The sequence below is a fragment of the Tympanuchus pallidicinctus genome, unplaced genomic scaffold, assembly GCF_026119805.1.
Source record: "Tympanuchus pallidicinctus isolate F22 unplaced genomic scaffold, pur_lepc_1.0 scaffold2, whole genome shotgun sequence".
Lineage (NCBI taxonomy): Eukaryota > Metazoa > Chordata > Aves > Galliformes > Phasianidae > Tympanuchus > Tympanuchus pallidicinctus.
In genome coordinates, this window is record NW_026294721.1 from 20430341 (window position 1) to 20491288 (window position 60948).

Consider the following 60948-nt stretch of genomic DNA (forward strand, 5'->3'; position numbering starts at 1 on the left):
TCTCAACATGGTCTGATGCAGCTGTGTTATAAGAGTATTAAAACCAATCATCTCAAAAGTAGTAAATTTAAGTCCATTGTCCTGGCCAAACTGTGACTTGGTAACTTAGATTATTCCAAGTTACTTAGTTTAACTCTTCCTTCTTTAAGATCCCAGGTACTGAGATCTGTAGGGACCAACAGAAGGACCCAGAGATGACACAGTTCCACCCAGACTGAGGCTCAAGCCTACCTTACCCTTCTAGTCTCTTTTGCTTCCATCCTCCCTGTGAGGTGAGGAGGTACTACAGCCCAGATCTCAGCTCCCTTACAGCTCACAGACAAGGAGATAATGGATGTAAACTTACTGCTAACACCACTCAATCCTCAGCACCATCCTTGACATCCTGGCTTCTAAACATCCCCAGGCAGAATTATTTTCCTAGCAATGCAACTCTCAGAAACCATACAGCTGAGTGATCTAAATTAGCAATTATGGTTTAAAGGATTAAGTAGCAGCTAAAGAAGGATCATCCTCACCAGGAGTTAGAGCCTTAAATTTCTCTGCCTAGTCTTTGCACAAGAAAACTCAGTAGGCCTGCAAATTAAATCTAAGTCTCCAGACCCCCTCACTCATCAGACCATTCATCAGACCATTCTCTCATTGAGCTTAAGAGAATACATAATGTGTATTTGGGCTAAAGAAACCCAGAAAGGAAATCCATTTTGCTTTTTATTTCATTATTATACACAATATTTTTTTAACAAACTCCAGTAACAAATTGCAGCATGAATACTCTGCACAAAACTGCAAAGCCATAAAAACTACAGCAGTTATAAGAATCTGTGGGGTAAATATATTCACTGACTGCTTGCAGCACCCAAAACAGTGGGCAGCCAACAAAAGAACCAACCATCCTAACCGACCTGACCCACAGGGAAATGTCTTTCTAATGCAGAGTTAGCGATTTGTTTAACTGCATCTGTGCCAGCTAGACACAACCTAGCAGGAAGCTGACGGCTTCATCTCAGCTCCAGCTGTGCTCTGTCTCTCATTGAAATCAATGGGATTGCTCATGTTCTCAGAGGAAGGCACTTTTCCCAAGTTTGCTTGATTTTTATGTGCTTTCACAAGACAAAACAGAACAAGAAAAAAAAGAATTGGGGTGTAATGAAAAGCTCCAAACTCTTTTCACTCTTTTCTTAACTTGAGTTTCTATTGTTTCTATTACGATTCAGAAATTTGGGGTTCAGCTCCCATGTATGCCCCAAAAGTGCTTGAACATCTCCAGCCTCCCTCCTATTAACTGGAGAGGGCCAAAGAAAAACCAGTGCAGTAAGTTTGCATGCTCCAAGTGGAAGCACAGCTCTACTGCTGCACAGGAGGAAATTTATTATTGTTAGGTTTTTGCTGGTAGTTGGACACCTTAAAGGAAAGCTTTTACTTAGACAATCACCTTTATAAAAGATTCAAAGCCATCCAACCTGGCACCAAGACAAACAGAAGAAAACACTGTCTCCTGGGAGCTGCCAAAAGTCTCCTGAAGGAAACCTAAACAAGGAGTGACTGTACCCACAGGCAGCTCCGGCGTGAGAAAATGGTATTGTTAAATTGCACATTCAGCACACTTATCTGCTGCCGAAAGCACAAAAAACAGGAAGAGGGATTGGTGTGCTTGAAGAAGCTGGTGGTGAGTGTTGGAGAACTTGTCTGCTGCATGTTGCTGTTTCACCCAGCCTCAAAAGCAGAGCATAAGAGGAGATGGTACACAATCCCACCCCAACAGCAGCCTTTGATGCAACCATAAGCATGCGGCTGGGAATTCTGATGCTTTTTTTTTTTTTCTCTTGGTCTTTACACTGGTGAAAAGGCAGATTATGGTGCCATTCTTTATAATCCAAATATTTCCAGGAATCATAGAATAGTTTAGGTTGAAAGAACCTTAACTTGTTCCAACCCTCTGTGAGTGGGACACCTTACAAGGGGTTTCCAGAGACCCATCTTATAATGAATAATATAGAACTCAAGAAGCAGGCTTACTGAGCTTATTAAATGGCTTACGAGATATGATTAACTGCTAAGAATAGGAGAATAGGTCTCACTATTCTTGCTTACGTAGGAGAAAAAATAATCATTTTACAGCAGCAATGACCCAGATGACAGATTTCATTTGAGGATAAAGATTATTTCAAATTAGAATTCCCCCTCAGATGATGATAGTTGTCTCCATAATTCTTCAGAGAATGTTTTTACATTCTGGCTGCCTGAGGGCCTTCATAACACTTCAGAGCACAGCACTCACTGTGCCACTGTGGCATGGTAATGGTTGCAAAACATGTCTGTGATGGCATTTGGTAATAGGGTACTGCATGCTCCATCAACTTACAGAAATCAGTATTAGCTACAGTAGACTAGAGACAGAAATCCACTGCCATCGTTTCTGTGGCAGAGCAACTAGATTCGTATAGAGTAACTCTTCTGCTCTCAGTGCTTGTCTTCAAGATTAAGCTCTTTGTTCTAGACTTGGAGCAGGTGGAGAGCTTCCTTTTCTCCCAGCATAGCTGTAGTATCAAGAGCAGGATGAAAAATGATGGCAAATATTAACTAAGGCTAAAAAAAGTGACAGCTGCTCTTTCAGAACCCCTGCAGGTTTTTTTGTTTTGTTTTGTTTTGTTTTTTTTTAAAAAAAAAAAAGCCTTGCAAGCTTTTGTGTTGTTCTTTTCTTTCCAGCACTGAGAAAACAAATTAATGTTGCTATTAGAATTACACTCCCCTGGATCTTCATATGTTAAAATAAACTTGCAATGTCAATAAATCACATGAACAATGGAGTTTAAATGGGTCTATTTTCTACTAACATAAACAAATCACAGTAGTGATTTTATTTTTCATGCGCACAAATAAATATATATATATATATGTAATCAGGTTGTTAAGTCTTATTCATTAACAACCTTGCAGCAGGAATATTTTGACTCTTCTATTTCAAATTTAATTACTACATGTGCAGCAGATGCAGTTCACTTTGAAGAAAGCACTCATGAAAACACTACACAGTGTATGGCCACGCTTAACCCACTGCAGACATGTACATGCTCACTCCATTCAGCCTCCCCCTAATTGCTGCTGTAGTTATAGATCTAGGACTACTTGCCACAACAACCTATGCAAAAGCAATGGCATGGACACTTAGAGAGAAACATCTCAGACTTCTATTCCACCTTCTCCTTTACTTTCTGGCTTTTCTCTGGATTTCAATTCCTCAGTGAGAGTGCAATGTGTGCTCTTTGCTGCTATCAGCATTTTCCAGAGCCAGCTGCCATCTGATATATCTCAAACATTCTCACCATGAGGAACTTTACCTTGCCTGCCATCACTACCTAGACATATCTTTTGAAGGCCAAAGCTTAGAAGCACTGGGAAGAAGCACAGGGAGGAGCCATGCCACCACCTCCTGCAGGTGAGCATGGCAGGTAGAAGGGATGGGGAGGACTCATGGGGACCAGGGGAGAAGGGGAGCAAAGCGACAGCCCCAAGACAGCACAGAGACAGAAAAGCCAAAAGTGGTTGATCAAAGCAATGAGGACGAGAGGCAATGGGCACAAGGTGGAGCACAGGAGGTTCCCTCTGAACACTGGGATCACTTCTGTGCCGTGTGGGTGATGGAGCACTGGCACAGGCTGCCCAGAGGCTGTGGGATCTCCCTGGAGGTCTTCAAAAGACATGTGGACATGGGACTGGGCACCCTGCTCTGATGTCCCTGCTTGAGCAAGGACAGCGCACTGAATAAGAAATTAAAAAAGCATGCCTATCTTGTTGTAACTATGGATCACCTTTAAGGATGATGTGGGACCATAGAACAAAACTGCTGTCAAAGGACCATGATTTATTTTTAGCTAAGGTTAGGAGGTCCATCAATAAGACAAGGAAATAAAGAGAGCTCATCTCATGGATAAGAAAGTGAACGTTGCTCTGTAGGGAGGAGGGAATTACCCTTTATCCTGGCTTCCACTATCGACTCTCTAGGCTGCTAATTAAATCCTTCAGATTTTTCATGGTTGATCATTAATTGTAGACTCTGCATTTGATAGGCACCTGATTTGAAAGTCTGCAGCTTAAAACATACATAAGCAAAACAACTCCCAGCTACCACTGACAGCGATAAAAATTGCTTCTCGTTCTTGGTGTCTAATACCAGTTACTTGGAAAAAAATGCAGTCCTTGGTATCTCAGAAAGGGCATTCAAGATTAACAGATATTTTTGGTATTAACAAGTAAGCTTCAGTAATGAAACTTTCTCTGGGTTGAGTATTAGGAAAATGAGTTCAGATTTTGGAAGGCTTATGTACTTACTCTCTTCAGAAAATACATGGGAAAAATTGAGGAGAAGAAGACTGCACCTACCTGCAGAGGCTGAACAGTGAGTGAGTAGCAAGTAAGCACTGAACGCACACTGACCAACAGCTGAACGCTGCTCATTAAGTGAACACCTCTATTCAGCACTGTTGAATCATACCTGGTCAGTTAACTAAAGGCTGCTGTAAATTACATGTGCAACAAGGTAAAATTTAAAGCAATACAGACAGAGTTGAATGTTAACTGTGTAATCTTGATATTGAATATTCCTGTTGTGGATTCAGCAGCATGTTATGTCCCTGTGTGTCTTCTGAGTGTGCGTGCATGTGCACATATGTATGTGTGTACATCCATCTATGAGAATTCTGCAGGAGAAAAGAGGTTCCTTTTAAGTTTCCAGTAGAAAGTAAGATAAAAATAATTTCCATGCCTTCATCGTTATTTTAGCTACAAAGAATCTTTCAATCAAGTGACATAGGAGATAAAAATAAAGATGTGGTATAGCCTCTTGCAACATTTTAAGAGAAAAGACTATGTTTGCATTTCTAGGCTGCAAAGAGAATTTGTTCTGAAACTCAAGAAGCAGAAAGCATGCTCAAAAAGCAGAAAACCTCTCTCTCATCCAAACCATCATCAATGCAAGGGTGAAGGCAGGTGCCTGGTGGCACAACGCTTTTAGGATGAAGTGGAAGGAAGTCCTTGTGCCAAAGCCAGCTGGCAAGTAAGGCTGGGACATGCAGGTGAGAACAAAGTACTTCCATGCTTGCACAGACACAAAAACAATATTTTTTCATTTCTTTCATATTTTCTTCCCCTTTTCCTTGAAATATAAACTACTCTGTACAAGCATATAGCTGTACCACTTGGCAGCCTCTGAAAATTAGGACTGTTCTTATGCCTCTGTATTTGGAAATTGTTATTCCAGGTTACACTTTCCTGTCAGCACTTATAGAAGCAGAAGAGCACAGACAGTTCCACTAGTAGTATAGCAATGGCATCCAAAGAAATATTAAGGAAAAGCTGCTGTGGGAAAAATAAAGGAAGTCTCTTAGTTGTGGGACACAACAGTTTCATCTAAAGCCAGTGAAGGAAGAGTATTCTGCACTACAGTGATCAAAAGCCCATGTCTGATTCCCAGGACAAATATCTTTCAAATCCCACGTGCAGAATTTCAGATATTACTGAAGTTCCTGAGCATTTCCATTGGCAAGTCCCAATTCTGGTGCAAATCCCATCTCTATAACTGACTTTCTACTGGTCTCCACTCCACGCTTTTCCTATGCCAGACTCTGGTCTCCTCCGAATTTCTTTTTAATAGTTACTGTCATGCAGGAAACTTAAATCCACCTTCCATTATAATATTTCCAAAAATGACTGCTTCTACTCAAGCTAAAGTCTGTTTCAAGAAAGAAAGGAAGGAAACACTCACCCTGAATCCTACAAGTTTTGAGGTTGTATAACCATTCAGTTAAGTCAGTGGCAAAACTCCCACTGCCTTCAACAGAATCTGGAGCTTGTGCCCAGTTTTACCTGTTGGCAAAGTCAGACACAGCAACCTATAAACCAGTGGGGAAGAAGTGCAGCCAAAAGTCATAGAGGTTCAGAGCACAAGCAGCAATAAGAAAAAATGGAAGGAAATGAATATTTTCAATACTGTGGACTGGGTAGAACAGGGAAGTCCAAATTAAGTTAACTAAGCCTTGAAAAGGCTGTAAAAGGTCCTCACAGGAACCCAGTACCGTGTAAGATTTGCTAGGACATATCTTATTTCTTGCAATCAGTTTCTTGATGTAAATATAAACCCAGTAAGCCTAGGCAGCCTGTCATTCCTAATTTGCAAGGATAATAATAACTGGGTTTTTTTTAGTGAAGCATGAATTCCATGAGAGCTCTCTCTCATCTCAGCACATCTGCCCTGCTCTCCTGCCAATCCGTCCCTCCCTCCTCCTCCTCTGCAATGATGCAGTACATCATTGTCAAGGAAAAGGAACAGAGAAGAACACAGTGAGTTCCTTTTCACAGTCCCAGTAGCAGCAAGCTGAAGCATGGACAGGAGCAGTTGTGATGTTCAACCAGCAGGACAGCAGCCATGGCTCCTGCAGTGAGGATCTTGCTTGGACCCAACACCAGCAGTGTGTGGAGAACATTAAACAGGTGCAGAACCACCGGGGCTCTTTCTTGCTTAAAATGTGATTTTATTGCCTCCTTTTGTCTGTTGCTCTGGGCAACTGCTTGCTCCACCTGCTCCTAGAAGTGGGCCAGCCTGCCAAGGAGCTGCAGACATCGCTTGGCTGTAGGTAGGAAGTAGCTGCATGCAGAAGTCCTTAGCTTCTGCAAGTAGGAAAGATGCTGGCCAGCTTGCTGACTCAGTCTGAACCTTCAGCCTGCAAATAAGTGATGTTCTTGGGAGAGGACAGCAGGGACATGTTGCCTCTGGCAAAAGCAGGCTGTGATACCTAAGGAGAACCAATGGGAGTTTTAGCTTCTTAGGACATAACTCAGTAGACCTAAGATAACACGGACACTTGGAAGATAGCATAAACCCTCAGATATTGTGACCCTATTACACACACAGTATGGGGCCTCCCAAAGTGTTTGCTGCTTCACTTCAGAACTGCTGAGCTCCACTAATTCCCATGGAACTATATCACTGTTGAGCACTGTTCAACACCTCACAGTCTGTACCGAGGCACATATGCACAAAAACATAAATTTAGACTGCAGACAGAACAACCTTGCAGAACCACACTGCGGAGACACACAGCACTGCCTATAGTCTATCACCCTAGTTGCCTCCCACCTATGTTGACTACTGGGGCTGACCATGGGGTTCGTTTCCATCTGAAACTAATCTCAGAACAGCACACTGCCTCAGAAAGCCCATTCTAAACAGCAAGCCTTTATTCATTTGGGGGTTGAATATTAGGAAAAACTTCTCTGAAAGAGAGAGGCATTGGAACAGGCTGCCCAGTGAGATAGTGGAGTCATCGTCCATGGAGGTGTTCAAAAAACACATAGATGTGGCACTGATGGACATGGGTTGGTGGGGATGGGCTGAGGGTTGGATTTGGTGATCTTAGAAGTCATTTCCAAGCTTAGTGACTCTATAACAGATGTGGGGTCAAGCCTAACAACTCTGCACATTCGTATAGATCTTCATAAGCTGGGGCCAAGCTGTATTTGCACCCCCAGTGTCACACTGATGGCAATGGGACATCTCAAGAAGAAAGGTTTGGTGGGAATTACTGGAGGATCAGGCCATCAACAAACCATAGCTTGATTATTCTCAGGCACTTCACCAAGGGAGGCATTCTGTACTTAGTATTTGAACTTGGAGTAAATGAGGCCGGAACAGTAAGCAAGAAATTATGATGTAACATAGTAGAGATTTTCTGGCTACTTTGTGACCTACATTGTTTCAGGACCAAGCCTCTACTCAGAGATGTTTATACAAGGGCACCTTCAGGATTACACATCTGTTCTACTGCATTCAGCGCAGCGCTTCACCCTCCGTTAGTCCTATTGACGGCAGAGGCACCTGTCCTGTAAGATCACTGCAGGGGCTTGGGGATCACACCTCCAGGCAGTGCTTTGCAATCCTGATGTGAACCATGCTCGGGCAACATAGAAGCATAAAATCATAGAATCCTTAGAGTTGGAAGGGGCCTCTCAAGGCCATTAGTTCAATTCCCCTGGAATGAACAGAGAAACCACAGGTAAATCAGGGTTGCCCAGGGTCTGTCCAGCCTTGCCTTCAAAGTCTCCAGAGATGGGACATCAACCACATCTCTGGGTAACCTGTCCCAGCGCCTCACACCCTCACTTCAAAAGATTTTTTTTCCTTATATCTAACCTAAATCTACCGTCTTTGAGCTTGAAACATCCCACAGTCACTCTGGGACTCCAACACAAACACTGATGCCAAAATCTGGCTTGTACAGAGGAATATTTTGCTGAGAGACAAAATTTACAAAATCTGTTATTCAATATGAAATTTAGTAAAGTATTTTGATGATTTTTGCTCCTATAGCAAACACAGTAGCACCCTCTTTGTGATTTGTATGTGATTGTATATGACATTTTTTTATGTTCTCTCTATTGAATTAAAGAAATTAAATGTTAATACTTAAGTAAAGTCACCAACTAATCTCCCTGCTGAGTTATCCCCGTGCTGATGCACTGAACACTTTTCCACATCCCAGGGAAAGTGATACATCCACTTCTCAGCAGCCATTCAGTGTCCTCTCTGCCTCAGTCCTGTGGCATCCATCCCCAGCACTGCACACATCCAGGTGCCAGGCTCAGGGTGCTGACCCCAGTGCAGGCAGCCCGCAGCCGCTGAGACTGTTGCTTTGGGGCACCATTGGCCTCAGCCTCCACAGCACAGCATCAGCTACTGCAGCTGAGTCATGCATGAAGGCACTGCCAGCTGCAGCCCAGAGTGGCAACACAGATCAGCGCAGGTGCTGAGCTGCATGGTGAGGCTGTGGGCTGCAGGGCCCTGTGCAGCACAGAGGTCCTGCTGCTGGAGCTGCGCACCACAGTGGCGAACAGCAGCGGGAAGTGATGGTCCCAATCTCACTTCATCCCAGAGCATTCAGATAAGAGCCCATGCTGCTGGCAGTGCTGCCAAAGACAGGACTCCAAAAGAATCCATAAGATGAAAACTCAAGTTTTCAACTTGTCAGAGAAATCCCCTCCAGTGGCACAGGGCGTATCTAAGCACATCAGCACAACACTGCAAGGTGACTGTAACACCAACAGTTGTGCAGGCAATGGCACGCAGAGTCTCATCTTCCAGGGACTTGCATCTCATGACTGTCCAGTTTGTTAACCTGGCCTGACTCATATGGAGCATCAGGCAACCCACAGAGAAGAGAAACATGCATGCTCACCAGGGAAGGCTCCTTATCAAGCACTACTAAATCTCTCAGGAATGGCACTTTGATAGAAAGTGCTGGGCACAGAGATGGCTCCTGTGATACTCTGCCCAATCTCAGTGCTGCTGGCTGTAATACACAGACACTTCCCTCCTTTGCACAGAGGCCCCCTCCCTGCCAAGCTAAGCTCACAGAGCTAACAGGAACGTGGTCTGCTACATTTAGTTAAAAGCGCCCCAAAATTTATAGAGTGCTGAACTACTGAAAAAACGGCAAGCAAACAGCAGCCAAAAATTTCCCCTCTTACTCGCGTGCAAACGCGCACGGAACCCACAAGCGAACTCCCCTGCGTGCCTTTAAGCAGTCAGGGCCAAGGGGAGCCAGCCCGGCAGCGGGGTTGTCCGTGCGGCAATGAAGGACGGGGAGGGAAAGCTCCACTCCCAACCCAGCGCTCTGTCGGGCACACCGTACGCTGCTCAACATGCATTACGCCCAGCCCCTCCCCTCGCCGCCCGCCCCTCCCGGGGCGGTTTCAGAGCCCCGCGGCCGCCCCCGCCCAGCCCAGCCTTGGGTGGCTCCGGGGGAGCTGCCGCAGCCCGCGGGACGCCTGGACCGAAGCTGCGCGGGGACCGCCCGCCGCCGCTCCGCGCCGCCCTCTTTCCTGCCTCGGGCCGGGGCTCCGCATTGATGCCGCCAAATAAATAACTGATTAAAGCACGGGAAAGAAAGAAACAAGCCGCGCGAGTGTCTCTCTTTTGTACCTGAGCAGCCGGGGCTTCCGTGCGAGCGACTACAGAAGACACAAACAGCGCTCTGAACTCTTCCGTGCCAGAAGGATGCGCCGGCTCTTCTATAAGAACCCGACGCCGGGGTCGTGAAGCGCTCGGCGGAGGAGAGGCGCCGGCAGTCAGCCTGCAGACGTCCCTGCTTTGGGCACCGAGAAGACCCCGAGGGGCCGGGTCACATCGCCGCCGCAAACTTTCTTCCCCCGCCTCCGGCCCCGGCGGCGCTCGAAGGAGCCGCATGGGCGCTGCCGGAGAGCCGCAGCTCCGCGGCGCGGCCCGGGGGCTGCCCTGAGCCCGGGGCCCTGCGGGCGGCGGCGCCATGTGGGCAGCCGGGGCGGGCGGCAGGGCGGCGTGCCCGCGGGACGCGGCGCTGCGCAGGGCGGCCTTCGCCGGCAACCTGGCGGCACTGCCCGCCCACCTGGTGCCCGGCGGCCGGAGCGTCCGCGTCTTCATCAGCGCCAACCCCGAAGGTAACGGCCGGGCCCCGCCGCGGCTCCCCCTGCCGCCCGGGGCCGGCTTCGGGCGGGGGGCGGCGGGTGGTGCCCTCCAGCTGCCGGGTAGGGCGGGACGGTGCTCGGGGCTCCGGCGGATCGCGCGGTCCCGAAGTCCGCGGCTTAAAGCGAGCGCCGCGGTGGTGTGCGCCCGGTCGGGCCGCGCTCGTGAGCTCAACTGTGCGGTTTTAGTGTAATGCCGTCGCACTCGCACGCTCCGTATCAGAATGAGTTAGCCGACCTGCCGCTTCAAAGCCCTTGTTAAAATTACCCTTTCGTGCGAGGGATTTGCGTGTGTCGGGAGTGCCGTTCCCACTTGCAAGACAGAAGTTTTGAAGCGTATTCTCACACGATGCAAGGAAGTAATAACTGAAATGTTCACACCTTCGACGTTTCCCACCTGTGCAAACGAGCCCCCAGCGCACACGGCTCTGTCACCCCACCGCCTCCCAAACCCAACAGCGCTGTCTCTAGGCAGGCATCCCAGAGCCTCAAGCCGTGCCGGCAAAGGCAGAACCGTTCGGGTTCCGAAGTGCGATTGCCATGGCACCAACAGCTGGCTGATGCAGGCGGCGGTGCCCACAAGCCGTTACCGGGGAAAATGCTGCCGGGATTACCCCGTGCCCAGCTCCCGCAACCCCATTCCTTACAAATGGCACCGGGATGCTTGTTGGTGCAAGCTAAGCGAAGATACAGTTAGTGATAACCAGAAAGATGCTTAGTTGGCTATGAAAGAAAACTAGCATGAATCTGTAGATTTGTTACTCATCGGGAATGGCTTTCTGCCAGCATTGCCTCCACTGTGGGAGCACCGATGCCTCCGTGTTTGACGTGAGTGGCATTTACCAGTAGGGCAGCTTGTGCTGGCTATGTGGTTGTTCAGCTAAAAAAAAAAGCCACTAAACTCATGCTGAAAGTGAGAGATGTAAGCCATACATCTGCGGGATTTTACTCTTGCATTGTTATTCCAAAATTTCAACCTTCACAAAACTGTAAGAGGAAGGATACAACTCGGTTGCCTTAAAATTGTGCTGGCTTCCTTGTAGGATGGCGTGGCCACAGTGATCATCATTTCTCACTGACAAAACATTATCTGCATCTTTGCTCCTGCTTTCAGAAATGACAAGAATTTCAGTACTTACTGCTTTTGGTGAGCAAGGGAGCATTCAGAGGATCCCAGTCACCAGGAGCTGTGGCTCTCAATGGTAGCACTGACACTGCATAGCTCACTGTATGTCACCTTAGGAAAAGGCTACTGATAAACAAGAAAATGTATTTAATGGAGTTAGATATCATCTATTAAAGTCCTTAGAAATAAAAGTGCTATTTGCAAAAAAAAAAAAAAAAAAAAAAAAAAAAAAAAAAAAAAAGTCAAAATGCAAATGTTCTGGGGAAAATAAAAAAGGTGAAACCCTTCCTACTGAGCAAAGCATTCAGTGTGTTTCAGCCTCGACTGCAGTGCTGTCTGCATACCCAGGGCCTGCCTGGCTGTCCTGCAGCCCCCCAGACTTCTCCCCTGCTCTGGCCATTGCTCAGCAAGGACCTGGGGATCGTTGCTGCTGCAGCTCTCAGGGAAACTCCTCGTTGCAACCTCACAGGAACAGACTTAGCATAGTCCTCTTGAATTGCAGCAATTTGCTACATGGAAAGTGGGGAAAATCAGGGCTTGATGTTATGTCTTTTTTTTTTTTTTTTTAGGGGCATGCTGTATTAGGAATTAAATTTATGTGTATTATATAGATAGGAAAAATGGTTATTTGTAAAATTTCCTGAACAGAAATCCCTAAAAAGAACACTTACACAGCAACAGTGAGCATGAGTAACAGGAACAGAACTGTGTCGTTTTACAGTCACTTGCTTTCTGGATTTAATTTTGTAGATAAGTGAAACTGCTTTTTCCTCTAGCAGTGTTTTCATCTATCAATTAACATCATCAGGTTGGTGTTAATTAATCAATGAAGATGAAGGCATCTTTAGAAACATTAAAGCTCCTTTATTATTTGAACATAAATATGTCTTGTTTCTTGTTGCAGATCCAAGCAACCAGGCATATTTTAAATGCATATTTTGGCTAAGAGAGGTTGCAGATTTTCCCTTCAACCATTCATCACTCGTCTCAGGGAATTTTGCTTGCTTCCATGTGATAAGGGAGGCAAGTTACTTTCGCCTGATTCTAACAACTGCTTCTGCTGTTTCCTGCAGGAATCTGTGGACTACAATAGCAATCAGCTAACATCAGTTTATGACTCAGTAGTGCCTGTATAGATCCCTGCCAATAAAACAAAGTTTATGTACAAGCATATGACAGGTACAAAATTCCATACAGCCCACTATACTGAGCAGTGACATCAACACTGCATGGACTTGGATCATTCCAGTGCCTCTTGTCATTACTTTAAGCAGAAAATTATTTGAGTTGCAAAGTTCGCTATTTTGTTCAGCAAATTATGTGGTGATACAATGTGATAAAAGTCCTGGCTGAAAATAATTGCTTAACTGGAGTAAGGAATTTGGAAAATGATTGAGAAGGTGCTTTTCATGTCATGCAGCAGGGACAAATGAAGGCACTGAAGAGGGATGTGTGCAAAGCCAGCTCCTACACACAGGCTGTTCGGCTGTTCCACTGAAGACTGACTGATCATACTTCACATAGCATCTGAGTATGTCCTGACAGAGTGTGTGAGCCACTCTGACCTGAAGGAATTAGGCTGAACCAGCACCCAGCACTTCACAGGGCAGGGATTCTTGCTTCTCCAGCCATCATCTCAGCTGATTCTTGTCTGTGCAGCACCTCTGACTACTTCCTAAGTTCCAGCACAGTATTTCTTTTTTTCTGCTATTTCAAAACATTTCTGCCATATCAACAGAAGCAACTGTGCAGAAATCATGAAAAAACTTTGTTTTAAAAGCCCTTTTTAATACAGAAAGGATGTGCGTTTCATAGCTCTATTCTTCCAATGACCATTTAAAGTTTTGAATATTAGAACTAATTATAAAGTTGGAAGGATAATAGTAAATTGCTCTAGCTCTTTAGGACTCTGAAAGTAGCCCAGGATCCAAGAAATCACTCACTTTGAATTTTTGCCCACTTACTTGTGTACAGGCTTTGGTAATTCAAATGCCTACTGATCTTTGCTGCTTTCTCTCAAAAACAGAATCCCCATTAACAAGTAATAATTAACTGTATACTTTTTTGTTTTGGATGGTCATTTGTTATAATCTTTCACAAGGCTACTGAAATCCAACTACTTATTAAAAAGCTAATACTAGTTTTGGCATGATTAATAACCTTAACTATCAAATCCTATGTATACGTGTAGGAATTTAAAATTAAGATCTTGTTCTAATAAAAGGTAGACTTAGAGGATCCTCCGTAGCAATGTTTCCTCGTGTTATACTGTTGAGTGAGTTTGAGTTTTCTTGAGTTATTACACAGTCGTTCAGCTTAGCTTATTTTCCTTTGACATACTTAGTCCAGAACATTGTATTAATATGAAAAACACTCCATTGGAAAAGACACAAATGTTTTGTGCTCACTTTACATACTTTCTTGTGACACACAAGGCAAAATTCTCACCCACAGTTAGTTTGATTAGGCAAGGATTATTTCTGTAATTAAGGATTGCAGAAATGAGTTTTAGCAATTTTTATTTATATTATTTTTTGAACTTCCTGTTATAGGCTGCTTTTCAGGAATTCCGTGTATTTCTGTGTGTTGATGTACATATGAAAGAAAATCTAAAGTATTGTTTGCATTGTATTCACTGCTACTGAACATGAGGTTGCTTAACTCATAACAGATTAAGAACTGTGATTGCTTTAGTTGCAATCCAATTGCCATATGTGATAAGAAAAAGGTACAACTTTGATTCTTTGCATATTCCAAGTATATTATACTATTTTTACCTCAAATGTTGTTTTGCTTAAGAAAAATATAACTCAGTCAATGTTAATGTTAACACTCAAAAGTCAGAATAATACTTCACTAATGATGGTCCATTTTGTCCAACCCAAAAATACCATATGGCGTCCCTCCTTGGATTTGTTGCACGAAGGTCTTTTTATAATGACAATTTTATGTAATCTGGGTGGAATTTAAGCCTGAGCTAAAGAAAAACACAGATGTTCAAGTGTATAAAATTGCAAGGGAGGTGTTGCGGAGATGCGGAGACAAATAACTCCAGGACTTTTTTCATGCTAAGTGTTAGTTCTGTTACCTAACTTTGTACCTATTTATGGATTTACGTGACACATATCACTGTGGTGCTTGAGAGCTATAAGCCAAGCTATACTTGAGGAAAAAAGCCTTCAAAAGTTAGAAACAAAGTTGAGTAACTCAGCATGGTTCAAGCATCTGGTCTTGGCGGGGTCCTTGATTTGGTGTTTTACTTCAAGTGGCCCAAAGGTCAGAGATGCCTACAGTCCATCAAGCTTGGAACAAAGCTTGCTATTTTCAGTGTTTCAGCCTCTACCATCTTTTCTTTCTTCCTGTGCCACAGAACCACCTTTGTTGTAAGCATAGTTGAACAGAAAGTGTGATCTGACTGCCTAAGGATGTAGGAACTGTAATTCATTTTATTTTATTTTATTTTATTTTATTTTATTTTATTTGGTGGTGAAGGTAGGTAGATATGAATCAGAAGTAGACAATTTTTGCTCAGCAGATCCTCAAGCTTTTGTTCATGTTAGAGGAAACAGCCGTTTGGGGCTAGGATGGAGACTGAGTTGGATTCAAGTTTCTGCTGGTTAGTTAAACTTGATAAACTGTATGAAAAGAACTGTTTTTCACATCCCCCTGTTCTTTTTGTGAGTTACTGGCTTATGTAGCTCGAGGAGTGGGCTGAGGATTTGCTCCAAATATACCAAATGTGCAAGACAAAACACTGAGAACTTTTGCTTAATTCACACACAAAAATATTCATTCACATGCTCACCAGGTAAGATATGCATTTGGAGAGCAAAACCGAGATCAAAGGAATTGTTCTGCATTTTTTCTTTTGTTGCTTTGTTGATTTTCTTTTAGAAAAACAGCAAGCTATTTAGTTTGTTGGCTTTTTTTTTTTTTTCATCTTTAGAAATAAGTAACATTATGAGAAACCAAGTCATTTTCCTTCTAAGCAGTATAGATAGTTTTCAAGTTTGCTGCTAGAACTTCTTGTGAGAACTGAGTATGTATGTTCCAAAGACCACACCCAAAGCTGTGGCATAGGAAGTTCCACACCAGTATGCAAAGGACCTTCTTCATGATAAGGGTGACAGAGCACTGGAACAGGGGGGATTGTAGATTCTCTTTCTCCAGAGATATTAAAGACCTGCATGGACACCTACCTGTGCACCTTGCTGTAGGGGGCCTGCTTTGCAAGGGGGTTGGACTCAATGATCTCTAGAGTTCCATTCCAACACATACAGTTCTGTGATTTTGTGATTCTGTGATAATACATTAATAATATTTAGCTACCTGTAATTTAAGAGTTTACTATACTGAAGGTGGTAGATACAGTCACAGATAGGCACACGTAAGGAGTACAGAAAAATCTGGTGGCTTTAAATATAGGCAGCATATTTCAGGGCAGCTGCTTTATTCCCTTTCTGAAGTTTTAATGAAAGAAGGATAAAAATTGATAGATTAGAAACTCCAAATAAAAGCTCTTACTTCCAAAACTTTTAGCCAAAAGAGAGGAGTAGGGCTAACATGCCACTAGCTGGGAGTTTGGCAAGTTGACATGGGGGGACCCTGAGCGCCCGCTGGGTTTGTGCACGTGCTGCTGTCTGAGCACTGAGATGTACTGCATGGTCTCTCAGGATATCTCATTGCCCCAGACACATCTGTCTTCGACATGCTCTTGAAATTCCTCTGAGCATCCATCTCCAAAGGTCCATTTCCAGAAGTAAGACACTTCTGCACAGATGTGCTTGACCAACTGCAGTCATTCTTTTTGAGATCCAGATCTTGAGAAAAAGTTGTCTTTGCAGACTAGATCTATGAAGCAGGAAAGACTAGGACATGGGAGGATTTCCACACTGACTTAATCTAGAGCCATGCTGTTGCTATGTATCAGCCACTGGGACTGATCAAATAGCTGAAGAGACGAGATTTCAAGTTGCCAGGGTCTGGAAAATGGGGTTGTACAACCTGCTCCTAGTGTTTGCTTGAGGTAGCAAAGCTGCAGTGTGCAGTATAGTGATATGTACCTGTGGTATGGTTAACAGTCAAATGTTTCTTAAATCTCACTGTATGAGCAGTCGGGTACCTTCATAAGCTCACCTATGCAGTGTGAATCTCCAGCTTTCTCCTCCAGTTCTCTGTTACCTTTACTGAACCAGGAATTGAGACACATGGCCATTGCAGAGCCATGTTATTTGTAAAATTATTATATAGAGATTATAATGAGGGACGCTTTACAAAACATTAAGCTGAAATGACAATGGATGACTCCCAGTTGTAGATCCCCGCTGCAGTGCTCCCTACTGGCCAGGCATTGAAGGCTGGACCCTTCGGTGTGGTTGTGTCATTAGAAAGCACTTTCATTTCCTAGAAGCTGCAGCGTGAGCTTTATGAAAATACAGAATTGAAATTCAGAGTCACATGGAAGCACAAATTTAAAAATCAATGGCAAAATAAATGGCTTACACAAATCCTCCAAAAACTCTTTTTAGTATAGTGGTTTCAATGTGTTATCTGTTAGTAAGTATTGCTTATTTGTCTTGTACAAGATTGATGCCGGACCATGCAACTTTATAACAGAAGCCCTGACACTGTCTGGCTGATCTCACTGACTGAATTTTATTAGATTAAAATTACTTTTAAGATTGAGAGCCATCAAATAACCATGAGGATTTAATACTTTTAGATGAGAGGGGTTGTGCACATTTGTAGAGTTATGCACTTGAGCTACTCTAACATAAACAAGAGGCAAGTGCAGTAAGACCTGACATAGTGAGTTTGCCCAAAGGAGTCCAGTATTCTTCCTGACAGTTTCAGATGTACAACAAAAGAAAATGAGATCACAACAAGGACAAAACGACAAACGTTACATCTTTGTGCTCAACAATCTGTGAGATCCTTTGCTTCCAGGAATTTGTCTAATTGCTTCCACTAATCAGTCACTGGTCTTGGTGTTTGCAACCACTTCTGAAAGATGGAAAGTTTTGAAACAGAGTATTGCTCACAGAAATGCCTAATTCTACTCAAGTGGGAATTTTGTATGAACATGACCGCATATTCAATATTCAGCCAAAAAGATCTAAAAAAATCAAAGTGGAAATATCAGTGGAACAAGCACACCTAAAAGCAAATCTCCCCATCAGAGTACTTTTCTCCAAAAGCATCGCTGGACACCGTCCACTGTATTCTATCTTTATACGGAAAACAAGATAAATTGTGAAGACTGAGTTATTTGAATGTTCTTATTTCCATGGGATTATGAAAACAGCCATACTAAGAGATAAATAAGGGAATGCTTTATAAGTGCTTTCCTTAGACTGAAGGACTTCATCTTTTTGTTTTCTTATCTACTACATTTTCATAAAAGTCTCAAGAATTCTAGAAAACAGTGGATAAAAATGTTCTTGCTTAATAATCATGGTGGCTATATTCCTATGGAATAGCCTATACTGTTCAGGCTAGACTAATTTTTTTTTTTTTTTTCAAGAAAACACCTATTTTTCTTCTTGGTTTTCCACCTTATAATATTTTCAATAGCTCAGACACTGAGATCTGTGAGCAGTAAGTGTTGGGTTTCTTTTAACTTCACAGATTCCTTTTCAGTTACCAGTAAATACTAAGAAAATGTTTGAAACACATTACTGTTTGGGAGTGATCTTAATTTATTTAATATATTTTTAATGGATTAGACTAAAGGGATGAAGATTTCTGCAATGCTGTTGAATTTCTGTTTATGTGACCCCTAATTTGTCTTAACAAGACATCAGCAAAATCTGTATGATGATTTATTCTGAAATATCAGATACGCTATGGGACTATAAAGAGTTAAGCAATCTATGGTGAACAAAGTAAATGCAGTTGAATTAAATGACATGCCACTTAAACCAGGTGTATGATCACAGTACCCTAACAGGTCCAAGGGACCTCAGGCGGTTCTTTTGCTAAGCAGCTATTTATTGTTTTGCAAATCAAAGAGAAGGGACCTCTTGTGGCCTTTGGATCTATGCTGCAGCCTGCAGCAGGCTCAGATATACCTGTGCCATCCCTCAATGAAGATGGTCTGACTTATCGTGACAGCTGCACTCTCTCTGCACTGGTTAAGAAAATACACAGGAAAATGAACTATGCAGAGTACTGCTGCACAGAGCTTGCACAGCTCTCCTGGTAGTGCTTACAGCAGTGTACAGACACAAAATAGGCTCATTAGTCAATTAAAACTACCAAAGATAAAAAAATTCTCCAAGCATTTCCTTGCTTAGAGTGAGCTTCGTTCATTTTCACTAGTGAATGTCATTATTCATACATTTCTCAAATCTGGTTTTTACCGTGTAAGGAAGCTGGTCTGTGCATCCAATCAAAATATGAATAATTAAGTAAGCTGGATAATTAACTGAGTTGGATAATAAACTAAACTAAAATGAAGCAGTAAATTCCCATAAAGGTTCTTTTACCATGGCTGTACGTCCTGCAAGGACAGCATGTTTTGGATGAAATTTTCCCTCACTAGAAGTGTTCGTAAGGTGTCTAGTAGTTCGTGTTAGAGCTTTCCTTTTGATTAATTCATTTATGCTTGGAAGTAGGAGAGTTATTTACAGGATTTATTTTATTCACCTGGTTATCTGCTCTCATGTAGGATCTTCATTATATTTGAGATTCGTATCATTTTGTTGGATCTGTCTAATGTCCATCATTGAGTTATATATTTCCAAAGACAATGGAAGACACATGTAAAAGACACACAGATCATCACATATTCTTCTGTTCTTTAGAAAACAGAACTAAAGCCAGTCTCCTTACATGCCAGCTGTTTTAATTTTTGTTTTGTTTTGTTTTATTCTTTCTGTGATCAAGCATGTTCAATACAATATTATTCCACTGAGTGCTTGCATTGCTGGTGTATTATTCTAGTATTAATACCACAGTTAGTTTCTCATAGTCATTATGTAAATTCAAAATCATTTCAAATAAAAGAGATGAGATCCCCCAACATGAGCTCAATTGTGTTTAACCATCTGTATGTGCAAAAGGTAAAGAAAGAGTTGTGCACATTTTTGTCTGTTCTGCAACCAAGACACAAATGCCTTCACAGACAGTGAGAAAGACTGATAGTATCTAGCAGTGCTAGAAATGGAAATGAAGCCAAGCCCATCCTTTCAACCACCTTCTATGCTGCTGTTGAGAGTACAGCATCATAAAAGATTGTTATCTTCCTTTAAAGGTCATTGTGGCTCATGGGGCAGCATCCATCAAATTTCCCCCATCAGAATATGCTGTGTTAATAGATTGGTGTGCATGAGAATGTTAAACTGCTGGGTTTCTTTCCAATCTTGTCTGTTTGCCATAGTTGTCCAGAGTGTTTCAAAGGACTTTTGGGTTACAGTGCCTTCATTTGTCTTTCCACATGCTTCTGTACAGATTGTTAGTTAATGGGATTGTTTTCTGTATGGGAAACAACAATTATGTTCACATCATTTTAATACAAAGGGGCTTAATAGAAAACTTGAATTTGCATTATATGGTGCACAGAGTATGCTGCTGACATTCCAGCTGCAGTGACATAGTGGGAGCACAAAATCCCCATAGCAGTGCAGGGATTGAATGCATCAGCTTATACGCACTAAAATGAGATTGCCCTTATGCCTTCTTCACATCCCCTTGCCTTACTACAAAAGGAACATAGTGAGAAAGACACTTTGAGAACTTTCACATTCTGCTCTGTAAGAATAATACTTAATATAATTATTTTCAAACTAGAGGCAAAGTGTTGGGAAGGATTGTTAACATGGCTTGAAAGCACTGGTTGGGAAGGCAATCTGTTGCTCAGTGACTGAGTAATTAACCTGGTATGCCAGATCTGGATGTTTTGCAACTGTTATTATTTTGTATAGCACTTCTGAAAGGTACTGATTTAGGAAAAACTGAACTTAGTTGTTTTGATTATGTGTTTGTCAAGAGCAGCAAGTGATTGGGATTCAATTACTAACTCCTCAGGATTCTTTAACTGCATATTTACTGTTACCGTAATATATCATCAGTTTAATGTGATTATCAAGATAAAAATAATTAATAAAAGCATGGCAAAAACAAAATATGGTCAAATCAAGTCATCACAAAAATATTTGGATCATAAAAACAGACGCATTTGAAAAATTATTTTAAATGGCCCTTCCAACTATCTTATATAATCTTCAGGAAAAATAATACGTAGATGAATCACGATGACTGGGAAGGCAGAAAGGAGGTGCAGTAAGTACCTCCTTCTGTGTGTGTCACTCACTGCTTCCCCTCAGGCATCACACAGTCCCTAAGAATGAGCCCATCTGGGGAGCTACCTGGCCTTGCCCCCCCACACACTCTCTCACCCCCCTTGACTCCTTGCACCACACATGGGCACAAGAACCAGCTAGAGGAGAAATCAGTCAGATTCTCCTTTTCAGGCACAGCATTGCTGGGTTTCTGGCTTCCCCGCTCTGCCAGTCCCATTGCTCTGGGCTCTCTCTGGGCCCTCTTGCAGCTGCTCTCCCTTGCAGGCAGTATCCTTTAGTTTCTTCTTTGATAACTGCTTCTGCTGCTGCAGCCAAGTGCTGCTCTTACTGTGTTGAGATGTTATTTAATAGTCCTCCCTGGTTAGAACTAAGGAAGAAACAGTTGCAAAGGAAACTTGTGTTGTATTGCTGCATGCTTACTTCCCTGGCAGTAAGCATCAGCTCCTGATTCTCTTTAAGCCCATACAATCATATTTTTCAGCTTTTACCCCTGATTTCAGCTGTTCTGTTTTGATCAAAGCCATACCTCTTTTTCTCCAGATCTAGAACTTTGTGGATGAAGAATTAAAGTTTAGGGAAGAAAGATGCAGCTTTACCAAAGGCTGGCAGGATTTGCAGAGCTTAGCTATGGATTCTCAGTGCTGCAAGGTGCAAAACCAGGCAGGGCGGTGATTAGAATTTCTTCAAAATAGGTGTGTTTAAGGGGCCTGCTTTGGCCTGTGCCATGAAGCAGGTGAGGTTCCTGCTTTCACTTGTTTTTTTTATGGCTCCCATCTATCTCATGCCTTCTCCAATCCTGCAGTGCACTGCTCTGTTTGCTCCCAGCACTTGGGGCTGCAACTCAGGTGGGCGTCTGACTGTCTGTGGCATCTGACATTGCATTGATTGCCACTGTGTCCTGACCTCATGTGCTTCAGTTAGTGCCTCAATTGTCTTCCCTCTGCTCTAGGGATGTCAAAAAGAAATTGTGAAGCTTCCACCGTACACACAACTTGACTACTGAAAACAGTCTCCACTATTATACAGCTTTTTTTGTTTTTTCTTTTCTCTTTTCTAGGTAATTCCACACCTTTTCTGTTACAACGAATTAGGATTTTTCAATGTTTTTGTTACTATGCTGATCCATTTTTTCTGCACGGTGATTTCACACAGCTCACTTGGAGTTCCTCTTTTCGATTTCAGAAGTTTTTCTTTCACATTAATTTTTATTATAGTTGCAAAGTCTAGCCCTTGCAGGCTTTGCTGTTTTCTAGTGCTTGGTTGTAATAAGCTTTAGTGTTCTGCAGAGGAATTTTTCTGACTTAATTTTGGTGTCTCTAAATGTGCTGTGTCTTCAGTTTCTCCTGTCATGTCATTTAATTGTATGACAGTAATTGCTTGTGAATTGTCATGTTTTCAAGAGCTTTCCTAGTTTGCATTATTAAATGAAAGAATTAGATTTTTTCGAATTCTTCCCCTTGTGCAATGAGCAGAATGGTGTGTTCTCTTTCCTTAGAGATTCTACCTTCAAGCCACAGTGCCGCTGAAGCTCCCTCTGTTTATTGGCATCTGCAAGCAAATATATTTGTGTTTGCACCATTTGCCACACAGCAGAGCCAAGGGATGCAAGGCACCCAATCTACAAACTAGGAACCATTTGCACAGTTCCAGGGCAGCCTCCTTTTTTCTCCTGAAGAACACAGAAGGGCAGCTGTGTCCCCAGGGTGTTATTTGAGGTCGGATATAAGGACTCATTATAAGATAAAATTCTGTTTCTGAGTTCTCACTAATACCATACCCATCAAATTCCTTGAATATGTGGTATTTATTTACTATTTTTTTTAAGGATTGAATGGTTTAGTATGAACTCCATGGGAGTCAGCAAGACATTAGCAGATGCTGGATTTCAGTTCATGCCACAAGTGTAGAACTTCCTTTAAGATCCTCCAGGAATAACAGACCTTTCTATTAACCTCGCTGGCCAATGGATCAGACTCCAAATTTGTTTCAGTGAAGGCATAAAATACCTAAAACAAAAATCAGAACTCTCATTTGTTTTAAATTGGGAAAAATATCCTGTGTGAATAATAAGTATTTTTGTTGAATACTACTAGTATTTGGACACAGCTTTTCCTTTCTGTAACTCCAGTTCCATTCTGATATTTCCCACATTATGAGTCCCGACTGCTTTGATTTTACTAATTGCCTCGTTTTTTAACATATATAAATTGACAGGAGGGTGTTATTGTTAAGTCAATAGGTGGCAGTGGTTGTCCACATCAACAGTCAAGAAGCTGGGTGTTTTGTAAGATGTCACCATGCAGTGTGGCCAACTATTAAAAACTATATTTAAAAAAATTAATACGAAATCTGTGTCTTATATATGTTGTCTTTAATCTGTCATCTTACAGAACTGAAAGTAGGAAACACTTCAAATAAGTATATTTAAAATTACATCTCAGTTAAATGAGACGTTTCATTTGGGGCTAAAACAGAGGATCTAATTGCTGCAACTAGGAGTTCCAGGCTTGCAGTTATGCCCTACACTTTGAATTCTGTCTCAGGTAGTTCTATTTTTTGTTAGGAAAAAGTGCTTGTTCAAATGTTCTGACGTGGATCACAATTTTGTAATCTTATCCAGTCATTTCTTTACAATTGAGAGACACACTCCAGTATTACTTGATATTTTAATGTTATTTTTCAATGCTTTAAGCCAGGTAGCCTTTCCTTTGGTATCAAATTCTCAACCAGCTGTCGTGTTTCTGTTTATTTTTTAAGAATCAAGACAGCTGAGGAAGGGGGTGCCACCAGTGTTGTTACACAGTATGCCTGGTGGCCAGAGCACTAAAAGGAGCTGAGGGCCCCTCCGTGGTCACTCACACACATTCTGCACATACTGAGAACCTGGTGTTGAGACAAATAGCTGTGTGCCACACTGCAGTAGTGTTGTAGTGTTTTTCTAGTCAGAATCCAGAGAGTTAGAGTCCATTGTGATTATTAGGTTAAGTAAAGAACTTCAGTGTGCTGAGTTGCTCTTTTCCCTTTTTTGAAGACCTGAAGGTAGAGAACTGAGTGTTGGCAGTGCTGTTTGAGAAAGGGTCATTGAAAGAGAGAACCTAGACCAGTCTGTTTCCCTTCGTAGTCTATCTAAAAAGAGCCCTGGGTAGCTTGGAATGCATATTATAATACTATCCATGTGTAGAAATCCCAAGGGAAGGAAATGCCAACAGCTTTTAGAGTTAATTTTGTAGGAAGTCAGGATGCTGAGAAGCTCAAGTCATTTTTACCTCTGTAGCAGCTACATGATTCAAACTCATTGTTTGCAAAGCGCTCTGATATTTTCAGATGAAAGGCACTATAGAAATGCAAATGACACTATTATGGTATTATTTTCAGAGACAAGGTTTCCACAATATTTAGAGACATTTGTTAACCATTGATATTCAGAGCTTTTAGTTACAGGGGTAATACACAGTGCTATTGTGTAGTATTAGTAAAAAAAAAACCAAACAAACAAAAAAAAAGGCAGTGTAAAAGGAATAATTCAGTTGAATAGTTGTATATGACGAGAGCATACTAACATTAAGAAGTTTGGCAGTCACTTCCTTATATTTGCTGGTAGGTAATTTTTAACCTTATTTGCATAGTATCTTTAGATAATTCATGGATATTCACTGCAGTCAGTAGACAAAGGTTATACAATAGTGGCATTTTAGTACTGTAATGCATTTAAAAGTTCCCACGGCAAAAATCCATCCTATCAACATGGCAAATATAAGCATTTAGGATACTTAAGGGAAGCAAATAGGTAGATCTCTTAATGAATATGCACTCAAAACTAGTTTAATCTGTCCACTGCTCATTCAGGGTCTTAGACTTCCACCAATGCACACAAATTGTGTTAAAGTAAACCTGACTGTGGGCATTATTCTACAAACAAAGCTGGCAAAGAAGCAGGCCATGAAAGAGGTGAGGCCAGGACCCCTGATGATCTTCTCAGTGACACACTGAGAGCTCACAGAAGTGACATGAGAGCTGCTGCTTCTGTGTACACAGGGAGAGAGCAGTTCTTCCCTGGGTGACCAGAGGTGAAACAATGCCATGCATACACACAAAAACGAGATGGTGCTCAGCAGCCTTCTCATGGAGCTGGGTCAAGTCTTGATCGAATAAAAGTCATGGTGTGAATGCAGCTTTGAAGCAGCATTTCCATTGCTGGGGAATGACTCCACCATTGCAGCTGCTGGTGAGGGCAGAGGTTGGGTAGCATGCGGGCTGAGAGCAGAGTAACTGGAAAAGCACAATTTCCACAGGGTTTCAACGTTCACTCTTTCTGTTTGTTTGCATGTAAATTTTGAAATTTTCAACTCGGCTGTTTCCCATGACATGTTTTATCCCAGAGATTAATGTTTGGTGACTGTTTGTACATACTCATCATCTATTTACTAACATGAGAATATAATGTGTACTTTCTTAGCTGAAAATAGGGAAAGCGAGTTTAATAGGAAAACAGCTTGTGCTTGAAGGTCAAACTTCGGCATGGAAATAGTTCACAGTGAGAAGAAGCACCCTGGAGTACTCTAATGAAAACTGGCAGTGATTTGACTGAGCTACAAGCCTTCAGAAATCACACCTCACACACACAGTCGTGCTTAAACAGTGATTGCCTACTATTTGGCAGAGAGGCTGTAAAAGCGTGCGTGCTAATTCAGTTCTGTCCTCAGATTTGAGCTGGGAATGCAGCGAGAGCTGGGGGGTGGGGGGACTCTGGCAGCATGCCTTGTCCAAGTGACTGGTTTCTGAGGGTTTCCAGTAGGCCTGAGGCTGGAGCCAGCCAGGGTATTTCACTCACTGCCTATGTGGCAAGTCAGGAAGTGCCTGTCTTCTGCCTAAAAGTTGTCAAGAAAAATAAAAGATGGATTTCTAACTACAAAGGCAAACAAAAGGTTAAGGCTGCACTGGGGCAAGGTGTAGGGCTGGGCAGGATGGTGTGGCTCGGGGATTGGTTCATGAGGCAGCAGTCAGCAAGGGCTTGTAGGAAAGTTTTGGGTTTTCCAAGTTACCATCTCACTGCAAGACAATGTGATTTTTTTATTTGATTTAAACATTGGAGATGGGCTTTAGGGTCTTTGTTTTTTAATCTTGTCATACGTTTTTGCACATGCAGAATTCCTATGGTTTATTGTGGACTATCATTTGGATTTCAGAGTATCAGAATTAGAAGGTGCATAAAGCTTGTCTCACAGCTCATGTTGTCTGCTAGCAGAATGTCATGCAGCTAATCTGTTCATCTGGTGCAGCATCCTGGAAGGCGGAATTTGACTCCATGACATCCTTGTTGGGAACTGCCAGCTTCACAGATTTGCTGTCAGTGTAAATCAGATTAGATTTTATTTAATTAAAGCAGCTTATCTGCCATCCATACTAATTACTGTAGTTCATCTCAACTAGATGCAATTCTGTTTCATTAAATTTTCACAAATTACTATGAATACAGGAATTCTTCGATTTCATTAATGTAGTCAACAGATTCAAACTTCAATAAGATAATCACATTCCATTAAATTTGGAGGTAGGAATAAAAATGCAGGATGGGTATTCTGAGTCCCTTGCCCAGAATACAATTCTAGTTGAAGGCATGTTTTGTCTCTTTCTGACTTATTTGTCACACTGCTCTTGCAATGTATTGTTTCATTTCTGAGCAAGCCTCTACAAGTAATGCCACAGGGAGCAATGCCACATCCTGAAAGTGGAGTCAGTGGGGTTCTGCAGGGTGTCCTGTAGGCACAGCTGGAAAGCAGCAGAAAGTGATCTTGTTTGCTGTACAACTCAGGCAATGCATTTCCCATCTATCATCCAATGTTCACTTTTAATTTTTGCCTTTTCTCAGTAATCTTTTTTTCTTTTCCTGCATCTTAGCCTATTTTAGTTCCCTAGTAAGACTGATCTATCTGCTGTCACGCTGATCATTTAAGTAAGGGCATATCACACCTGTGAGTTGGTGCTTCCTTAATAATGAAAGTACAGTTGTGACTAATTTCAGTTTATACAGAGGCAAGAATCATTTTGTTTTAGCTTGGTAGCAGAGTAGTAAGTTGGTTTTTAAGAAAATGTTTTGATACGACACAGTTTGGTCAGATCTGTTTGGGTAAATTAGAATCTATTGTATCAATGATTGATCAGTGGGCCTCAGTATCTGCTGGAGGAAGAAAAAAATATGTGACATATGTCAAATGAAGTCAACTCTAGAACCTGATGCACACCAAATAATTGTGAGGATTCAACTCAGTGAGGAGTAAAATGCCCCTAAACATGTACTGCATGATCTTTAGCACCAGCTATTTTACTCTATAGTTTTGCTTGTTCTGCTACAGACAGTAGCAGAAATCTTCCCAAGCACTGTACTGTATGATGAAGCCATACCTATGGGTTCTTCTGGGAGACTAGATTGCTGGTTGCAAGAGGGACTCAGGAGGTCATCAGGACTCTGGAATTGCTGCCAACATTAATTTGGGCAACAATAGGCTTGTCCAGTTGAGACTTTAAAACTCCTGGGACAGAGATTCCCAGCCTCCCTGGGCAGCTGATGGCAATGATGCATCACCTGCCTGCATAAAAAAAGCTTCTCCTTATGCCACATGAGCTTCCCAAGCTGTAATACTTGGTTCCACCATCTCTGGACTACACTGAAGTAGTTGTAGGCCAGCCAGGGTTATTTCCACTTTGCATGACTAATCAAGGTCAAATCCCTCAGTAGGTACTTGTAGGCTTTGAGTTCATGACCGTCTCAAAAGCCTCTCCAATTTCTTTCTCATTCTCCTGATTTGGGTGTCCAGAATGCACAGCACTCCTTGTGTGGCCTCTCCAGTTCCAAGGAGAAAAAAACTTGCCAAGAGGGAAATGTAAAGAGGAAGAGTGGAGCTACACTCTTCAAGCAGCTCAGAAGACCTGCCCTAGTTGTAGCATGCAGTTTGGATGCACAGAAGCTTTGCGCTGCAGATTTAAACTATTATTTTGTATCAGTGCAGTTATACAAATGTTACCTTAACTGCAGTAGATATTCTCCATCATTCATAAATTAACATTGTTTTGTTTTCGTTTTCCATTATATGGCCCTTGGACCTAGTGATTTTAACAACAGTTGTGCTTTACTTTTGCAAATAACTCAGCAACAGTGTCATCCATTTGTGTCTTAACTTACTCAACACTGGCCACAATCTATGTAATCCATCACGTCTTAACCTTACTTGGAGAGACAATAAAGTTTATTATCTGTACAAGGTCTCTGTGCTAAACAAATTTATTTCAAATTTGACAGTATGTTTCTTATGTGCCTCATATGAACGTGTTCAAATTAACTTAATTCTTGCATCCAGTTACTTTATTGGAATGTGTTATCAAAAATCATTGTTTTGCATGGTGAGAATAAGATCACAGAATCAGAATCACAGAATCACCCGGGTTGGAAGGGACCTCAAGGATCATGTAGTTCCAACCCCCCTGCCTAGCAGGGCCACCAAACGTACACATTCAGATCAGGTTGCCCAGGACCCCGTCCAACCTGGCCTTGAACACGTCCAAGGACGGGGCATCCACAACCTCCCTGGGCAGCCCGTTCCAGGGCCTAACCACTCTCCTTGTAAAGAAGATGAAGATGTCAGAGCTGTGCATTTAGTGTAGTAGCAGGAATCACCTGGACCCAGAGATACCATAAATAAGATATTGTCATTTTTTTCTTCCTTTTATAGTACTATCAAATTGAAGTTGTTGAAGAAAGTAATAGCATTTGACACGTCATTAATTAATGTGGTTAATTTATTTCTAAGTACATTTTTTGCGTATTTCTTTGTTCTGTGGTGTTTCTAATTAGTAAAATTCATCTTTGTAAGAATTAAATAGAAGTCAAACTGGTAAAGAAATTCTGACTGTTGAATAGCAAAATTAATTCAGCTGCATTTTACTGAAACATATGCTGCAATATGAAGATGACTATTGAAGTTACCATTGTACACATAAAGTCATTTGTGTGAAAAAGAACAAAGTACAACACAGAGATGGGAAATTAAATCCCAGCACTAGTTTTCCACTACAAGTATAGGTCTATGAGGGCTCTTTTTATGTAATAAGCCTGGATCTCTGACTAAAAATAAGAAAGTTCATTTAAATATTTAATATATATATATATTAATTACATAATATATGTAATATATTTAAATATTAAATATATTAATAACATCTTTTTCCAACACAGATACCATAGCAGAAAGGAGCGCTCTAAGAGAGCATGTGTATCCTAAGCTGAGAGAATTCTGCAGGGAAAACTATGGGCTGGAATTTCAGGTAGGTTTTATTGAATCTTGTCTTAAGAAAAACACAGTTTCTTGCAATTAACTGTATTTAGAATGGATAATATTTTTAATTACTGTAATTGTTGCCTTACCACTGGTCAAATATAAAATTACAGAAAAATGTATTTCATACGTTAATTGTATCACACTGATTCACTAAACTATAAACTTCATAAACTATCTTACAGGAAGATTTGAGGTAAATCCAGAACAGATGAAAAAAACTCACTGGTGGAAAAAGCAGTATAGGAACAAAGTGCCAACTTTCACATCGGGAATTTAATCAAACCACCTTTGTTTTAAATACTCAAGAATAAATAATATCAGAGCTGAGTTACTGTGCTCTGCTTCTAGAAATCATACTGAAGTTAATGTCACCCCTGCAAAATATTTTTTATTTCATGTCATCAGCATTGCATTGCACCATCTGTGTCATTTCATAATTGTTATATCTACCTACAGATTTGTCTTCCACTGTAATGTGGAAAATAACCAGGTGAACGCTGAAACACTGATTAAAAATGAAACTGAATGTGGAACATCTAAACAAAATTCCTGTTGTGATTGTATCCCACAGAATTTGCTTCCTTTACTGTCAACCATAAAATTCCCATTGCTTCAGTCCATCCAGGTTTTACTTTGTATAATGGAAAACCCATAGACATCTTTGGAAAGTGCCAATTAGTAAAAAATAGAGTTGCATTTGATTTAAAGTGCCTGAATTTGACTTCACAGTTAAATCACTGGTACGTTTAAGTCAGGTATACACAAATTCACAGTCCAATAAAGTCAATTAGATCCATTTATGTCAGCTGATGTGGAACTAGCTCTCTCTTAAGAGTAACAAATGCAACTTGCAATGTTGTAAAAATACTCAGCTTTTTTAAAAATCTGGTAATAAATCTTCAAGCCTTTCTCCAATACTAATATTTTTTTTTTACCGTCCCATTTTAATGACTCCCAAAACTCAGCTCTTCAGAGTTTAGCTCACTTGACAGCAAACTAATGCTTTTTAAACAGCATCTTGTCCCTCACAATGTTATTTGTGATGTACATTCAACTGGCTTTTAATCAAAATAACAAGTTCCTGAATTAGGATATTTGGTCTTAATTTCCTGGGTTGCAATGAAATTGTTGAGTCTGCATAGTGGTAAATAACAGAGATTCCTGATTAAGGCTATAAAAGAACTTCCTTTGAAGATTCTAGCTCATCAGCTGACTGGGAAGCCCCAGCTGCAGTGGTACACACAAGGAATATCAAAAGATACTGAAATAAGAAAATACATTTTCCTGCTGCTACCATATGATGATAATGGAAAATGCCAATAAAAACTCTCTCAGCAACTTAATTTTGCAGTCATTTCTGAGGAGACTTGTCTGGGACAGGAGGGAAATGTCTCCTCCAAATAAATAATGATCCATTGAATTCTTTGTGGGAAAAAAAAAAAAACATGCCTGTCTTCAGATGGATTGTAATGTGCCCTGTAGGGGAGGAATAATTGAGTTTACTCTGGTTGATATTCATCAAAGCAAATTGTTTTATCTTACAGTTTCAACACCAGAAGAATCCATATGTAACATGAGGTCTGGGAGACAGCTCCACTGACACAGTTCTGGAAACAACTAGAAAGTTACCACAAAAGTGCAAAGTAGGAAAATTTGCACACGAAATTACCAAGGGAAAGGGCTTTTACTGCCTTTTCCACTCCTGATACACTATATTTCTTAACTCAGTATGCAAAGTCCAGACTGCAGATTTTACTGCAGTGGTGGCCATAAAGTAATATGTACTTTTCAGATAGAGTGATAAACTTGTATCTCCCTCCACAGAGCATAACACGGAACTTTCCATCCTGTTACATAATCCTGTACTGAACAGACATGTGCAACCTCACGTTAGACTGCCACAAAGATGTTAAAATACAGACTGTCCTGAGATACCCTGTGCATGACAAATCATGACCTAAGTGAAATACGTTCCTGGGCATTCATTGTTCCTTCTTCCATCGAGTAATCTGGTTCCACTGACAAGTGTTTCAGGAATTGCAAAACATGAGATTTGTCAAGCATCCTAGCACTGTTGGGAACTGTTGGGGAACATGGCTACCATGTGCGTGGAAGCAGAACTCAATGAATGAAATCACTCTATGGATTTTATAGTTCAGTGTGCTTCCTTTTCCATTGAGTCAGCAAATATTGCTGAAAAACAGGTATTGGCTAAGACAGAAATGAAGTTGTGAAGCCTACTTCCAGGAGGCATGGTGTTTTATACCTGGAATATAAAATCTGGGGAAGTGGAGGGACACAGAATGGTCAAAGAAAGTAATTGTAATAGAAAAATTTTGGAGGATGACTAACAGTTAATGGACAGAATATTCTTTTCTTCTTGGGAAAAAGGACTGTTTCAAATAATTTTCACTGTGTGATACTTGTTAGGTTGAAAGTAGAATCTCTGCATGAATGAATTTTTTTTTGTCTCTTTAAGCAGTAGGAAGCGATAGAGTTAAAATTACCCCATGTAATTAGGCAAATCTATGAAACTGTCAATTCAATAGATCAAAAGCTAAAATAAGCAAAAGGAAACAATGAGTCATCAATGAAAAGTCACCATTAATTGACTAGTGTGGAGGTAATCCAGAGTAGCATCAGCCCACCTTGTTTAACCAGCTGTCATCTCATTGTGACAGCCCTACTGAATGTCAGGATGAGGTCAAGCAGTTTCTCCAAGTTTGAGTAAAAAAACAGTTCAACATCAGACACAGCTGTTGTCCTGTTTCATTTCCTTAATTTTGTAAATCCTGTTTATTTCAGGTAGCATAAGTGATAACAAATGAGCTCATCCTTTTGAAAATGCTGGTGCCTTCAGCGGTTTGATGGCTAAAATACATCTTCTTGTAGGACAAAATTATAACACACGTTGAGATACTATGCACCAAAATTAAGTTACTGAATAAAAATAATCTATAACTGACAACATATGGAAGGTGGGTGCCAAACTGCTACAATATCCAGATAATTTCCTCTTCACGTTTATAGTATTATCTGATATCTGAACAGTTAATTAATGTAGAAATTTCCTTTATGTTTCAGTACAATAAATTCATTCAATCACTAATTCAAATGCTTCTGACAGTATGCTAAAATGCTCTAATTTTATGACTAGAATACTTTAGCTCTATCGTATATCATTCAAGCAATAAGACAGCTGAATACAATATGAAGTTCAGTAATGAAGTCATATAGATAAATAACAGATGGGTGAGAGAAACCGGGAACACTCTTTCCTAATGAGATTAGAAAAGGACAGAAAAGAAATCAGTGAAAATGAGGGAGATAGGAAAGCTGTTTCAGAAGCAGCTTTATAAAGCAGAAGACTTTTGTTTCAGCAAAGTCTTGGAACAAAACTTCTATAAAAAATAAGGATGCTAGAAGTATTTTTTGGCCAGTGCAAGTTACAGTGCATTCATACTTAGGGCTGTTTCATTCATCATCAGTCAGACAGTGCCTTATCCGGTGCGTTTGATATCAAGGTTCCTACTGTAGCAAACACCACCATAGGTCCCAAAATTTTCTGCCTGAAAAAGCCAACAGGAAAATAAGTAATAAAGTTAAACATTGGCATAAGTAGTTCCAGGATGACAGCTTCTTAAGCCTTGTCACTTACTATTAGGAGAAATTTCCCAAGCTGATTAACCAGCTGTACACCTTTGACTTCTACTTTTACAGCAATTCACTATTAATTCTTATATTAGCCCTTCAGATTGATTTTATGATCTTTTTAGACAATTAGTTTTGTGTTCCTCACAGTAAGAGCAGAGTGCTCCCATGATACAAGTAATATAATAACTGACACTGGGATCATTCATGTCTTAATACAGGTTTGATTTTGTTTTTTAAAACTGTCCGTTTGGACTTTTTTGTTCAAGTTACATGCTAACTGTAACAGTAGCTTAAATTAGAATGTAGTAGCATGTGTCATAAATGTTATTCCAATAGTAAGAAATGTATGCATACAATCCCTATTCTTTTAAATTCAATTGCCCACATTAAAGATTCAGCCTTTTAGGTAAAATATACGGTGAAATCACACTTTGTCCCTAAATTTCTTGAAATACATTTAGCATCTATATTCCAGTTTCTTCCAAGAGTTTGTTTGCAATCCATTACCATCACAAAACCAAGTCTGCAGCTATAAATGAAAGGCTGAACAGCAAGCTGTCTGCTATTGCATATCTGTACAATTTTTTCTCCCACAGTAACAAAGGGCAACTAACAAAGGAAGTATGATATTACAGAACTGCACATATTCTTTCTTCAGAGCCATGTGCACTGGATGATTTTATATCCTATGGCTACAAGCGACACAGGGTGTCAAGTCATAGTATTGAATAAGATCTATAGCAAAACTCCCATTAATTTCCAGGGAGCCAGCATTCTATCAGTGCTTTTATCATTATTCTTACCTGTTCATTATATGCAATCTACTAGAAAATAAAGACTACATCAAATCAAGATCTTGTCATGCTAATCTCTGCACAAAAATATGAATACAAAATGAGAGACTGTCCCAGTCCTAAAGTGTACTTACAATCTAAAGAGAAAAAAGTCTCTGAGGGGAAATAGAGGCTCAGATTGTCGTTACTTAAGGAAAAACTGCAAGTCTGTTTAAGGACTGGTGGTAGATCTCATTGCTTTTCACAGCATTGCAGAACAATGTTTAGCAGCACACAGCATGCCATCAAAGTTAATTTTTAATTTGATAGAGAGAAAGAGCAAATAATAGATTAACAACATTATATACTATTTTCCAGGTCATAGATTTATACTGGGGAGTCGAGGCAGATGAATGGGACAGTCCTGAGCTGCAGAAGACTCGCATGAAGCTGTTAGAAGATTGCTTGAAAAGTTCTGCAGGTCCATGTTTTGTTGTGGGTATAAAAATAATGTTTTTCATTACCACAATAATATACTATTAATGAACCTAACATGCATGTTTCAGTAACAAATATATTATTTTCCTCTTTCTGAAGTATTTGATATTCCTAGCTGTACATTTTGTATGCTGCAGCGAAAAGTTTCCCCACACAGAGCTGTCAAATAACTGAGATTATTCACTAAGAGAAGAGAGGAAGGAAGGATCTTTCATGAGCAGTCCCTATGGCAAGATGTATTTAGAAACCACAAGATGTGATTGTTCTACCACTACAACAGGAGATGGACTGCTTGTGTAAGAAGGTCACCACTAATTAATTCTTGGCACTTTTCAGACATGGATTATTGGCTGGCATAGAAGGACTTAGCTATAAAAGCACAGCAGCAGGCAAGAGCTATCTGCTCTGATACGCATTTTGCTGCTTTGTGTGGTAAACTCAAGTGAGCATGCCATATATTAGTGCATGAAAAGCCTGGAGGTCAGAGACAACCTGAGGAGGCTTTGACACTGCCTTCTCTTTATTGTTGCCAGAACATTGCCTTTAGGATTCTTAAAGAGTCAGTAAAGCTGACAAAACAGATACATCTTCACTGGCTTTTTCTGTTGTAGTTAAAAGTGACCATTACACTTGTACAGAAGTGCTTTATAAAGCTTTACCCATCTTTTTTAATGTCAGAGGTATCTTTCAATAAATGAACCTGTTGATCTATATCAAGCTCAACAGACAGTGTTCTTCAGATGAAGCAATTTGAATTTATGAAATCATGCATTGGGATGAATAACTGAAAGGCATTGGGAGTAGACTACATACAGTCTTGCTAGGTATACTTCTCCCCTTCCCGATGAATCATCTACAATAGATTTTGTAGTCACTGGTTTTACATTAACTATATAATTCAATATAGCATGAATTTTTCTCTCTCCTGTGCTTAGAAAGATTTGTGCTATGTTTTAAGTTGAACATGTATCACTTGAAAAATATTTTAAGAGCAGTTAAATGCATTGTATGCTGTCTGCGTTAGTTTTCAATGCAAAGAAAAAGCATACTGGCTTTTGATAAAGGTATTTTCTCAGCTGTTTAGAGAGCAGCATATCCTCATTATCTATGAAAAGCAAGGATGTTTTTCTTTAACTTTCTGAATAAGACCTACGGAAAGAATTTCTCTAATGAGTTTGGCAACTGAGTGGTATGAACCGCACATTTAAAATATTCTATTAAAGTATAAAGCAAAATAAAAAATGATTTAGGAAGAATGTGGGTTTATTTTTTATGATAGAGGTACTTTGTGAAAAGAAGACTTCAGAGAATATACAAATATGATGACAATATGTAGACTTTGTTCTGATCAAGATTATTTCTCTAGAAGATAAATACTTCCATTATTATTATTATCAGCTTTCTCGAGTCTCCATCTTCGGAAGAAATTAAATGAGGGATGTAAAAAATCATTTTTCTATGCACAACTGCGGAGATGTTAGGATAAGATTCAGTTAAATCACCCTCTCTAAACACTATTCATTTGTGTTTAAATCAACCAACAAAGGTCATCTTCAGCTCTTGAGTGGAACAAGCCTAACCCAGAGGACTGAGTCTTGGCTGGGGTGTACAGCTCTCCTTACACTGTTTTCATAAGCCCTGATTTGAGCAGCACCTTTTGTGGCTAAATTAAGTTTTCTGGATTTCTTTTCTAATTTCTGTGTTTGCTTTGATGGAGAAACAGACTTGGAGCAGAAAAGCATAGCATATTTTGTTGGGCAACACTAGTTAACTATGTACAGTCTTAGGCATGTATGTTCTGAAATATCAGTGGAAGAAACCTCTCAATACACCATTGCTCAATAGTTTTGCAGCTCAGAATTTTGGAAGTATTAAGAACTGCTTGGATTGCATTGTTCCTAAGGAAAGAGAAATCAAGCCAAACAGAAATTTTAAATAGAGTGAAACAGTTAGCAATGAGGCTGGATAGAGTCAGATAACTCAATTTCTACTCTAGTTTTTCTAGTTATAAGCTGGAGTAATAGCACTTCCAATGTCTAGGTTGCAGAATTAGAAATTATAGAAATCTCTGTACGCATATTTGTTTGTTTGTTTTTTCCTTTGTTATACCTTAGTGGAGTGTGTTTTATTTCATTTACAATCAAATTGAATTTGATCCTACTCCAGCAAGTGTATTTAGTTTTAATTTATAGTAATATAATTAAAAACTGACTGGCACTGCAGACTTTGGGCAACTTCCCATTTCTTGACAATGTTCTATAAATTGTGCCACTTCCATTTAGCTGGGTATTTTCTTACATTTCAGTTATGGCTTTTTAAATTGAAACTCAGGTCTGGGATTAAATCTGCATATTCAGAATTAACTTGGAGATATGATTTGATTTTAGAAAGTGTTCCCTTATGGTGCTTTGTGCCTGTATTGTGATGTCAGGTGAAGAGAAAATGAAATCCAGCTCTTAAATTAAGGTGCAGAAGTTAGAAGTCTTAAGCTTTTGGACACATATTCATAAGCACAAAAGAGGAAGCAACTCTGAAACAGTGAGTGGTTAATTTCCTGTGATGTTTTCTTTGGGAACATACAGTCCCCATTTTCCCTGGTGTCCAAGCTCTATCAATACTAGATCCAGTCAAGGGAGGGGAGAGTGGTTTGAGTTTGGGATTTTGTTTGTTCATTTGTTTTCTATTTAAAGTCAGTACCTATTGCATGTGATCATTTACTAACTTGCAGCATGTACCATGCTATTTTTATCTACAAATTTATCGAGATTTATTTGTGAGGGAAATATGCAATCTCTCTGTAGGAAAAATGTTTTCCATGCAAATTTTGCATAAAAATTCAGGCTGGTTGTCTCAGTACCTTACATGAGGAGATCGTATTGCAGTGTATTTGTTAAATTGTGAACTGCAAGACTGCACTGCATAATAGTACCAAAGACCGAATATATTTTCAGTGCTTCTCCAGAACCTTTACATTTTCTTTGGTCACATTTCCCAGTAAATTCATAAGAGATAGCAATACAGGCATGAGACTAGTCTGACAATAAGGGTTATATTATCATCCCATTATTAGTACCAATCATGAAGAGGATTCATCCATTTTGGATCTAGTCTCAGTCTACAGTAGATACCCTTAACAGCCAATAGGAATATCTAGTTACCTCCAGTAATTTCTGAGTCATTCTCTGGAGCTGCACCTATTTCTCCATTGAAAGCAAAGAAATACTAGGTAATTAGGTGCTATTTTAGGAACCAAAGTGCAGTGCTTGTTATTAATTAAAGCCTTAGCTATTTAGACTATTGTTAATCTACAGTGATTTATTTTTCAGAATGAGTGTACTGCTTTTTTACTGAGATCCCCTAACTAGTAGCCCAGTACTAACCTGCTGTTGGTTGTGCCTTGATACAGATAAAAGATCTGGCGTGCTGCTCTGCACTGCTCTTCAAACACACGCTGCAAGTTGCAACTTGCACGTGCTCTCATCCAGCTATGCAGCACTGTGCAGTTTCTGCCTGAACTATTCTTTGTTTCATGACCACAGCCTGAGAAACTGCAAAATTAAAGTCTGAGTTTGTTATTGTAGCAATTTGTTCAGTTAAATACATTTGGGTTTGCGCTTAGATGGTGGTTGCACCAACATTTTCAAATCGAACTGCAGTATATCAGGCACAAAAAAATGATTTCAAAATTCATTTGGAAATGCAGCACTGAACCATAACACTAAAAGAATACTGTTGATAGGTACTAATAAGGATGCTTATTGGTTTCTAAACTTTTATGACACTGGGGAGAGCACACCTTTTCTTATTCCTCTTCACTAGATGCATTCACTGAAGTCTTAGACCAGAATGTAGGCATTTTGGCTATAGGGTGGGTTTTACTCTATTTTAGGGAGTAACCAGATTAAAAGTTTCAGCAAGTGTTCCTGATCATTGTCTAAAGGGAATACCTGATGAGCCTATCGTCTTTGCATACTGCTTTGGATTAAGAATGATTGTTTCATAGAAAAAAAGTCAAAGCTTCTTCCTTATTTACAACAAGTTATAGAGCAAAGTAATTGGGTACACTGGGGGAGTTATATCAATACCAAATTTTAGTCAGCCTAAACATGAACTTTGAAGTTCCTCAAGCATGTTTTGAATGTGTAATTATGAAAGTGCAAGCTCTGGCAGGTAGTTGTGCAAAAAAAGCACTGATTCTGTAGAGAAAAAAACATTCCTTTGCCTGGTCAGATGAAGGCCAGCTCTCTGCAAGTATCAAAATTACATAGATAAAATTCTTTATGATTAAAAATTTCATATTTGGTTTATTTATCCCCAAGATATCTTTTTCCATCTTAATTTATATTAATGATATATGTTTTATTTATTTCTTTTAGTGAAGTCTTCTCTATCTCTTAGTGACAGAATACTTCTAACAGTAGAAGGAGGGACACAACCTAGACACATAATAAGCATTAAGATGGTTCCAGAGAGATTCTCATTACTTTGTGTTTCATTTGAACACATTTATACAAAAAAAATAATAATAATAATAATAAAATGACAACTTCTATGTAATTTGGAGTTGACTAACAGTAAGGACAAGGAACAGATTTATGAAGAAGATTTATGATTACAATTGCTTAAGCATAACAACTAAATCAAATAATAGAAAACACTGAGTAGATTTGGCAAATGTCTGGAAATTAAGAACATAAATACTTATCTGGATCCAGACTGAGCTTGAAGCTACAGCAGATACAAATCTAAGAGAGTCTTCCCTGCTTTCATACAAATCATGTGGTCCAAAGAAGCGAACGCCTCATTCTACTTCTTCATTTTCTACCTACTCTGTACCGACACTGTAGTTTACATTAACCATCTGAAATTATTGACAGCTTGTGTTTAATACAGCATTCATATGCCATTAAAAACTCCTAACATTATAAAATTGAAATTCCATTAGAATTTCAGCTCAATATTAAAAAAATACGTCTGTCATGTCCTTACATAACCCTGGAACTAAGATGAAATCAAGGAGTGAAATGATGTCTATACCTCCAGATCTTTTTGTTCCCTGAGTATAACGTGTGCTTTAATCATTTTATGAAGTGCACTGCTACATGTTTTTCTTCGCTTGATAATTAATTCTAAGTGCATTCTGGCTCAGAGAAAAATCCAAATTGTATTACTTCAGTTCTCCTGAATCTCCTCAACTCCCAATTCGGTTGTGCTGTCTACCTTAGGATTTGTTCCTAATTGGAAAACTGAATACATACAGGCTCCGGAATACCTTAATTACATTTTGTTTTTTCTATCCTGAGAAAACACCCTGACATTTAAAGTTACAGAGGGTAAAGTCAGCAAAATGTATCCGTTAAAACAGTCAGTTTAGGAGGAATGCTAAGCACCCAGGAATTCAACAGAGGTTAGGAAGTCTCAATGCATTTCAGAATTTAATTTTCCTCAGGAAAGCAGATCTAGATTACAGGGAATGAGAAGAAATAGCTGAAACCAGCCATGGGCACAACAGCCCAGTTGTCCCAATAAAATATATTCAAAGGGAGAAATATCAAACCATGAATTATCTTCTCACTCAGCATCTGATTTGAAACCCCATCCAGATAATAATTCCCACTAACATAAGTGGAATCACACATGATACAGCAGTGTTTCCATAGGACTTCCTGGCATTAACCCTGTCATTAAGCATAGGGCTGAAAACATTAATTCTGTTTTGGGACAGTCAACAGGAAAAAAAATTCTGCCAATATCAAAGGAGAGCTCTGTGTATTTTTTTTAACACTTTTCACAATGGAAACAGTGATTAAATTTGTATGTGACTCTCCTCTTTTGGGGAGCCTTGGTCTTCAGTCAGGCAGTTCAGGCAGGCAAAGGCCTTTTACATGATGTTTGTCTCTGGACAGCACAAACAGCACACATACCCATAGACTGATATCAAGCACAGGATAATATGATATTATTAAGCTATTGTAAATGAGTTCCTTGATCTGCCTTAGAGCTGGGAATGTATTCTCCTGTGAATCATTTCTAATTCTCTAAATCTAAAATCTAGGATCTAAAAATGCTTACCCATTTTTCAGACATAACCCACTGAAAATATCTACAAGATTCATCATGCAGCTTTTGCATGCACCCTCAAAACTGTATGGTTTTCACTTGTTTCTTGATGTAGTCTTTAAATAGTTTGCATTTTAAGCCTCCAGAAGACTGTATGTGATTTGTGCTAAATCTCTGTGTTTCTTATTCTGGACATAAACTGACTTTTTGGTGCTGTCTTCCAGAAAGTTAGGTATTAAACCTAATATGAATGACCATATTAGTGAGAACAAGATTTGTGTAAACTCAAATTTGCTTCATTCTGCACATAATGTGTGGAGGAGAAAATAGGCAGCCTGGGATTTATAAGATTTAGTTTCTCTTGAGCCTCAAGAGTTTTACTGTGTCATGTTCTGTGCTACTATTTTAATCAAGTAGATGTAAAGGTCTGCTCTACAAATGAAACTGTGTGAGAAAGCCAACATCAGCAATTTCTTGCAAGTGAGAGAGGAAAAAAAAATAATCCTAAACTTCATAATCTCACTTCTGTGTAAAGAAACAGCATACTTTACAGCATGTAGCAGGCAGTTGATAAGTTCACTTAAGCACTTAATGCTCTTGCTTGCATCTAGCATGTACTCTTTTCTCAAATAGAGTCTCTTCAGGAGTGACATACCCAGAAACAAATACGTACCCACCTAGTAACAAGTTCACTTCTCGGTCTGAATATTCTTAAATTCAAGAATCTGTGGCTAGTTATTTTCTTACAGAGAATTAGAGTGCATATTATTTTTCTTCAAGGAAGTAACTAATTTATAAAAGCAAAATAATGGAAAGTATCAGTGATATTCATGGTGCTGCAGGTATGCTCATACACTCTTTTCACTCATCTCTTAAAATACTTGCTCTCAGTGAAGTTTTGTTGGTATGCTATGTAGCAGTTAAATATTATACACTTCCTTCTTTCATAACTGGAAATCACACTATTTTTTTTATCCTATTCAGCCTGGAAAAAATAAATTAGAAAACACCTGCTTAGAATGCTACAGAGACCACAATTATTATGAGTAAGCTATATGTTCTTTTCTTTGTCAACTATTTTGTGACAAATGCCTTCGGTGCTAATTCATCTCTTTTTCTCTTGCTCAAAATTAAAAAAATCTGAGCTCTTTGGCTCATCACTCATCCTAAATACCACACCAAAATAGTAGAGAAACTATTTTAGTGCTTAAAACTTCTTTGAAAGTTTTTACAAAATGCTTGTGCTGCTCATGGCTGGAACAACAGTGCATTGCCTGCCACAGCCTTTAGCAGAGCATATACTCTGCCTCTCTGTCACATCATTGCATGGCATGGGCAAAATGGAATCCTTACTGAAGGAAGTGTCATGTCCTTTGCTGTCTTTCATTCATTTTCATGCTACTGAATTTTTAAAAATTTGGCTAATTATTTGACCTGTTACCTGCAGGCTGTATTTAGCATTTAGTGTTTTGTACACTCACCATTTATTTCAGGTCTGATTAAAATTACTACTAGAGAAGACATGAAGTTAACACATGAAGTTAACACACTAGAGAACTAGAACTAGTGTCCCTTGTACTAAAAAACTGCCTTTGGGCCTTCATTTGGTTTTTTTTATCTCTGTAATATATTTTTATTAATAGTGTTTATGTGCTTTACAACACACTGCACAGTCATGGGTCGTATCAGGCTTCTGGGAAGTGTATTATTCTATGCAAGTTGTCAAAGCAATTTCATGACATTTAATTACAAAATTAGGTTTTCATTTGCAGAATCAATGAACACCAATCTGTAGTAAGAAGGACAAAAAAAAACAGCAAAAAAAATTGCAGTGAAATGACATATAATGTTAATACTAGCTTTAAGTTTTCTAAAGTCAGAGGAGGTCTTTAAAAACTCTGTTATCCCATCAGTGGCCTATACTTCTGATAATATTCATTGATTACTCATTAATTAACACTTTCTAATACCATTATAGTGGCTATATATGTTACTGAGAAACATGGCTTGTGTTACTGAATAGCATAAAGATATATAGATATAGAAGATAGATATATATCTATCTATATATCTATCTATATAGATATAGAAGATATAAAGATATAGATCTTCCCAAGAGTTCTTCTGCATTAAATCCATTTTTCTGAAGTACTTCAAAAAAGAGTGCATGTGCCCAACATGCAGCCCTAAAGACCCTCTCAATTGCTGCAGATTTGGAGGTGTCTACATGCCTCTGTGTTAATGCCTTACATGCCTAATTCATCTCTTTTTGTCTTGCTCAAAATTACTTCTATCTAAACTCTTTGGCTTATCACTTATCCTAAACACCACACCAAAATAGGAATTTAGAAACTAAGCAGCCCTTGTTATAGACATTAGCACAATTATATTTCCCTGAATATAAAAATAAGGTCCTTCTTTTTAGAAGGCATGTGGGTATGTGGACCCAGCAGAAGACAGTACATTTTCTTTGGTACAAAGCATAATAGTGGGCAATAAGAGAGTCCTAGTTTTTAACTCCTTGATATTTTGTCCAGAAATTAATGTCATGTCCTAACAGCCACCTACACTGCTAGTCTCAAGGTATCTTCTTCTGTATGCCTGTATCTCTGGATGCTCAGAGAGGCACACTAAGCAGCACTGGCAGGGGTAGCATTTTCATTCTTTTTCCTCTCCCTACTTTTTACTTCTCTATTTATGAATTTGAAGAATATTCTCCCTGTGCGTGTATCAGAAGGTACATTGTACCACATTACAGCTAGCAAGAAAAAAGGTGGAGACAACTATTTTTTAGAGTATCTCTTAGCTACCAGCTACTCTGTATCTTCAACTTCCTAAAATTTGGTTTAGATAAAATGTCTTCTTCATCTAAGTTTCAGTTATTTGAGTCAGTTTGGTTGCAGATTAGACTAACAAGCAGTTAACATGTATACTCCACTGAGATTTTCAATGAAATCATGTTTGTTTTTCTCATTATTGAAATAATCATTAGTGCATTGAAAATAAATTTAAGTAAATTTACTTCTCTCATTTCAGTTCAAATGATTCAATATTGTTTAGCCATTAGCATTCTTGTTTTGAGCTTGAGAGGACTTGGGTATTGGTCCCTCAGTGAATAAAAATGAGTAAAAAAAATGAGTAAATAAGTCAAGGACACATGCTCCTATTTCTGATAGAAAACTCTCAGCTTCAATTTAACACATATTTGTTTCTCAGAAACAAAGTCCAGCTAAGCCTGTTTGTTGTATTTTTGCTTTTTGGTTTTGTTTTGCTTTCCCCCCCCTTCCCCCCCCCCCCCCCCCAAAAAAAAAAAAAAAAAAAAAAAAAAGGTGTGTGACTATCTTATATTGCATAAGTATCATCGATAGGGAGCCATAAAAATAGGGCTACACTATGCTGGCAATAAGCCAAAAAGACCTATGGTTGTACTAAATTTCTGTGAGCAGGAATATAAAAAATCTCTGTCCTGACCGTTTTGTTCCAGATTTTTAAGACATGATCTGCCTACCTATTTGTTTATATCAGCTAATCCAAAAATTTCTGCTGACCAGGAGGGTAAATGTGCCTAAATGTTACCAATCCTGCAGTCCTTCCTTTACTTGAACAAGCTGTTTAGGCAGGATGGACTTAGAACTGCACTGCATTAGCAAATGGAAATTCAAAATGCAAGACAGGGTACAAACTGTAGACAGTTTGAAAACCATAAAGCATTTCCTACAGTTGTGCTGAAGTGTTTTTATGTTATCACACAGATGTATCTACATAGGATAGGACCACTTGTTGAATATCAGTCCCATGTTTGAGGAGTAAAAAAAAGGAAGACCTGGGGAACTATGTTAGGCCAGTGAGCCTAACGTATGTGCTGTGGAGATCAAGGAACAGATTCTCCTGGAAGACATATTAAGGCACATGAAGGATGAGCAGGTGATCAGAAACAGCCAGCATGACTTCACCAACAGCATATCATAGCTGGCCAATCTAGAGTCCTTCTATGATGGAGTAATAGCATCAGTGGACAAAGGAAAAGCAACTGATGTAATCTACCTGGACTTGTGCAAGGCCTTTGACATGATCCCAAACCACATCTTTATCTCTAACTTGGAGAGACATGGATTTGAATGCTGGACGATTAGGTGGATAAATAATCTGTTGGTTGTTCATAGCCAAAGGGTTGTTGTCAATGGTTCTAAGTCCAAGTGGAGGCACATCACAAGAAATGTCCCCAGGGGTCTGTCTTAGGCCTGGTGCTCTTCAATGCATTATCAATGACATAGACAATGGGATTGGGTATACTCTCAGCAAGTTTGCTAATGACACCAAACTGAGTGATGCAGTTGACACAGTAGAAGGGAGAGATGGCATCCAGAGGGACCTGGACATATTTGAGAAGTGGGCACATTAGAGCCTAATGAGATTTAACAAAGCCAGGTGCAAAGTTTTGGGATTGGAGGCAATCCCAGATATGAGTACAGACTAGGTGAAGAATTCATTGAGAGCAGACTTGTGGAGAAGGTACTGGGAATCCTGATGGTCAAAAAGCTGAACATAAGACAGCGGCATGCTCTTCCAGACCAGAAGGCCAATAGTATCCTGGGCTGCACCAGAAGAGGAATGGCCATCAGGGAGAGGGAGGTGATTGTCCCACTCTACTATGCCCTTGCAAGGCCCCCTTTGGAATACTGTGTCCAAGCCTGGGGCCCCCAGTACAAGAATGATGTAAAGCTATTGGAAAGGGTTTAGAGGAGGGCTTCAAAGAAGATCACAGGGATGGAGCACCTTTCCTGTAAAGGAAGTTTGAGGTAGTTGGACTTGTTTAGCTTGGAGAAGATCTCTAGGGAGATCTCATTGTGGTCTTGTAGTACTTGAAGAGAACTTAAAAGCCAGACAAGGATCAACTTTTTACACAGTTTGATAGTGATAGGACAAGGAGGCTTGGCTTTAACCTAAAAGAGGGTACATTCAGGTTACATGTTAGGTAGAAAATTTTTACAGAGATTGGTGAGGTGCTGGAACAAGCAGCCCAGAGAGGTTGTGGATGCCCAATTACTGGAGACATTCAAGGCTAGGTTGGATGGGATCCTGGGCAGCCTGATCTAGTGGCTGGCAACCATGCCCATGACAGATCTTAAATGATCTTTAAGATCCCCTACAACATAAGCTATTCTATGATTCCATGAAGCCCAGCAGAAGATCATTGGATCTGGTCATTAACCAGCTACACATCCATATTTTCAATGAACCTGCAGCTTTCTATGTTGGTAAGAATTCAAATCTTGTTAGTTTTCTCCTTCTGGTCATTATTCTGATTGTATCTACAATTTTAATATCTTCCCACACCCAGAGTAGAAGGAAAATATTTTCCATATGGACTTAAACAGTAATTCTTTAATTTGCCTCTAATAATTTTCCTTTAACTTCAGCCTCAGGCACAACAAAGCTAATAAGACTACTGCTGAGGTTGTTCTGTTGTCAATTCTATGAAGTTCTCTCTGATACAATTAGTTCCTGAGGGTTTTATACATTTACCAGTTTGGTAGCTTTAAACAGTTCAATCACCTTCAATCTAATGAATTTTTGTTATTTTACAATTAAACGAAAATGACTTATTGGGTAGGAAATTTAGATTCACAAGTCTGCATATAACAATGTTTCCTAGTACTGAATATAGTGTAAACATCGCACTTGCTTTTAAAAAATAATTTCCTGTAATAATCATCAAATTGTCCCAGTGTCGTTATCGCAAATTGAAGTTTTAGGTTATTAGCAGAGTGTTGTGTTATTTTTCATAAAGAACATAAATGGCAATATTCTTATTTTCATTTAGCGTGATGAAACATGAAGATTGTGAGAAACTTTATTTTCTTTAAATTCTGTTGTTCTGATTTTCCTACTTAAATGTACAGTGAATAATGAGAGAGGGACAGACACTTCCAGAGGCTGCTGCCTGCCTCTGGCGTAGTTGCATCTTGGACACTGAAGTCCCTGGAGGAACATGTGCCATTCTAAGTTTAGGTATCTAAAGTTTTGGATGTTTTTGTGGAACCCTGGCACAATATATTTGTACTAACAGATTATAAATCCAGAAAAGTAGAGAGGAGATGTCTTTTCCTTGGAAACTGCCTAGAATTAGATACTTCCAAGCCTTCCAAGCTACTCCCATATGCAAGAATGGAAGATGCTGTTCTCATAGCCTGTGCATGCAAAGCACCAATTCAAAGGCTAACATGTAGCATAACAAAATATTTTGTTAAGATTCCAGCAAACACACGTAGTCTTAGTTATGTTTTTATTTGTTTGTTTTTAACCAGTGATCACTTTTGGTGAAAAGCATACTATACATCTAGCGAAATATGTTTAAGGGAAGAACTGTTCCCCAGGAGCTTGGCACGCTCATCATTCTCTCAGTAGAATGCAAAGCTTCAGAGGTGTGCTCTGAGTGTGACTAATTCATGCAGCTCAAGAAGGACTTCCATGAAAATCCCACCTGTGATTTCCAGTCATGCAGCAAGCACAATTACAAAAGACCATTCAATTAGAAAATGTAATGTCTTTCAAATAATATTTGCATAGGCCTCCATTTTATTTAAAAGCACATGACAAAATCATCTACAGTGATTTTAATATTATAGGACTTGAGGGTACTGGTGGATGGTAAGCTGGGCATGAGTCAGCAATGTGCCCTTGCAGACTAGAAAGCCAACCATACTCTGGGTTGCATCAAAAGAACCATGGCCAGCAGGGTGAGGGTGAGGGTGAGGGATTTGATCCTGCCCCCTACTCTGCGCTGGTGAGGCCTCAACTGGAGTACTGTGTCCACATGAGCAGTCCTCAGTACAGGAGAGACAGGGACCTGTTGGAGTGCATCCAAAGGACCACAAAAATGATCCAAGGGATGGAGCACCTCCCTTGCAAGGACAGGATGAGAGAGCTGGGGCTGTTCAGCCTGGAGAAGGGAAGGCTCCAGGGAGCCAGTGTCTAAAGCAGAGCCACAAGAAAGAAGGGGACAGACTCTCTAGCAGGGCATGTGGTGATAGAACAAGGAGAAATGTTTTCATTTGGACATAAGGAAAAAGCCTTTTACAGTGAGGGTGGTAAGGTACAGGAACAGGTTGCCCTGCATGTGGTGGATGCCCCATCCCTGCAGAATTTCAAGGCCAGGCTGGATCAGGATGTGAACAACCTGATCGAAGATGTCCTTGTTCATTGTAGAGGAGCTGAACAACATGACCTTTAAAGATCCCTTCCAACTCTAAGGATTCTATTATTCTACTCTGTTCATGTTGAAATTCCCTTCCATTATTTTTTGCTCAAGTGGTTAGGAAGACGATCTCTAATAAAGGATTGCTTATATAATGACTGTTGCAATAACAGATAAGAAAAAAAATCTGTGTTTAAATTTTAAGGTAGTGCTTTTCTTTACTCACCTGTCATACAGTGGAAAGAGAACAGCATGAACTGTACCAGAGAAGAAAAAAAAAAGAAAATTAGTTGATTAAATGCAGTGCAATAAAACAAGAATTTTTAATACTGCCAATGAATGGCCCAACTATTGAGCTTTGCTTGGACATTCCATTGAACTTAAATTTAGAAAAAGTGTAGCCTCATTAATTGCTATTTAAGGTAATTTAAAAATCTGCATAGCAAAGATTCAGTAAGAGAAATTTATGAGATTTCTACATCACTGTGAATGTACAAGTATGGCACTGTAGAGCAATTAACCTCATGTGATAAAAAGAAAATAACATTATACTATGTTTAACCTCTGCAGCTTCAGAATTCAGAATTACAGGGCTGTCAGGCCAACCATTTGCCATTAGAGCTAGCACTGCACTTCACGTGTGCTCTCCCTACTCTGCCCCAGGCAAAAGTCAGTCAGGTTAGAAAATATGGCTGTGGTCACATTTTGTCTGAAACAGGTTAGGATTAAGTGCTCTGATGTCTCTGATCAGAGGCTACAGCAACTAGCAGGATGAGCTGCTTGAGTACCTTCTGCCAACATAGCTGGATTCAGAGAAGGCTGTCAGCAGCATCACACTTCTAAAATCAGTGAAGCTGCATCATAATCAGTTATTGATTTGCAGGATTTAGTTGCAGCTGAAAAAGTTTAGAACAGTTTCTCATTATGATGAGTGGTTTAAAAATAACAATTATTTAGATTTTTATTATTTACCAACAAGGTCATTTACATTTTTAGGGTAGTACTTTATTTGCATTATCATTACTTTGCTAAGAGACCTTTCTGATTCAAATCAAGATGCTGATACTGTTGGTTCCTCTCCACATTAAGTGTTTCTTTTTATTAATTCAGAATCTTTACTGAATGTATTTAAATGACAAAAGAAATAAAAAATGAAATTATATTTTAAACAAAGTGAGAATTCTCACAGACTGCTGTGGGCCAACATTTGAATGCAGAATAAATCACAGGGTCAAAAATATGCCACAATTTTGCAGAAAGAATGCAGAAATGTCCTACAGCTTTATCTTCCAAAAAGTTTTTCTCAACCCTTTTTTATTTAATATTTATACACAGAAAACTGCAAAACTAAGTTTTAGAGAATGTATTCATGGCATTATAACCAATATTTTACGCTTCAGTTTTGAAGGTAACACTATCTGTGAACTGACTTCCACAAATCTTTACATTTATACCAAATACATGCACTTAAGTAATAAAGTGGGTTTTGGTATTGGTCAAAACTATTTCACCTTTCTCCACTGTGCATTCCCTGGACAGCTGCTGAGGCAAAGAGAGTGAACATTTTTTTGCAGCGTGGGAATACAAGACAGCAAAGTAACTAGGGGTTCTTCAACATCAATCTTGGTATTTCTAGAAGAAATTTTTAATAATGTTAATGTGAGATGAACCCAACCTCATGTGAGAGTTTGTATTGTTGTGCCTTTGTATTTTTATTAGCAGTTAATGTAAAGAAGGTTAGTGTATCTGCTTGAAAATCTACCAGGTGATCATAGTGGAATGGAGCTCAACACAATAATCTCAATATAATTCATCTTACACTGCGTGTGTTTCCCTTTCTGTTAATTTCAAAGTTGTGAAACTATTACAATACTGATGTTTAGGAAATTCAGATCCTGTGGAGGGTGTTCACATCACTAAGGAGAAAAATGTAAGCCCTATTTCCCGCCAATACACAGGGCCTACTGGGAGAGAAGTATGGGAACATCCGCATCCCAGGGGAAGTGGAGTCAGCTGAATTTGAAATGATCCTGGATGCTGCTGTGGAGGCCAAGCTAGAGACCAGAATTATAGAAGAGTGGTACTGCAGAGATGAGAACGCAGTGCCGCCAGCATATTACCTCAGGCCGAAATCTGAAATGCTGAAGAGCTTCCAGAATACAGTAAGTCGCATTCACCTCCTTCAAAAATTCCTCTCTGTCAGGGGAAAAAGTTCTGCAAGAGTGACACAAGTGCCTAATGCAATCCCTCGGCACCTCCCACACTTTTAACTTAATAACTGCATTCTAATGGAAGATTTTCCAACACCATTAATTATAATTTTTAAAACATGCATTTGTCGTTAATTGGTGACAATAAAAATTATGTGTTACCCAGGGCTCAATTCTACCCTCCCACATTAAAAAACATTAACACAGAAATGTGTAGTGGGTCGAATTCAGTATTATTTAGCTATATATTGCATATTTACTGCAATATCCTTTAGAATAATGCTCAACTTTTATTTGTTATTCAATGTTCTAACCTTTCTTCAAGCTAGTGAGACACAGGAGTTACCGAAGGATGTTTGTAACTTAAAGCTAACACAGGGTTACGTCACATAAACTCAGTGAAAGTAATAAAAGACAAACTGTTCTGAACATGTCAAGAAAGTCACTAAGGAACATTGACCTCAGGGCCACTCTTTTTCCTGTTGTACTCTCCTTCTTCCAGGAAAACAAGGCACTCCTTGAACATGTCACCTACAGTAACACAGCAGCAACTGCCAGCTGTGTTACAGAAACCACCATTGTGGTATCTGACAGATACCTCTAAAGGGATTAATGAATTTATCTCACAGGCCCTCACCAGTGGCACTAAGATCACTGTTACTATAGCAATGTATGGACGAAAGTAATGTCAGATAAAATCCCATATTTTTTCAAATATGAAGTGCTTAAAATTAGGTACTAGGAAACTCATTTTCAATTTTGAAATCCAAGCTTTAATTATTATTATTAATACTTGTCATTAATAGCAAAAATAGTTTTTAGAAATATTGCTGCTTCTGTGATATCATTATTTCAGGCTTGCACCTCAAAACACTTTACAGACAAAGGTCTTATTCTTGAAGAACATTTCATCAGCTGCCTACAGGAGGAATTCAGAAAATATTCAAAAGTAGATAACTTTTATTATTCTAAAGTGGAATATACATCATGATTATCTACAGTATAAAAAGGTGAACTTGTTCATTTATTTTTAACAGATGTGTTTCTCTGTTACCATATTATTTATGACCTTCAACAGTAGATCTTTACTTTCTGAAGTTTTAGATGTGTGTATTATAGCCTATTGTTTAATTCTGGATATTTTTTAAAGATGGAACCTTCTTCAAACTCTATGAATGAGAACAAATGGCAAGATATATCAGAAGAAATAAAGAAGATTTTTAAGACTGCTGTGAAATTGCTGTATGAAAAAGGAAAAATGAAACACAGCCAAGCAAAGAGATATCTTTCCTCTGGTAAAGTTCAAGCTATTTCTGTATGTTCATTTATTGTCTTTTCTACCAACCTTTCCACAAACATGAAAATATATTTCTGTTGGCATTTCTCACATGATTGAGGTGGAAAAAATGCTCATTATGCTTGCTTGAGACTGAAGCCTTTATGAATGTACCCAGCAACTTTTTCTGTGCTTTTTCTGCTTCTTACAGAAAACAGATGTGATCATTAAAGTGTCTGCATGTTGGCGGGGGGAGAGGGTGGAAGAGGGCAGGATCCTAAACAGTTTAAAAAGAAAAGATAACAGAGACTCTGTGTTCTTTTTTCATCCTCAGCTATTGAAGATGAACTTGACTTTGCCTTGGGTAAACAAACACCAGCTTTCCTAAAGAAGTGTGTTTGCTACATTCGGAAAATTGCCAACATTGAGCGTTTTGTTAAAATTCCAGAGATGGGAAAATACATGGATGTGGTACATACAGCTGGGAAGTTTCTACGAGATCCCGAAGCTCATGAGAAACTGATCAAGCTCAGGGATGAATTCATTCCTACCATCGTTGCATCCTCCAATCTGAGAGTGTACACCTCTGTCACTCACTGTGACATGAAACTGGGGTACTCCCAAGAAGTGGAGAATCATTACATTGAAGGACTTGGTAAACAGTTCTATGAAGACATGATCGATATAATCCAGGCAACAGTGCAGCAGAATTTTGACACCGAGACAGACTTGCTGTATGATGAAGTTCTTCAACATTCATCACTATGTAAAACATACTCCACTTTTTATGAATACAGATGTGAGGCATTAAACATAGTTCACAAGTATGTTCTACCTAGCAAAATAGGACACATTAACCCTCTTATCATATACGGAGGACCATGCACAGGGAAAACTCTTTTATTAGCCGAAGTGGCAAAGAAGGTAAATAAATACCTTACATAGAATGGTGATGCCAGGATCATTAGTGCATAAAGGCCAGCTTAGTACAATAAAGATTATAAAACTCACATATAGCATATTATTGTATATGTGTTCAGGAAAGGACTGCCGTTTAATAACAACATGCCTATATCATATACCTAAGTGAATTAAAAAAGCCTTATTTGAGCTTTCAAAAGGCAGGTAGAGTTAAAAACGTGTATTTTTAGAATGATCTCTTCCCCTTTTGTTCCACTAACGTTCTATGAATCTAGAACCATCTAAACGTCATATGCTGTTTTTAATCTTATTCACAAATACAACATGTTTTTCTAAGGTATGCTATCTTGTTTAACATTCTCATCAGAAATTACTCCAGAATTAGTCTGATACACTAGCTATAACTATCCGTAATAATCAGCAAAAATACATTTTTTGTCTGACAAGCTTCTTCAGCCACTGAGCTGAGTACTACAGGGACATGAGGGGAAACACTGCAATGTAGGACCAGACACAGAAGAAAAAAAAACAAAATAAAACAAAACGAAAAAAAAACAAGCTGGCATCTTTAAGCCTAATAGTCTAGGTGAAAGTCACAATTTTGAGTTCCCCAGAGGTTGCCCAGATAATTTGGCACAGTAGCTTGGGAAACAGCCATATCAACCAGAAGGAAATAGACAGAGAAGCAATAATGCTTAAAATCCTACCTTTCTCAAATGTGACTTCCTATAGATTCACATTTGTTGTCTATGAAAAATAGGGATTTGCAGCTCAAAAGCTCATTTCAGTACTTAAGTTCACCCTGAGGCTTTGGTTATGTTTCTTTTTCTTAAAATATTCTGTAATAACTTCAAGTGAAGTGAAAAGAATTAGCAGATGAGAGAACTGAGCTAGTTAGCCTGCACAGACTGAGAGGATTTAGAGCCACATTCCTCACTTGCTTATAGTTAGCTAACCTGTTTACTCATTGTGGCAGCATAAAAGAGTCACAGGCACACCGAAAGAGAATGTACGTCATTGGCCCAAGAATTAAAGTAACCAGCTGAGAAAGTTCAATACTATGTTCCCATCTCTGTCTAACAATATTGCCAGGGTATGTATTTAATCTTAGCTGGGAATTAATATTAAACAAGGTTAGGTGCCATACTGGTTTGCCTTGCCAAAGATGACATCACTTAGTGTCTAAGGAAGTCTACCTGTAGATTTCTAGAAGTGAGACATGGATTTTGCAAAAAGTACCCTGGGATTTATGGGCTAAATTCTGCTCAGGTCCTACCTCTTATAGATCTGGGCCTTAGTGTTTTAGGATATTAGCCATGAAAATGACATAATATAAAAATTTCATCCAGTTCACAGAAATCAAAAGCAGCCTCAGGCTCTACTAGTGAGAGCATTTACATTCAACCAGTCACATTTAGAAATGTTTATTTACATATAGGCTATTACTGTTTATAAACTCGCTTACTGTGCTTTGTTTAGATGCTAACTAAATAATGCTCTGTATTCCAGGCCTATTCCTGGCTGCAAGAAGAAATGGGACCTGATTCTGACCCTGTGGTAATTATAAGATTTTTGGGATCCACTGAAACAAGCATAGATCTGAAGAATATACTTCAAAGCATTTGTGAACAATTAGCAGTCAACTATCGTTGCCTCGTGCAAAGTTACCCTAAAAAGATTCATGACCTCCGGGATTTGTTCATAAATCTCTTGAATGAGTCCTCATTCCACAGACCATTGGTGATAATATTTGATGCCCTAGAACAGCTAACAGATAGTGATGACGCTAGGAAGCTTTGGTGGCTTCCCATTCACCTTCCCCGTTCAGTACGGATAATTTTGTCAACACTGCCAAACAAGCATGGGATACTGCAAAAACTGAGGTGCCTTATTCACGAAGAAGACAACTACATTGAATTGACTGCAAGGGACAGAAAGATGTGTAGCCAAGTACTGAAACATCAGCTGCTGCGAGTTAAAAGAAAAGTAACATCAGGGCAACAAATCTATGTCAATGAAGCATTCTCCAAATGTACACTGCCCATGTTTGTGAACTTAACCTTCAGAGAGGTCAAGAACTGGAGATCTCACAAAGACGTGGATGAGTCCTCCCTCTGTATCACTGTACATGAAAGCATAGAGCAGCTGTTTTGGTCACTGGAAAGTAAATGTGGATCACGACTACTGTCAAGAGCACTTGGTTACATCACTATGTCCAAATCTGGCCTGAGTGAAATGGAACTGGAAGATATCTTGGCCCTTGACAACAGTGTTATGTATGAAGTAAGTGAGAGCATCCGAGATGGTAACCCACTGAGAATTCCTTATGTATACATTGCAAGACTTAAGGAGGGTTTGCAGGGATACTTAATAGAGCGACAAGTAAAAAACGTTACCCTTCTTCTTTGGGCAAATAGACATTTGCACCTAATTGCCCAGAAATTGTATCTGAACAATGAAGAAGATTTGCAGGAAATGCACACAATCATGGCAGAATATTTTCTTGGTGTTTGGTCAGGTGGACGAAGAAAACCTTTTTACAGCAATGACCAATATTTGAACAGTTGCCCCGACCGTGATAGCAGAGGCTTGAATGAGGAAGAAAAGCACTGCATGGATCAGATTGCTTTTGACAGGCAGGCGCCTGATCAGCCATGGGTTTTTCAGTGTAATCCTTTAGAGCCTGACATCTTTTTTATCAATCATAGAAAAATGACAGAGCTTATTCATCACTTGACAAGATGTGGAAGAACAGATGATCTGCTGTATGGAGTCATTATGAACTTCAGCTGGCTGTACACCATGATTAGAATAGGGCAGTTTGATAAAGCACTTTCAGACATAGAACTGGCTTACACCTATTCGCAGGAAAAGGAACTGAAATTCCTGGCCAGTACTCTCCGCAGTATCAAGTTCAAAGTAGTAAAATACCCAGGCTCACTCTCTGCTGAGTTGCAACAGAGGCTTCTGCCAGTAGTAAGTTCACTGCCTAAACTCAGACACCTCCTCTTAGAATGCGACAAGGACGGGCCCAAGTACTGCTCTATCGTCCCCTTGCATTCTTCCATGGATGTGACTTACAGCCCCGAGCGCCTGCCACTGTCCTCCAGCTGCATGCATGTCACTGAAATTCTGCCTACTTTTAATCCCAGTACAATCATCGCTGCTTTGGAAAATGGTTCCATCAGCACTTGGGATGTAGAGACTCGCCAGCTATTGAGGCAGATTACAACCTCTCCATCTGTTATCATAGGGATGAAACTTACTAGTGATGAAAGGTATCTTGTAGTAGCTACAACAAACAACACTCTTTTGATATATGATAACATAAATTCCTGTCTTTTATCTGAAATGGAAATTAAGGGGTCAAAACATTGTGGATTAGGGGGGGGCTCCAGTTTTATAAATGGGTTTACATTATCAGTCAACCATGCACTCGCGTGGCTGGAAGCCAGCAAAGATGTCACTGTAATAGACCTTCTTTATGGCTGGCCTCTCTATCATTTCCACTGCTGGTATGAGGTAACATGTGTGCAGTGTTCTCCGGATGGAGTTTATGCCTTCTGTGGACAGTATCTGAACACAACAACCATTTTTCACTTAGGCAGTGGAGAAAAGCTGGCCACCGTGACCTCTGAATTTTCTGGTGGATTTGTGAAATTCCTTCTCATTCTGGACAAGGCCCAAGAAATGGTGATGGTGGACAGTGAAGGCAGCCTCTCTGTTTGGAGTACAGAGGAGATCACAAATCCCCAGCTTACAGATGACTTCGACTGCAGGAGAGATGACAGTGAGGTTGTCAGCATAGAGCTTTCTGAAGACCAAAGTGCAATTTTAATTTGTAAGGCTCTCAGCATTGAGCTCCTTGACACTCATGTGTGGAAGGTAGCTGAAAAGTTTAGAGCTAAACACAATGAGCACTTTATATCTGCTGTGTTGTCCAAAAATGGCAACTGTATAATTGCTTCAATGGAAAATACCTCAGCCATTTTCGTGTGGAGAAGAGATACGGGACAGTGTATGGCAAGCTTACAGGAAATCTCAGGAACTATAGTCAGGCTAATTAAATCAAATCATCATAACATGCTGCTATCTTTATCCACCAGTGGTGTCCTTTCTATTTGGGATATAGATATCATAACTGCTATGTCCAATATTGACAAATCTGGCAAACCTATCCAAAGACTGGTGTTGCCAGCCAGAGGTGAATTAATATACACATTGGATGGATCAGATTCTGTCCACAAGTGGAACTTCAGCACTGGATATATTGAAGCTATATTCAAGCACGAAGGTACTGTTGAAAACTGTGTGCTGACCACTTCTGGAGAAATAATGGTTACATCAGATGATAAATGCAGCCAGTATGTATGGCACACTGTTAGTGGGGAAAACATCTTTCGCATTAATGGGCAAAAAATCTCAGAGCTAATGATAACTCATAATGATCAGTTTGTAGTCTCCCTCTGTGAGCAAAATGCATCCAGAGTTTGGCGACTGGCAACAGGACATAGGGTTTGCAATATTTTAGTTGCCTTACAGAATGCATTTATAACAACTGCAAATACATTTGTGGTTGGAATGGCAAAGAATAAAGTGTTGGCAGTGAGTCTCTGGACAGGCAGTATAACCAAGAAGTTTTGCTGTGATGATGGTGCAAGCATTGTAGATGTCAAACTGATACCAGACTGCCCAGATATTATAGTATTTATAACATCTACTGAAACTGTGAACATCTGGAGCTTAACAGAGGAAGTCATTTGCAGACGTGTACAACTGCCTACCAATTTCTTGAAAAATTTGGAAGACTTTGAGATGTCCCCAAACGGCAAGCTAGGAATTATAACCCGTGGTGATGAAAACATTAATGTGCTTGATCTACACAGTGGAAAACTTCGTGTAGTTCACGCTCCAGGTGTTATCTGGAGGCAAAGGCTGTCTCGTGATGGCCGCTATCTTGTGTACATCTGTTTTCTCAATGAAGATGATGACAATGGTGCAATCTCTAGTTTAATTGTAATGAGGCTAGCGGATGGCAAAAACATCGGTGCCTGTTCTCTTTATAAGACTCCCACTTTCCTTACACTCTCACAGAGACATTTAAATATTATTATTGGATTTGATGATGGAAGTATAGGCACTTACACTGTAGTGGATCGAGTCGACGCAGCACTGAAAATCAAAATTGCTACTTCAAACAGCCGTCAGATTTTCAACAACACGACACAAGTGATTAGACCAAAATGTCACAATTATAGCTTCAAAGTGACTGCAGACTGCATATGGAGGGAATCAACTGAAGTGTTTGCCAGGGATAGCCCCATTACAGTTATAGAGCCTGAGGTGAGTGAAGCAACACCAACCAAAAAACACAACTATTGCTATGAAAAGGTGTGCTCAGCCATAGACTGCAGAGGACATAGTTTTGCTGCTGAGAACTGAGCATCTGTCCTGACTAGCTTACCTGAGTAATAGTATTCATGCATCGATTTGTCTTCTGAATTCAAGTAAAAATCAGTACATTTCTTGGAAGACATTAACAGCAGAGGGCAGACCAGCTATTTTTTCCTTCACAAATATTCTTACACTTACGTACACAAAAACACATACACAAAAAAAAAAAAAATTGGGGGGGGTGGGAACATGAAGCAAATGTTTCAGCAATGGGCTGCAGGGTTTGTTTTTTTAATTTCGGAATACAAGGTTCAGTACAAGATTTCACCAGGGCCTTGATTAACAATTTCTAGCAATACTTTCAAAATTGTTATGCTATTACAGAGGTTGGCTGATCTTATCTGCAAATGACAAACTGCTTTAACTAGAGCTAAAGTTCCATGTGAACAGAAAGAAGAGGCAGACCACTGTTTATAATAAACTAAGTCGCCTATAAGTGGTCAGAGCTGAATCTATAGCCAACAGCCAACTTTATATCCACTTGCAAAACTGTATTTTTCTTGCTTGATGGTGCAATGACAAGATGTCACCTGCCAACCTGGAACACTTGATACATTCCATCATCATTTTAAAAATACTCTTTTTTTTTTTTTTTTTTTTAATTGGGATTGATTTGGGGGTTGAAAAGAGTAGGTACAGGTCAGCTGCAAATGTGACAATGTGTGAGGTGATAAATACTTGTTCACCTCAATGAAAGGACTACAAGATTTTATTTTTTTTTTTAACTGCATGCAGGGATTTCAGGTTTCTGTATTGTGATAAAAAAAAAAAAGACATTAAACCTAGATCATAAAAGGAATATAGAGTTGGGTTTTTGTTTTTGGTTTGAGGAAGTTATATGTTGTCATAGTGTATGTTAGTATAGGTCATTAAGAAAACTTTTTCAAAGACAAAGGGCAATGCAGATAAACAATTAAACATGTGAATTTCTTTATGTTAAAATATGGCTATCCATTTTGATGTAAGAAAGTCTAAAGTATCTCCTATGTTCCCAAAGTACTCAACAGAAAGTTTTCAGATATGCCATGTTTTAATCTTAAAAACATTTGCCTTACTATCATTTCTGTTCTTTCCCATGTTAAATACAGATCAGATGACCAAACACTCTGGGACCGCTTGTATATGTGCTAATTCTCCACCAAATGCAAATGCTGCCCAAAGGTTCTTTATGGTTCCAATTTGTAATGTTTTTTTCTTACCTACAAGGTTCACTTTCTGCTTTAGAACTGTTCTGAGCCTTTTGTACAGTTTTGTCAGTTTCAAGGCAGAAATTGTGAAATAATGACAAATGTTTAAAAAAAAAATTCCATTTCGTCCAAGTGAAAGATATGCTGGATATCATCTGAAAGCATAAGAAGATATTTCCCTCCTTCTTAAAGATGGCACATCTGAGGAAAATTTTTTCAAATGGTTTAAACAAAACAATTTTATTTTTAAAAAGAGAACGTCATGCCACAGATTTTCAACAAACGAATGCTAAGCTGGAACTTAATGTAGTGTGTGAATGTTCTATGTACAAGCCAATATAGTATATTAAAGTGACTTGAATGATTTTTCCTAACTTGTTTGCAACTAATAGATCATATTGAATGTTTTTATGTAAACTTTGTATTGTTGAGAAAACCTACTGAATCAGAGATTTATATTTTCATAAATGTTAAATTTAGTTAAATTTTGTTACAGAGTTGTTAAATTAGAAATCTATTGCAGTCTTCAAACAATATACAGTCTTGTGTATGCATTGTTTGTACTAATAAACTAAGGAAACAGACTTGTATGTGTTTGCAGAGTTTTAATTTTAGGGCAAGTTCCAGTAGGATAACGCATTTTAGTGTACTGTAGTCTCAGCTCACACTATATCTCAAGACTTTAAATTAATGGTTTACAGAGTGTATACTGGCCATCTCTACAACAGCAAACTTCACACTGGCAGAGGGACATAGCTGCAGACATTTGCAGCTCCCATTAGCCTGTATTCTAATGATCATTTAAGAGCTATTTTTGTAAGAATTCCAGTGTTTCTCCCATTAGAGTTAACTAAATCAAACATCAAAAGCCACTGAAATTTGCAAACCATGCTCAGGTTCTCCTTATGACTATATTACATGCTGTCTGTATGCAACTCAACAGACAGAAAATATGTGTAACACATCTAGTAAAAAAAAACTGGAAAGTGGGGAGTGCTTGAAATCTCCCTCCTCTGCAGAGCTATGGAACTGCAAGTGGTTCTGGAATCCACTCCTCCAAGGTTTCTGTTCTGAATGTAAGCAACCTTCCTTCCAACTTCTTTCAAAAACTGGGCATGACTCACTCATGCCAGTCTTTATGTCCCTGTGCATAACCTGCATGTCAGAAAGTGAATTCCTTTGTGATCTTGAAGGAGTGAAAATACATCTCTTATCTGCCAGCAGAGTGACCAAATTGGATAGTAGCTGAGGATAACATAGAAACAGAATGAAACACAGAAACAGAGAAACATTTTTCTTCATTGAAAGTACTACCAGAACCTAGTCAGTCCCATTCAGCTGAGTGGCTTGTTGGTGGTGAACCCAGACTTGCTCCTCTTGTTTTCTGCCTCACCACTTTTGCACAGTAATACAGCATCTTGGGGCAGGATGCAATCCCCAACATAACAGATGATGATCAATCTGCCAGTGAGATCAGTCCCTTTCCCTCATCTCAGGCCAAAGAGGGATTTTAGGCCTTTGTCAAAGCAGCTGAGTAGCACAAGAGAGTTAATGCTGTATATAAAAAGGAATAAGTGTTCTCTTCACGTTTTGAACCTTACTCTCAATCTCACATGTTCTGCCCAAGGACAACAAGAGTGGGGCAGAATTTCTGTTTCTTTTAATTGAAAACCAGTAAGAAAGACAAACATAAACATGACTCTTACTTTAGTTAAGTCCTTTTGCCTAGTACTGAGTCTATAATCTCACTGAGAATGCTGTTTAGGTCCTGTTCCTCTTTACATTTTCTGTCTACCTCAGTATATCTGTACTCAGCTTTCCACCTATCTGAGTCTATTTCTCAAGTATCAGATGAACATTGAGCCACCACAGCAGACAGGTTTCTGAATGCCATTAGGCTGCAGGGTGTCCAAATACCTGCTATTGCAAGACTGAGTGCTCCACAACCCTCTCACAAATATGACCCCAAGCACACCCATACTATTGTATAGGAAGAAAACATCTTCTTTAATAGAGATATCCAAATACAAAGTGCTATTCTATTCCTTCGGAGGACCGGGGCAATTTACTTTCTCATAAGGAGCTCTATTTGCATATCCAGAACAAAGCTTTCATTCATTCTTTATCTAAAGTGCATCAATAACAGGATCAGATGAAGGTCCATATTTTCTGACATACAAGGCTCTGGGAGTAGGCCAAAGCTGCAAGAAAACTTTAGTGTGGAACTAGCCGGAAATTCTTTGGCTGACAAAGGTAAGCCAGAGGTCAGCTAGAAAAAATACTTTTATCAGTCATTTCCTTTGCACCACAGCTGGGGAATGCACGGCCCGCGAGTTCATTTCATACGGCCTGTGGCCATTTAAATTTTTTCACGCTACTAGCAGATAACATCAAAATGTGAGTTAAAAGGTAGCTTGGAAAAGGCATTCAAAAGGCTTTCAGGTTTCAGTGTTTCTCCAGCC

The 60948-nt window shown here is 39.5% G+C and overlaps 1 protein-coding gene and 1 long non-coding RNA gene across 4 annotated transcripts in view; one reads left to right on the forward strand and one right to left on the reverse strand.

Moving 5' to 3' along the window:
* Window positions 1-433, reverse strand: part of LOC128080451 (uncharacterized) — a 12148-nt gene extending 11715 nt beyond the window's left edge. For both annotated transcript variants that reach the window (XR_008206686.1, XR_008206687.1), the window contains exon 1: window positions 237-433. This is a non-coding gene — a long non-coding RNA (uncharacterized LOC128080451). The remainder of the gene's footprint in view (window positions 1-236) is intronic.
* Window positions 434-10319: 9886 nt separating this feature from the next.
* Window positions 10320-59070, forward strand: NWD2 (NACHT and WD repeat domain containing 2). Of its 2 annotated transcripts, none has more exons than XM_052682367.1 (7): window positions 10320-10470; window positions 29153-29241; window positions 34061-34177; window positions 49397-49600; window positions 50799-50943; window positions 51259-51848; window positions 53355-59070. In XM_052682367.1, the coding sequence occupies exons 1-7, from the start codon at window positions 10320-10322 to the stop codon at window positions 57285-57287; spliced, it is 5229 nt and encodes a 1742-aa protein (XP_052538327.1). In that variant the 3' UTR covers window positions 57288-59070. The 2 variants fall into 2 exon arrangements, with proteins under 2 accessions (XP_052538327.1, XP_052538328.1); XM_052682368.1 differs by lacking the exon at window positions 10320-10470 and having other exon boundaries at window positions 29167-29241; window positions 53355-57188; window positions 58388-59070.
* The last annotated feature ends 1878 nt before the right edge of the window (window positions 59071-60948 follow it).

What these genes read in the sequence shown, in the direction of transcription:
- NWD2 (XM_052682367.1), top strand. Translation starts at nt 10,320, where the DNA reads ATGTGGGCAGCCGGGGCGGGCGGCAGGGCGGCGTGCCCGCGGGACGCG. An exon ending in CATCAGCGCCAACCCCGAAG is followed by an intron (nt 10,471 to 29,152) that starts GTAACGGCCGGG and finishes TTTCCAACACAG; the next exon opens with ATACCATAGCAGAAAGGAGC. An exon ending in TAGCCGAAGTGGCAAAGAAG is followed by an intron (nt 51,849 to 53,354) that starts GTAAATAAATAC and finishes TCTGTATTCCAG; the next exon opens with GCCTATTCCTGGCTGCAAGA.